Source organism: Gymnoscopelus microlampas (genome assembly GCF_963454915.1).
Source record: "Gymnoscopelus microlampas genome assembly, chromosome: 8".
In the NCBI taxonomy this organism is placed as follows: Eukaryota; Metazoa; Chordata; class Actinopteri; order Myctophiformes; family Myctophidae; genus Gymnoscopelus; species Gymnoscopelus microlampas.
Window position 1 is genome coordinate 20,423,078 of NC_139945.1, and position 72,089 is coordinate 20,495,166.

At 40.7% G+C, this 72,089-nt stretch overlaps 3 protein-coding genes across 5 annotated transcripts in view; 2 read left to right on the top strand and 1 right to left on the bottom strand.

Moving 5' to 3' along the window:
* Window positions 1-9,942, top strand: part of LOC311050803 (uncharacterized protein) — a 10,136-nt gene extending 194 nt beyond the window's left edge. The window contains exon 2 of the mRNA XM_084064966.1: window positions 7,096-9,942. Coding sequence (XP_083921092.1) covers window positions 7,752-8,792 — 1,041 coding nt within the window. The 5' untranslated portion in view covers window positions 7,096-7,751 and the 3' untranslated portion in view covers window positions 8,793-9,942. The remainder of the gene's footprint in view (window positions 1-7,095) is intronic.
* Window positions 9,943-11,159: 1,217 nt separating this feature from the next.
* On the top strand, window positions 11,160-28,686 carry ercc2 (excision repair cross-complementation group 2). Its single transcript, XM_084064960.1, has 23 exons — window positions 11,160-11,290; window positions 11,711-11,810; window positions 14,238-14,315; window positions 14,988-15,050; window positions 16,712-16,825; window positions 17,621-17,737; window positions 18,326-18,442; window positions 18,863-18,986; window positions 19,363-19,459; window positions 19,908-20,041; window positions 21,144-21,312; window positions 21,795-21,913; window positions 22,437-22,506; window positions 22,733-22,802; window positions 23,687-23,788; window positions 24,480-24,543; window positions 25,242-25,363; window positions 25,474-25,566; window positions 26,214-26,286; window positions 26,733-26,803; window positions 26,884-27,027; window positions 27,618-27,761; window positions 28,373-28,686. Exons 1-23 carry the CDS (start codon window positions 11,286-11,288, stop codon window positions 28,463-28,465), a joined length of 2,283 nt encoding a protein of 760 aa, XP_083921086.1. The 5' UTR covers window positions 11,160-11,285; the 3' UTR covers window positions 28,466-28,686.
* Window positions 28,687-28,938: 252 nt separating this feature from the next.
* Window positions 28,939-51,121, bottom strand: klc3 (kinesin light chain 3). Of its 3 annotated transcripts, none has more exons than XM_084064434.1 (14): window positions 50,863-51,121; window positions 46,697-46,935; window positions 45,791-45,856; window positions 38,787-38,951; window positions 38,344-38,419; window positions 36,521-36,666; window positions 36,116-36,198; window positions 35,227-35,314; window positions 34,280-34,381; window positions 33,734-33,907; window positions 31,958-32,057; window positions 31,680-31,842; window positions 31,447-31,513; window positions 28,939-31,323 (listed from the first exon to the last, which is right to left on the bottom strand). In XM_084064434.1, the coding sequence occupies exons 2-14, from the start codon at window positions 46,904-46,906 to the stop codon at window positions 31,240-31,242; spliced, it is 1,524 nt and encodes a 507-aa protein (XP_083920560.1). In that variant the 5' UTR covers window positions 46,907-46,935; window positions 50,863-51,121; the 3' UTR covers window positions 28,939-31,239. The 3 variants fall into 3 exon arrangements, with proteins under 3 accessions (XP_083920560.1, XP_083920559.1, XP_083920558.1); XM_084064433.1 differs by having other exon boundaries at window positions 28,939-31,320; window positions 36,521-36,672; XM_084064432.1 differs by having other exon boundaries at window positions 36,521-36,672.
* Window positions 51,122-72,089: the final 20,968 nt, after the last annotated feature.

Below are 72,089 nucleotides of genomic sequence, written 5' to 3' on the forward strand. Positions count from 1 at the left end.
GTGACACTTTTCCCCAGTGAGCCTCTATCATCATAGCCAGTGGTCAGTGGCAGTACGCCAGTTTAAAAAGAACTTTTGTTGTCCTTTATATAACAATCAAAAGAGGTGAAAATGCCCTTTTGTGACATGTTGTTTGCCAGCACAATGCATGGGCGCTGGACGCCCGTGGTTTTAAGTGCGCAACGCGCGCAACCTGGACCTGCTCTCTGCATGGGGGGATGACACGATCAATTCTTCTTACCAATCTAGGCTATGATGATTGATCGGGTCTACGAATTTGTAAGAAGATTACAAGTGTTTCGATTCATTGTGGTAGTAGGCTATAACACAACGCTGCATCCAAAGTCCATCCATCGATCAGTGATGGGAGAAGTAGCATACTCACATGTTTTACATATACGTAAAAGTATCAATACTGCAATGTAGATATACTCTGTTACAAGTAAAAGTCAATGGCCGAAATGTATATATAAGTAATGAGCGAAAGGTTTTCGTAAAAAGTAGCCTACAATATTTGACTCTGAGATGTAGGCTAGTAGGCTAGAGTAGAAGTAAAAGTATTGGAAATTGAGTTAAGTACAGTAGTTGAATAAATGTAATTTGTTACTTTGCGCCACTGCCTATAACACAACGCCATGTTAGACCTGCATTCAAAGTGTCCATCCATAATGCAATCAAACCAATTTGAACAAAATCACCACAGGGACTCGTGGTTTCATCCTATTGGAATGTTATCGCATCGTTTTATGGGCGTTATCGGTGCTCATCCACACTGTAGTTGACCAACATAAAGTGTTATTTATTGGCCCATGCTGGTTCCTGGTAGGGACTATATGGAGCACACAGATAGCACAAGATCATAGAGCAGGGGTCTTCAACGTTTGCAGGCCAGGGACCCCCTAGCTGAGCCTGAGAGAGAGATGAAGCAGGGACCCCCTCTAGCATATAACTTTCCTTCAAATTATATCTGCTCTTTTTTTCCTCTACACCTGTACCTCTTTGCCCTAAAGTTCTTCTCAGAAAAGGGATGCTAGGGTTCAAGTGAAGTGGTTAATGTAAAAAAAGAAATCCTATCACACAAAGGTTTGGTGGACCCCCTGTAGTAACTCTGAGGACCCCCTGTTGAAGACCCCTGTCATAGAGTCTGAAACTCGGCGGGAGATATTCGGCCATCAGAGTCCTGTCCTCTCTGTGACTGTCACCACTGTGAGAATAGCAGTCAGGTAGGCCTAGTATTAAGCTCCTCTAAAATAGCCACGCTGTGTGTTGTGTGGACTGGATTAGTTTCATGTTCCACTGGTACCGATCAGAAAATGAAGGGAGTCTCCGAGCGGACAGGAGAGAGGAGAGGATGATCTCACAGACCAGGCGATTACATAATGACCGTGAGAGAGAGAGAGAGAGAGAGAGAGAGAGAGAGAGAGAGAGGGGGGGGGAGAGAGAGAGAGAGAGAGAGAGAGAGAGAGAGAGAGAGAGAGGGGAGAGAGGCATTTCAGACATTTTAAGTTCAGAAATGTCATTCTTTTCCACGTCATGGTGGATGACAGGTAGGTAGGTATTGTTGCTTCAGAGTTGTCTCTTTAGATTTACTAAACTGAGGTCGAGGCAATCAATAGCAGTGGTAGACAAAAGTACTCACATTCTTTACTTAAGTAAAAGTATCAATACTGCAATGTAGAAATACTATGTTAGACGTAAAAGTCCGGAATTCAAAATGTAGCCTACTTGAGTAAAAGTACAAACGTATTGGTATCAAGTACTTACAGTACCAAAAGTAGAAAGAACCCCTTATGCAGAATGTCCCATTTCACACGTTTTCAACTATATAAAATGTTAAAAAATCTTTCGAAATTACAAGCTCTGCATTGGGAGCTTGTAGATCTGCCATTTCCAAATGGCCGAAATGTATCCGGGTTGAAGTGGTTAATGTATGTTTTGTAATAATAATCCAAATCTACAGGCTAACTAAAGATTTCACATAGCCTAATTGTAGCGGGGTAAAAGATGCCTCTGAGATGTGGAGTAGAAGTAAAAGTAGTACTGAAAATTGGAAATACTGCACTAAAGCAAAAAATGCCTCAAAATTGTTCTTAAGTAAATGTACTTAGTTACTTTCCACCACTGGATGACAGGTAGGTAGGTATGCGAACTGCCTATTCCCATATTGGAATAGGCAGTTCGCGGTAGGTATAGCCTATTGCTTCAGAGTTGTTGTCTCTTAGATTTACTACATAAGTGAGGTCGAGGCAGTCAGTATAACCATATAAAACACGACAATAAAGTCACCAACTCGGCATATAAACTGGGCGCCGGTGACTTATTAAAGTATTTCACAGTTTATATAAAAAAACGTCTCAGACAGACAAGCAAAAAGGCTGCCTGTCAAACAAGTGCGCAATTACGCATGATGACGCAAGAGGTGCCGCCAATAAAAGGAAGGCTACGCGTGTGTGCGTGTGTGCAGACGGATTTCTGAGCGTGCGTCTACCTATGTATGTGTAGGCCTACTAGAGGTGTAACTAAGTACATGTACTCGAGTACTGTAGCCTACTTGTCTTAAGTACAATTTTCAGGTATGTTTTACTTTACTGGAGTATTTCCAATTTTCATACTTTTACTTCTACTCCCCTTCATCTCAGAGGAAAATATTATACTTTTACTCCTCTACAATTATTTGAAAACTTCAGTTACTATGGTTACTTTGTAGATTTTGATTATTATTACAAAAACATACATTAACAACTTCAGCCCTATTTTCGCCATTTGAAAATAGCCATTGTGAGCTTGTAGCTTTTTTCAAAAGATTTTTATACATTTGAAAACTTGTGAAATGGGACATTCTGCATAATGAGTAGGCTACTTTCTACTTTTAGTACTTAAATTGTAAGTACTAAAAGTTAGTACTTACAATTAAGTATTTAGTAAGTAAATTGTTATACCAAAACCTTCGTACTTTTACTTTTGTGCATTTTGAATTCCGGACTTTTACTTGTAACAGAGTGTTTCTACATTGCAGTATTGATACTTTTACTTCAAGTAAAAAATGTCAGTACTTTTTCCACCACTGGCGTTTGCCAGCGCCACAGATCATCAGAGGGTCACCCGGTCTCTCACCTGGCCAAAAATAACAAGACCCGAGACACTGTCACCTTTGATACGACAAGCAGCAAATGGGGACCGTGACAGCAACGAACACATGTTAGATCTCCTCCTTGTGAAATATTTTATTGCAACAGCAGTGGGTTTGAGTGTTCCAGTGTCTTAGAATAAGATGATTTCTTTTTGATTGATGGAACTTCCCATAACATTAGCCTACTAATGCACCATTTTAAGGATGAATTATACAATGAATTAGCCTATGTAAATTGTAAATAGCATATATTTTTGAGTGGTGCCAACCACTCCTACATTTGACTTTGTCCGTGTGTCCGTATGTCCGTCCGTCCGTATGTTTGAGCACGGCTGATTGGTCAAGCTTCACGTGACACGTGACAATATGTTGTCACGTGTCACGTGACAACATATTGTTGCTGATTGCAACACAAGGATGCAACCAGTTACACTTTCAAAGGCACCACTCTCTTCACACTGGGTGTGATTTTTTTTCATTATTGCAAGAAAGTGATAGATGATTGATTATTGTTTTCCAATATAGTAGTTTGGATGTGAATTCAAGAGAAACTATAGAAACTGTATACAGAAGGCTGACTCTTCCAGGCCTGTACACAGCCACTTTCACCAAAAGATGTTGACTTCAACTTCATTATAGGTTACACCGATTATGGACACATTTTAGGTTAATGCTCTTTATACAGAGAGAGTAGATGATAAATATGTGTTAGCTTTTGTTTCACATTGAGAGAGAGAGAGAGAGAGAGAGAGAGAGAGGTGATTACATTAAAAATAAAGGCTCAGTCTGCAGAGAAGAAAAGGAGCGGCAGACAGAGATGCACACACATGCATATTGCATACAGGCAAACACACTCAGGAACTGCAAATCACACCCTGTCTGTCAGTCTCGTGGCAGTAGATGTTATCTTCTGTAAACAATGGCACCAGGACCATCTCTCTATCAGTGACAAGCCAAGGCTATTGTCTTATTAGCATTATATAATCACAGAGGTGTGTCTCCTCTAGGCTGATAAAGCATGTAGCTGTGTGTGTTGGACCAACTGGTCCATGGCCAGTCCCCCCCATGGAGCCCATTCTGTCTGTGTCCTGCTGGGAGCATTGTTGAGCGGAGTCCCTCTGGGCTCTATACCAGCGACTCTTCTGTTTTCGCTCCACATTGAATATCTTCGCTGACAATAGCTGTTTTCTGTGAAGGTTTTTTCCCAGAATACGGATGCTGGGGTTTAAGAGGTTAAGCCTGATTTATACTTCGGTGTACAACGGTGTCGCATAAAAAAGCTAAATGTGAATTATAACCTCTGCAATTTATCTGTTCTTTTATTCACTGGACGGCTGTTGAAAATCTCAAATAATTTAAGAATGTGTTTTAATCCACCGAAATGCCACTTGCCAGTGGGTAATCTGACACACACACACACACACACACACACACACACACACACACACACACACACACACACACACACACACACACACACCAAGTTTGAGGTCAATCCGTTCGGACGGTGGCCGAGTTACGCCTGGGACAGATAGACACGCAGAGATTTTGTGAATTAATAGATATAAAATCCAGAAAGTGTCAACAACAACACATCCCAAGGCCTGCTGTAATGCTGGAGGGAGCTGGCCACCATGTGTCAACCTTATGTAGAACTGTGCAAGCTGACACAATGAAACAAGCTCTATCAAGTGAATTATGAAACCTATAATATCCTATTCAATATCAATATCCATTGATATCCACAAGGTCCCAAAGTTTTTCCTGTTCACATCATGTAGTCCAGTGGTCCTTGAGGGCAGTGGTATTTTGCGATTATATATGTGTGTATATATATATATATAATCAGCTAGTTAACTTGACATTGTCCTATTGCATTTAGAGCTGGAGAGACCCCTGTTGCTGAACAAACACTCTATAGCAATTATTACTTTCAGAATAAAGCTCCAGGGTGGGGGGGTGGGGTAATTCTCAGTGAACCAGTCATAAAACAGGTTTATCAAGCTAGGGGCTAGCACACAGGAGCACATTGAGATGGCATTGAAATGGCTGGGAAGGGGTGACATTAACATTGAAGTCAATGAGACCACCTGGGTGCAAATGAAGCTCGCAGTGTGTCACTTCGTGAAATATTTTCAGATAGGGGGTCCGTGGCCAAAATCAAATACATAGCAATTTGGGGGTGAAAAACATGACATAAAAAAGTTTGAGAACTACTGATTTAGTTATCTATTTAGGGGCGGCTGTAGCTTAGTAGCCTGTCTGGTAACCAGAAGTTCGCCTCCCGGCCCCGCTCTATGTGTTGAAGTTTCCCTGAGCAAGACACTTTAGCCTGTTCTGCTCCCCCTCCGCACGCACACACACACGCACGCGCGCACGCACGCACGCACGCACACACACACACACACACACACACACACACACACACACACACACCTGCAACCTGTCATACTGATTGAGAAATAGTTCTCTGAGACTGAAGAACCCCGGTGGCCTCCAGAGTCCATACCATTGACTGACCTACTTCAGGTCACACACACCAGATAGCCTATTGACCCGTGTCCCAGTTCTTCTCCTTCTGTTCCACCCACCTGTAATTATTACCTTTATTGTACTTAACCTCAGGCGCCCTTGGGCACTTTTATGTCTGTAGTCTCAAAACTCAAATACCTGAAGCCTTCGAAAACTCACCTACTGAAACGGCAGGAAGTGTGAACCTCATGTGTTAGAATTCAAGAATTTTACTGCAATGAAAACTTTGTAACTTTAATCCTCATGACCGTTATGATTTTAGTTGTACTCTTGGCTCTTGATTTGTTGAAGACAGTACACTCATGAAGCATAGCTTATGCTAATCATTCCAGGGACCAGTTTACCAGTTGCAATTTTCACAATATTTGAATGGTAATTATTATAACAGAGGGAGCATTTCATACAAGAGAACCAAGTCAACATTCATTTTCTATGCTCTGTATTTGCTTTACAATGTTTAAATGATGACAATGATGTAAAGTGAAAAATCACCTCATTCAGAATTCAAGGATACGTTACATGATTATTTTGTCTGGTAAAAGAGTAGGAAACTATTTATCATGTGAGGTTTAATTCCAAAATGAGACAACTATAAAAAAAACAAAAATAGAAGAAAACTAATTGTTGGTAACTGAAGTCCTTGATGGAAAAAAATAACACTTTAAAGAGCATTCAATTTGATATATGAGTATGAGTATATATGGTATGATTAAATACCATAACAGCCGTAGGATGGTAAAGGGATCACAAGATGACAAAGCCTATAGGCAGGCCTTACTTTTTTGTCCTACAATCCACCCTGTTGTTACCCCCCAAAAACACCTTAGAATATCCTGTCTGATGATAACAGCCCACACGCCCAGAGGATCGAGGCCACTCACGCACTAAAGCTTTTTAAATGGCAGATTTCCAAGCTGTGATTAGTACTTCCACAAAGTTGAGCGGTCTCAGGAATGCGTGACCAATTTTCCAGGCTGATTCATTAAGTGACTCACTGTAAGAATACCCTCCGCTCGCCGTCAAATCAGAGACCTGAAGTCACTCACTCGCTCGCACGCACCCACGCACACGCACACGCACACGCACACATTTTTGGGCAATTTAGGGCAGGCAGACCCTGCCTATAGCAAACAGTGATGGGATTCTTGGAGTGTTTTCCTTCATATTACTGTCCTCCGGGTCACTGAATAGAGGTTGTAAATCTTTCCCTCTCCCCTTCCTCCATCAACCCCTTCCCCCGTCCCTGCCTTCTTCTCTCCTCCCCCGTTTTGCCCCGTCCATCTCCCCCAAGCCTCATTTAGTCTATTTTCCCACACGCACTCTTCCTCTCTCTCTCTCTCTCTCTCTCTCTCTCTCTCTCTCTCTCTCACACACACACTTACTTTTGACTTTTGCCCTACTCTGACTATTTTCTCTCTCTGTTTTCTTCACAGATCTCCATAGCGCTTCAATGTCACATTCCCGAAGCTTCTGAGCTATGGTCGAGGAAGACCTCAGAAAACGACAGTGAGGCAGCCAAAGCATACTGTACTCCCCATCTTCATTGTCATCAGCAGAGGACGAGACCAGAAGGGGACTGGGAGTGTGTCTGTGTTTCGAAGGAGTCAGTGTTTGGACATGGCGTCTTTGTGAGAGAAAGACAGACAGACAGAGGAAGAGAGAGAGAGAGAGACCAGATTTGAGGTCAAGGCCTTTCTCCTCTCCCCCCCATAGTCACATGTTAGCGTGAGGCACAGCCCCCCCGAGGGTTGCTATCGCTACTCTGTACAGCCTAAATACTTGGGACGTTCATTTGGAGAAGCTTATAGCTCAGAACTGAAAACTGGTATATATACACCGGAGCGAGCAATCTACGAGAATTTTTTTTTGTGAAGAAACAACTGTTTTTGCAGCATCTGGATACTTCTGCTTAAACTCTATCTACATTCTTGTTCTCTGGGTTTTTTAATACTATCTACCTCGAAAACTGTAGAGGAACTGACTTAACTGGGGAGCCTTTCCTCACCTCTTAACTAACAAAGACCAGACTCACTTGTCACAAGAGTGTGAATTGCTTTACACAACATTGCCTCTCACATTAGGAAAGACAATGCCAGCCAAGACACCCATGTATCTAAAAACGACTACTCCCAAGAGGGGGAAGAAACTGAGACTACGGGACGTTTTGTCTGGAGACATGATCAGCCCTCCGCTCGGTGACGTGCGCCACAGCGCCCACGTGGGGCCCGAGGGAGAGGGGGACATGTTTGGGGACGTGGGTTTCCTCCAGGGCAACATGGACATGCTGGCCTCCCTGAATCGCCCGCAGAGCGGACCGGGACGCTCTAACAGCATGGAGAGGTGTCTGGATGACAGTTTCACCACAACCTCGAGTGCACATGACTACTCCTACAACGGCCATCACTACCACAAATCTCCCACCGGTATGCTGAAGACCACCATCTCCATGCCCGTTTTTGTCACCCATGAACAGGCTCCCCCCAAACCGCCTCGCCTCCACCTCCAGGATGACCCCACGCCTCCTTCGCTGCCTTCCCAGTCCCACTTTAACCACGCACATCCCCACCACCACCAGCAGCAGCAGCTGATGCAGCTAAATGACCACGTACAAAATGACACTGGAAACGCTCATAGCTACAACCACAGTAATGCTCACAAACAAAGCCAGAGCAACGGCTACAACCACAGCCAACAGCAGCACCACCCGCTGTCTCTCTTTGAGAACGGCATGGTGGGACGCTTTGCCTCGGACCCCTGCCGCGACATCTCCTTCTCCCCCAGCATCCATCGCCTCGTCCCCACCTCCGGCTCTCTCTCCGAGGTCTCTTCCGAGGACTCTATGTCGGAGACCTGCGGACCCCTGGACCCTCGCCGGGGCCTCAGCCTAGACTCGGACGCTGGCCTGAGCAATGAGGACCTGAGGAGCGAGCGGAGCGACTCGCCTTGCAGTCCCGGCGCCACTCCCCTCTGTCACTCGGGCTCCTCGTCGTCCCCTTCCTCCTCCACGTCAGGGGTGACACGGTCGGACTCGATGGCCGGGTTGAACCTGGATCTGGGGCCCTCCATCCTGGAGGATGTTCTAGGCATCATGGACCGCTACAAGGCGGTGGATCACCGCTGTGAGCTCTGAAGGATGGAGAGACGGGTGTTCTGAAGTGTATTTTATACTTAGGGTTTATCTTATACTTTGAAACTCTCAGCAGAGGCCGGTGAAGGACACAAGTGAAGGGATGGGACGGGGGAAACAGATCAGCAGAGGCTTGGAGAAGTGTGAGGTGCGTGAATATTGGTGGTAATAGGTGCCTGAAGAGAGGCGTCAAGGATGTATGTCAGTGCTGTCCTACATAAATAAAAAACTATACCTGAGACAATGCTGTTCCTTATAAGCCTTCGCCAGGGCTGAAACAAAGACAAACCAGTGGACAACCTGTAGTGGAAATATCATCCATCTGCTTCACAGAATCATGAAAATGCAGCCCTCTTGGCTCGGAGAGATGATTGCCATTGTAACCACTATGCTTATTATTTGAAACTGACTTGTTCTCAGGCCTGATGCATTGGAGCTAGATATCTTCATACTGAACTGGGTACAGCTGGGGAGTAACCCACAATCAAATGCAGGACTACTGTGTGTCCTGTCTGGAATCACCATGGTGTCAAATGTAATATGCTTTAGCTTCAGTTGAACATTACTCATTCAAGTTTTCTATCAACTCACAATGGCAGGCTGTTGAGATGAATGGCTTTATTTTAGGATTTACACTGCATTAATGCCCACTCCTTCTCTCCTACAAAGCAGCTAGGCCTACAGCTATTGTAGTGTACCATAATGTATGTTTTGTTGCCTAAGAAAACAAACTATTTCAGTGCTTACAAGCTTCAAATTAACATTATTTTCTTTAGCCTTTTGATATTGATATTGCAAAGCCAGAATGCGTTGAGTATTTTTTCTATACTGTACATGAGTACATTGAAGTTAACTGTCCTACTGTATTGGGTGAGACTTGACTGCCATCTAGTCTTGTTTTTGAGAACTGTTTGATCGAGATTGCATCTGCAGATTTCCTATGATTTAGAGAGAAACATCTTCCATTGTTTTCTATTTTAAATGCTTTATAAATATCAGAAAGGTGCTGTTTCATAGATTATCTTTTTTTTGTTTTACATTGATGGCAGCAGAACATCATTGGACTCTCTAATCCTCACTTTCTGCATTATCACATTGTCATATGCTGTATATCACTGTAAATCTATAAATAAATATGATCCTATAAAACAAATTGTGGATTTTTGGTGAATTAGTTTTATGAAATAAGTTAGCAATTTTTATGTAGGCTATTTAATGTAATATTTGGTACCATGCATGCATGAAAGAAGGTATGTGTGTGTGTGTGTGTGTGTGTGTGTGTGTGTGTGTGTGTGTGTGTGTGTGTGTGTGTGTGTGTGTGTGTGTGTGTGTGTGTGTGTGTGTGTATGTATGTATGTATGTATGTATGTATGTATGTATGTATGTATGTACACTATGTAGCCTACTGTATGTGTGTATGTAGCCTATGCATGCATACATCCTAAACAGGAATTAAACAATCAACATCAACATACAGTATCAACAAACGTTTCATTAATAGCTTAATTAAAGGGTCATAATGAGATTTAATTGTGCAAGCTTTAGTGTTAGTGTGGGTGTGGGTGTCTAGTTTTATAGGCTATTTATCTGTTTTAAATAAATAAATAAATAGTAGAAAAAGTTTAAATATGAATTAAAAGTTGTGAGGTATGTTTGTGGCATCATGTGGCAGTGTTACAGACAGACAGACAGACAGACAGAAAAATATAAACAGACTGGTGTCCACTCTTCCTAGTGCCCAGTCTTCTCCACGACTCCACCCCTAAGTGCCCACTCGTCCAAGGTGCCCAGTTGTCCCTAGTGCCCACACTGCCAAGAATGTTTGGGTGACCTCCGATCCTGCAAGTAAGAGGTGGGCAGTCTGGGCAGTGGGCACCCAAACATTCTGGGCAGTGTTTACCGAAGGGCAGCCCCCTGACGCCATATACATGCTTTTGCCCAAGACAAAAATAGCAAGACATACTATCTCCGGTTTACGTGAAGTAGGCGGACGCCTTTTTAGAAGACCAGAAGCAAGTTGGAGTCTATTATTTCCAATGGGAGAGTGAATGTGAACACAGCTAGCTTCTGAACCATTCTTTAGCTCCGTGGTCACTGAACTACACAAGCCACACAATATTCCAGAGATTTCCATACTAAAATGTTTTTTTTTCAGAGAGACATATCGGGGGCGAATCTACTTTATAATCGACCTTTATCTGTCCCAGCAACACACTCTCGCGGGATCTATTGGTAAACATAGGACGTTCGCGAGATGTGCCGTCAGACGCCGGCGCATGTCGCCTCTAGTGGCTCCAGTCGGGATGGTGTATCTTTATAAATTAACAATCTTTGCTTTTGCTTAGAAAGAGAGCAACCCGGAAGTGATTCTGTCTAACCACTTCACGCAGACGCAGATGTCATAAAGCGTGCAGCGGTGATGTGCAATTTGTAGTGAAAGTTATTCAATGAATATTGAACTTATTGAAGCAAGAAAACAATCTTCTGAGATTCAAGATGAAGTAAGAGACCCTGCTTAGTTACTCCTGAGTTGAATGGTAGCTAGCTAACGTCTGTTAGCTATCTGACACGTCCATTGGCTTCCAAGCTGCAACGCATTTAATAATAATAATAATAATAATAATACAATATTTTTGTTTATTTTTATTTTAAATTATGTTTTTAGCTACACAGTTAATGCATACTTTGTTTAACTTGTACTAGTATTATTTATTTGTGTGATAATTTTGGTTGACTATTCTAGAGTGAGTGATGCAACTGATTTGTTTTGGTTTCATCATATTTGTATAACTAATGCAACGTCACTATTGTTCATGTATGTGATGCTATATATAATACTGCAACACAACTGACAATAATGTTTATGTATTATGTACATATGTACAATAAAATGTAATTCTAACGTTCTATTCAATGTGTAGGCTGAACATCGAGGGCCTGCTGGTGTATTTCCCATATGACTACATCTATCCAGAGCAGTACTCCTATATGCTGGAGCTGAAGAGGACACTGGATGCCAAGGTAGTTGAGAACTGTAAACCAGGGGTCTTCAACGTTTTCAGGCCAAGGACCCCCTAGCTGAGAGAGAGATGAAGCAGGGACCCTCTACTCTATATTGTATAAAATTGTGTTTCATTAAACACTTTTTTGTGTTTACTTGGTCTGCTCTTTTTCCCCTCTACACCTATACCTCTTTGCCAAAAATGGCCGATCTACAAGCTAGGCGTTGTGAGCTTGTAGATTGGCTATTTTTGGCTAAAGTTCTCCTCAGAAAAGGGATGCTAGGTTTCAAGTGGTGGGTAAGAAAAAAAAATCATGTCACACAAAGATTTGGCGGACCCCCTGTAGTAACTCTGAGGACCCCCTGTTGAAGACCCCTGCTGTAAACAGTGTGGTGGAAGAAGTACTCACATTGTGTACTTAAGTAACAGTAGCAATACCACAATGTAGAATTACTCTGTTACAAGCAAAAGTACCGGTGTGTGTGTGTGTGTATATATAAAATGTACTTGAGTAAAAGTAACAAAGTATTGGCATCAAAATATACTTAAGTACTAAAACTAAAAGTACTCATTGTGCACAATGTCCCATTTCACAAGTTTCCAAGTGTATAAAATCCTTTGAAAATAGCAGATCTACAAGCTCACAACGCGTCGGAAAGTGAGTCGCCGTGGGCTATTTTCAAATAGCCAAATTATATATAGGTCTAGCCCTAGAATGTCTGTGATCTTACATACATTTCATGTATTCCAAATACACAGTCATAGATCGCTCTAACCGCGGCATCGTGAGCAGCACGATCTACGCGGTGTAAAACTGCTCTAAACTCCGTCTGTACTCACCCAATAATTAATTCCTAAGACTTGGAGTCAGATATTGTCATATCCATTTGAAAGTTCTGCCAGAAAATACATGTTTAGTCAAATATCTCCACTTTTGGCGGCGGTTAGAGCGATCTATGACTGTATTTGGAATACATGAAATGTATGTAAGATCACAGACATTCTAGGGCTAATATAGGTCTGAACTTGAAGTGGTTATTTTTTGTAATAATATAATAAACATCTTCAAAGTAACTAGTAACTAAAGTTTTCAAATAATTTCAGTGGAGTAAAATGTACAGTATTTGTCTCTGAGATGTAGTGGAGTAGAAGTAAAATGATTGAAAATTGGAAGTACTCCAGTAAAGTAAAATTACTGGTAAAAGTACGGTACTTGAGTGGATATACTTAGTTACTTTCCACCTCTGCCAGATTGTGACGTTATGGTAGAGAGTGAGTGTGAGCAAATTTTATGTTGTTTTAAGAACCAGAGAGAGAGAGAGAGAGAGAGAGAGAGAGAGAGAGAGAGAGAGAGAGAGAGAGAGAGAGAGAGAGAGAGAGAGAGAGAGAGAGAGAGAGAGAGAGAGAGAGAGAGAGAGAGAGAGAGAGAGAGAGAGAGAGAGAGAGAGAGAGAGAGAGAGAGAGAGAGAGAGAGAGAGAGAGAGAGAGAGAGAGAGAGAGAGAGAGAGAGAGAGAGAGAGAGAGAGAGAGAGGGGACTGACCTTTATCTGATTGACCACAGTACATACATGTGTTGAATCACTCATCTGCGTAAGCACTACTGATGATACACTTGACGCCATGACAATCAACTACTTTCTGTTTTTGTCCTTGTCTCTATCTTCTGGTCACGTCATGTGTGTAATAATAATAACTTCAGAACATGTCGTGTGATACACTGCCTGGTGTCATCTTGTTCTCCGTGTGTGTGCGACTCAACTGAAACATCACTCACCACCCTTAGTTAACCCATTAAGACCGGTGACATTTTTAGATTTATTTGGGATATTCAAAAATGGCAGATCTACAAGCTCATAGTGCGAGTGCTGCACTATGAGCTTGTAGATTTACTGTTTAGGAAAAAAAATCATGAACATTTTTGCAAATCTTTGAATATGTATTTTTTAAAGCGAACATTTGTACTCAAATCTTTGATTCTGGGGATTCCACAAATGTCTTCTAAATCCTAACAGTTTTTTGAAAAAACGTAGGTTGCTATAATATCAGTGGTTCCCAAACTTTTTTCATGTCAAGGACCCCCAAAATGATATGTATTTGGCCGCAGACCCCCATCTCAAAATATGTTGTTCCAGGGACCCCCAGAAGCAAAGATTTGAGTTAAAAATGCTTTAAAATATATGTTTCATTCAAAGAGTTGCACACATTTTCACGATTTAAAAAAAATAGCAGATCTACAAGCTCATAGCGCGCGCTATGAGCTTGTAGATCTGCTATTTTTGAATAGCTCAAAGAAATCTAAAATGACAGAGATGCTTTCCCAGATTGAATGGGTAAAGGGACCACATGGTTGGTCAACCGAAATCACAACAACAGTCAGAGAGGGAGTGAGTGAGAGTTTGAGTGTGTTATTGCTGGCTGTCTCTGTTCTCATAATGTTTATCTTTAGGGACATGGGGTTCTGGAGATGCCTTCAGGGACAGGCAAGACCATCTCTCTGCTGTCCCTGATTGTTGCTTACCATAAGGTGAGTCCTATATCATTTCACCAGGACCTCCTAGTGCTGTCCAAGTGTCCATTCTGTCTCCGTGCAGCATTCAATAGGAATAATCTCTGTGTCCTGTATTTTAATTTTTTGTAACCTTTAGCCCATTAAGACCTGGAACTGTGTTATTTTTAGATTTGAGCTAAAAAGCATTATTTTACACTTTGGGCTATTCAAAAATAGCAGATATACAAGCTCATAATGCGGCACCGAGTGCCGCGCTACGAGCTTGTAGATCTGCTATTTTTGAAAAATCGTGAAAATGTGTGCAAATCTTCTGAATATATACATTTTTAAAGAGAACATTTTTAACTAAAATCTTTGCTTCTGGGGGTCCATGGAACAAAATATTTTGATGGGGGTCCGTGGCCAAAAACATATAATTTTGGGGGTCCTTGACATGAAAAAGATTGAACACCACTGATATAGAAACATACGTTTTTCAGAAAACTGTTGAGATTTAGGAGACATGTAGAATCGGCTTCAGGTCTCAATGGGTTAGTCTAATTATAATAAATAATTTAAATGCACCCTTCCAAAGTAAGTTGCCTGCTGAAAATAACGCCATATCATTTACTGCATTTTATTTTGTGTAATGCTGTGTAGCCTTCAACTTGTAATAAATCAAATTATTGTCACCTTTTTCTCTGACAGGCCTATCCTCTGGAAGTCACCAAACTGATATACTGTTCCAGAACAGTCCCTGAGATTGAGAAAGTGAGTTGAAAGAAAACCCTAATAACTGACCTCATTCACATGACGGCCACATACTTCATACTTGGTGGAAGGGGGGTCGACTTGACCCGACTCCTTTGTGGGGTGACACACGTTACGATGACTATCCTTTTAAAGGAGAACCTCACCACTTTTTTTTGTGGATGTACAACCATTACTGATGGCAGTGGTAAAAGTATCAATACACTACAATGTAGAAGTACTCTGTTACAAGTAAAAGTCCGGAATTCAAAATGTACTCGAGTAAAAGTTCAAAAGTATTGGTATCGAAATGTACGTAAAGTACCAAAAGTTAAAGTACTAAAATGTTTGAAAATAGCAGATCTACAAACTCACAACGTGTCGCAATGCGACGCATTGTGAGCTTGTAGATCGGCTATTTTCAAATAGCCTAGGTATAAAATGGTTAATGTATGTTTTATAATGTAATAATTTATATCTGAAAAGTAACTAAAGTTTTCAAATAATTGTAGTGGAGTAGAAGTACAATATTTGCCTCTGAGATGTAGTGGAGTAGAAGTGAAAGTATAGACAATTGGTAATACTCCAGTAAACTTGTACTTAAGTACAGTACTTGAGTAAATGTACTTAGTTACTTTACACCACTGACTGATGGTCACTGTAGTCAATTGAAGCAATAACATCAGCAGCAATTATGTTATCTTGCCAACAGAGCCTTATCAACAGTACAAGTATGCATCGTGCATACGGCTCTGCTGTGTATTTACAGTTAATTGCATTGAAGGAACTGCAAGGAATTTTGAACGTGCACAAATGGCTTGTGAGTCCGTCTTGACTTTCCTCGTGTTCACTCCACGCTCCACAGTTCTTGCACCATCCAGTGATGTCAGAACACGTCACTGGGTGGCGGTAGTGTACCACTGTAGGCTGCTACAGCAAGGCAGAGAACATAGACCCCTTAACAGACCACGTCACACTGGTTGCAAGCGTCATACTGGTTGCAAAAGAAACCCATTATGTCAGGCCTCGCTAGGACGTGCCTCACTAGCCAACACACAACAGGTTGAGAATTGATTGCATGAAACAATCACCTGTGCATCCAGTCTCAATGTTAGTAAACACATAATTGGTCTATTGGCAAGAGAAGAGTTATAGACACTAGACCATACCCGTCGGGGGTTATGCGCACCCAAAGTGCGTCATGGTCTGCTTGTTTCACGGATGGTCCGCTTGTTTGACGGCTGTGGCAACACCGGCGCTTGTTGCACGCACATGATTTGGCAACTCGGGAGCCAGCGAACACAAAAACGCTAATAAACAGCTGACATTCGGTTGAAAGTGAAAAACGGGCTTCGCTGTTCCGTGCACATGGTAATGGTCAATGGCTGAGTGTGTGCCAATGCAGATCAATTGCTCCACTGAGGAGAACCGGGCAGAAGAGATTTTGGGGACAAACAGACAGAGCTTTGTAGAATTTATAGGATGAATAATGAATTGTTTACGGTTTCAAGTGTCCTTCAAATGTAAATCCAAAGCTTAAAAAAATAATTCTGTCAATACACCATTAAGCAATAGGTGTAGCTATTTAAACCCCAAAGAGGTTCAGATGTCATGATCAATGGTGAATAACAATACATTGCAAATATGTAAATTATTGTTCCATTTCTCCTGTGTGCGATGAGGTGGTGGAGGAGCTGAAGAAGCTCATGGAGTATTATTCCAAAGAGACTGGACAGGCCAACAACTTTCTGGCATTGGCCCTCTCCTCCAGGAAGAACCTCTGTATTCACCCTGAGGTAGGACCAGCAGCATGTGTGTGTCTATTGTATGTGGAGTAGTAGTCACAAACACAACATTTTGGGAAATCTGTGTGTGTGTGCCAAAACATCAAGGGGAGAAATGTACTAAAATGGTACATTTTGTCTGTAGCTGACATTTGTCTGCCCTGTCACCTACTTTGACAGATAAACAAATCTTAACCATATTAACTCTTTTAATGCCAAAGACGGGAATTCCCGTCCAATGCTACTATGGTTATCATGGCCACGGACGGAAATGACGAAATTATTAAAAAATAAATAAATATATATATATATTTTAAATAATGTTTTGGTCTTGTTTTTTTTTGTTTATCTCAAAGGAACTAGGAGATAACACTATCCAAAACATTGCTGTTCCATTCACTTCAGTGTTAAAAAATAAACAGAGGAAAAATGCACATTTTTCGTGGCACTGGGACGACACAGTCTGAAATAAGTGTGGCAATGAAAGGGTTAACCTGGGCATCCCTATTTTGGCCACATTTTCCAACATATTTTGAACATTTGTTTGAATTTTCTTTAACAAAATAAAAAATGGCAATCTACAAGATCGCAATCGCAGCAACGCGGCATGCTGTGAGCTTGTAGATCACTGTTAATGCGACGTTTGTAGACCGGCTATTTTCACGTACCGAAAAGCATATTGTGTTTAAGACATGTTTAGCCCATTGACTGCGAGTTGACTCATTGTGTGTGTGTGTGTGTGTGTGTGAGAGAAAGTTGTGGCTTCGTGTGGATCCAGTCTGACCTAGCTCCTTTGCATATATCCAGGTGTGTGCTCTGCGCTATGGGAAGGAGGTAGATGGGAAGTGCCACAGTCTCACAGCATCATACGTTCGTGCACAACACAGCAGCGACGCCAGCAAGCCTGTATGCCAATTCTATGAGGTAAGAAGAAGACATGTATTTGTTTATTGTGCTTCAAATAGTGTATCAAAGTAAAGCGTCTTGTTTGTTTTCATCATGCGGTGCACCAGATGGGCAGAATTGACTGCATCAGGGATGTTAGGGACTGAAACTTTGTTGACCTTGAAATTCTTGAGCAAATTGTCTGTGACTTCTGTCAGTCATTGGATTCTGTCTGACCAACTCCATCCACATCTTACCTACCGGTATTCTTACCCTGCGTTTTAACAGCGGGCAACTCTCGGGCGATGCCGGGCAACATCGCCCAAAATATAATGAAAGTCTATGAGAGCCGGCGATCGGGCGAAGTGGGCGGGGGGGCGATGAAAGATGGATTTTCTTTATCTTTTTGGGCGATATCGCCCGGCATCGCCCAGAGTTGCCCGCTGTTAAAACGCACCGTTATAGTGTAAGAAATGATACAGGTATACTGTATGTACTGTTGTATAATTAATGCAATGAATGTTCATGGAAGCAGTGTAGCTCATGTAGTTATGGTAATATTGAACTGAGAATATTATCTAGTTGAGAATCATTAAGATAATTTATTGAGAGCTTTGTATGTTGTAGGCTTTTGAAGCAGTCGGACGTCAGGTGCCTCTCCCTGCTGGCATCTATAACCTTGACGATCTGAAGGACTATGGCAGGAAGAAAGGCTGGTGCCCTTACTTCATGGCACGCCATGCGGTGAGTAGTCTACCAAAAACAAAAAATCCTAGGCTGTGAAACCACAAAATTAACCCTGTTTGGCTGATGAATTGCACCACGATTTCTGCTTGCCCGGTATTGCCGGGGTTATTGCGTCACTTAGCTCAGGGTTCAGGTTTCAGTACCCAGCATTGGACAGGTTATTGCATGGTTGAAATAGGCTCCATGTCTCCCTCTCTCCCTCCCCCTCCGTCTATCTCTCCTGGGCACACACACACCCACAGGTATATCCGTATGTGGGCATGTGACGTGCTGATTTGCGTGGGTGTTGGGCATATCTTTTCATAATCCAGCCGTCCTGCCCGCCACGGACACCACTGCAACTTGGAAGTTTATATAGAATATGTAATCTAATATACCATATATTTCTTTTTTTTGTGTATGTGTGTTTCGTCGCAGCTTCTGCATGCCAACGTTATAGTATACAGCTACCACTACCTCCTGGACCCCAAAATTGCAGACCTGGTTTCCAAAGAGCTGGCCAAGAAATCAGTAGTGGTGTTTGATGAGGCTCACAACATAGGTGAGAGAAGACACTTTTATTCAGTTTAATCGTTTATTGCAACATCAACCAAGGCTGCCACTTGCCAGGAATTTGTCTCAGGATGGACACACAGCAATGCATTAAGTGTTAGTATTAAGTTTATTATCCAACGTTATAATAAAAGTCCAAAGTACAGATGTCTTCACTGTGGTTTACTCTTAATGTATACATTTTAACTGGTTGTCGTTTGAATTAAAATGTGTTGTGTGCCTGGTGGCAGTTAGTGCTCAGGTTAGAATCTGGCCCCAATCAAATGTGTTATTGTCTCTAAAATATATTTTCTTCTCTTCAACTCCCACCATTCACTGGGTTTTTCCTTTTCCTTCACCTTTCCGTTCTTTCTCCTTTTCTCCAGACAATGTGTGTATTGACTCCATGAGTGTGAACATCACAAGACGAACACTGGACCGCTGTCAGACCAATGTGGAAACACTCCAGAGTACCATACAGAAGTAAGAGGGCAGGACAGACATAGCCAGGAAAGAGAGGGATCTGTGCACTATGCATGATTATACCTTGAATTTCTTCATTTCGGTGGGTTGGAATGGTTTTATGTGAATTGATGATTGATTAACTCTGGAAAAATACATAATTTTAATGCTGTGTTATGTACATCTCATACAATTGAGCTGTAAAGAAAGATATTTTATTTGTCCATGGTTGGTAATGAAAACTAAATCAGTGTACAGTAGAGCTCTTCGTCCAGTCACCTTGACCATGGAAAAACCATTGTCTTATTTTCTAAAAATGTAGTTATTTTAAAGGTGGACAGAATAGGAGAATTTGGGAAATCAACCGTTGTTACCTTTAGATAAAATAAATCCAGCACCACCATGGTCCGCTTCATGCTTTAGCATAGAGACCATCATGTTGTAAACTGCCTTCTCTGTTTTCTGATAGGATAAAAGAGACGGATGCAGCCAAACTGAAGGATGAGTATAGGCGAATGGTGGAGGGCCTGAGGGACGCCAACGTTGCCAGGGAAACGGACATCCACATGTCAAACCCAGTGCTGCCAGATGAAATTCTCCAAGGTAGGAAATAATCATTCGTCAGGTTTTTTTTATTCTTGAGACTCAACTTAACACATTGGCTGCCATGGACGCAGATCTGCATTCTTTTGCGCAAAAGACCGCACGCTGCCAAGAACGCAGATCTGCGTTCTTTAAAAAAATTTTTTTTTTCAAAATAAAAGTTTTTTTAAATTTTTTTAATTTGACCCAAAGACAAAGGAGATATGATTTTCCGAAGATTTAGACTCCCAGACACTTCCTTGTAACTTAAAACTTAAAAATTCTATATCTCGGCTCCTACTTTTTTTTTCTCATTGAAAAAGTCTGGCAGTCTACTGTAGGAAAAAAAAAAAAAGATGGCAGCCAATGTGTTAACATTAGATTTGCGCGGAGAAAAACAACACAGAGATAATGCCGATTTAGCGGAAGCTTTAGAGCGGCGGCAGATGGGAACGAAAATCTCCGATTGACGTCATTTCCGTATCCGGGTGTGCTACAATGAAATGTGTCACTGCGAGAGAGTGCTACAATGAAATGTGTCACTGCGAGAGAGAGAGAAAAAAAAAGACCACTTCGCGTAGGCTACACGATTGGCACGCTGCGGCTTTATTTAGGTTCGCGTAGATCTACGCGATTGGCATGCAATGTGTTAAAGCTACACTATAACTTCTTTAGTGAATAAATGTTAATTTTTCCAATCTGTATGGTAGTAATACAATATAACTTTTACAATTGCGGTGGTTGTATTTGGTCTCCCTGCTCTTCTATTGAGACATTTACAATATTCTAGCCTGTGGTGTGGTCTGGTTTTACCACTACTGATTGACAAGGATGCCAAACTGATCAAAATAAAAACTGTTCTGGTGAAGGTGAAGGTTTATTTTTTTTATGCTGCCTGATGATCGAGTTATAACAAATTGTCTTATTCATAAAGCGCTCAAAAAAAGTTGATGAACACTGACAAAGGTTAGTGATTTTAGAGTTGTGCTGTATATGATGGACTAGTTGAGCAGACATCATAGTAGAATGTTATTGCTTGGCTGGCTGATAGACTTGACACTACAGCATTCTAGTTGTCTCTCTCCATAACCAACCACGATCTCATTATTCTCTCCTTTACCAGAGGCGATCCCTGGCAGTATCCGTACAGCGGAGCACTTCGTAGGTTTCCTGAAACGGTTTCTGGAGTACCTGAAATCCCGTCTGAGGGTCCACCATGTGGTCCAAGAGAGCACCCCCCAGTTCCTCAAAGACATCTTTGAGAAGGTCTGCATCGACCGCAAACCTCTCAGGTCAGTATGGGCGTTACCATGTCTCGGCTGGGGATGAAATACGTTTTACGTTGTACTGCTATCAATCCACAGGTGCTTGTGTGTGTGTGCCTGCCAATTACCAAATGCATAGATAGCCTATTCTTTATATGATACTTAACTCATTCACTGCCTGAATTATTTCTGGCCGCGTTTGCCCACTGCCAAGATTTTACATTGAAAAAAAAAAAGTACTCAGGAGCCGAGATACAGAATTTTTAAGTTTAAAGTTAACAAGGAAGTGTTTTTTTTTAAAAGTCGTTTTAGTCGTTCTAGGCAGGCATGGCTTATGGGACAGAAGTCGTTTTAGTCGTTCTAGGCAGGGAATGAGTTAAAAGATAAAGTTAAACTGTGAAATTGATACCTGATCTGTAGAAAAAGAAACACAACACACACATACTACATTATGTCAGATATTTTACACACTACATTTTTGTATTTTTCTCATCTGTATGTGTCTTCAGGTTCTGTGCAGAGAGGTTACGGTCTTTACTGCGGACCCTGGAGATTGCTGATATTGCGGATTTCTCTCCCATTACTCTCATCTCTAACTTTGCTACCCTGGTCAGCACCTACAGCCAAGGTACTAAGACACAAGGGGCTCGGTTTTTGGCCCTGCTAAACCCGCACCCGCTGCCCACTAGCCGTGAATTTCTGCCCATTATCCGTGAATTAGGGATAAGGGTGCTGTCCCTAAACGCCATTTTGCGCCCGCTATACCGGCTATTCATTATGTCGACTCCACTATTTGCGCCTGGAGGTGTGGCCATGCATTGTTGCATTATCCCCAAAATTGCTATTTTGCCCACACACGTTTGGAAAAGTGTATAGCGGAATCTAAAACCACCCGCAATGCCAACTTGGTTTGGTAGAGCGCGCCTGCAATGCATGTCTGGAGATGGCCAGGGCGTGCAGCGCGGCACAACCGTACTAGTCACAATACTCTTCCATTGGGTTTCACACTGATGATAGTTACATTATTTCATATTGTAATAGCACTGTGAATCTACCATACTTACAATATAGGTAATCTCATAACCTCAAAAACTATGTATGTTTTTAATGACTACTGCTGACTAGCATTTCTCTATCCTTCGCACTTCAAGGGTTCACCATTATCATTGAGCCCTTTGAGGACAGAACTCCTACCATTGCTAACCCTGTACTGCACCTCAGGTGAGTCTCAAACACATTGCCATTGGATCATCTCCGATTTGACTGTATATTTGAACTCTTGACCGTTTCCCCCCATTTATGCATGCAAACAAATCGTAGATCTTAGCATTGTACTATGTTGGGTATGTTGGGTGTTGTGCCCCCTTTGTGTGGCCTTTCTGTGTTTTTGTCACTTCCCTTCACAATGAATGAAACTGTGTTTTCCCCTGTACCTTTAACGTCTCAGCTGTATGGACCCCTCCATCGCCATCAAGCCCGTCTTTGAACGATTCCAGTCTGTTGTCATCACTTCTGGAGTAAGAAACCCTCTCCTTTTCTTTGGTCAAATTCAGTTTGGTCAATAATAATATTAATCGCAAGTTCATCATGAACATAATACCAATGTAGGTGGACGCGCATGGCTGGGGATTTTCTTTGTCACCCGTAAACCTCTCTGTTCTTTCCACGACTGTTCTTTGGATGTTTGCCATACTTAACAAGCTAGCCTGTTAGTTGCCCCCCCAACCCCCCTCCCCTCCAAATCCCAGCCGCCATCACTGTTATCTGTTATACGCCCCATATTCCCTCCTCCCATGTCCCCTCCTCCTCACATCCTTCTTAAATCACTAGTAATTATCTACTAATCAGTGATTACAAAGCAGACCACCTGCTGCTGGAAACACTCATGTCTGGGTGTCCTGTTGACTCAACCAGTCGGGGTGTGTTACTGTACCACATAGTGTATGTAGAAACCTAATGATGATGCTGGTTTGAATCCGTGTCAAGGCCAGTGTTGTACGTCATCTTCTTGTCCTATACAACCCCTTTTTCCTGGCACTCTATATTGCATTATCCAACCATAGAAATTACCTTTATATGTTATGTTATGTTTTATTTTATTTAGGCTACTATTTGCTTTCTTTTCAGACCTGAAGTTTATCATATCTGTTGTTCTATAATTAATAATGTTACGTAGACTAAGTAGACTCAATTAAAGACTAAACAAATCTTTAGACCATTCCCATTGATTAAAAAGAATATTGCACACTTGCATGGAATTGCATTGGTTGATCAATACTAATTTTAGATTAATCGTTGCCCCATTTACAATGTGCAGCTGCTAAATGACCATAATTACATATGAATGGGAATGTCTGAGCTGTTCTAATACCATGTTATTTATTATGTAACCTCTCCTCAGACTCTCTCTCCTCTGGACATTTATCCCAAAATACTCGACTTCCGACCTGTCACCATCGCATCTTTCACCATGACCCTAGCACGGACATGTCTCTGTCCTCTGGTGGGTAACGAGCAGTGGTGGAAAAAGTGCTCACATGTTTTACTTAAGTAAAAGTATCAATACTGCAATGTAGAAGCACTCTATTACAAGTAAATGTCCGGAATTCAAAATTGACTTAAAAGTAAAAGTACCAAAGTATTGGTGTACAAATGTACTTAAAAGTACCAAAAGTAGAAGGTACTCATTATGCAGAATGTCCCATTTCACAAGTTTTCAAATGTATAAAATGTATACAAATCTTTATAGCAGATCTACAAGCTCACAATCCGTCGCATATGCGAAGCATTGTGAGCTTATAGATCTGCTATTTTCAAATGGCCAAAATGTATAGGGCTGAAGTGATGTATGTTTTGTAATAATAATCAAAATCTACAGTAACTGGTAGTAACTAAAATTCTCAAATAATGTTGTATAATATAATATGTAGAATCAAATAATGTACTGGAGTAAAAGTATAACAAATTGGAAATACTCCAGTAAAGTAAAAAAATTGTAAATCCAAATTGTAAAAGTACAGTACTTGAGTAAATGTACTAAGTCAAGTAACTATCACAAATGAACACACTTACACACTGGTGTTCAGCCAAGCAGATTGTTAAAAAACTAAACCTTTCCAGATTATTCAAATGGTATTACTCATGCAATTCAAGTTGCTTTCTGTCTGTCTTACTCTTTTTCTCATCCTCTCTAGATTGTGGGCAGGGGAAATGACCAGGTGGCCTTGAGCTCTAAGTTTGAGACCAGAGAAGACTTTGGTTAGTACAGCTGAAAAATATTCCTTTAAAGAATGAGAGATCCTCCATTTGGAATAAATTATCTCGACTCACATGAAAGGATTCCCAACTCAATTTTTAATCGACGCTATGTAACTTTTTGTTTTATAAATAAAATGGAATTTTGTCCAATTTGTATGGTAGAGTATGTTAATACAATATAACTTGTGCAATTGGGGTGGTTGTATTTTGTTGTATCTCCCTGCTCTTCTATTGAGTCATTTAGATTGTGTCAAAGGTGATCTCTCACCTGCACACAAGTCTGACATGAATTTTGACCTGATGGTCAAGATTCAATTTATCCCCCGAGCAAAGCAGGCAGGCTCTTTTAGCTCAAAGGTAAAAAATGCAGCACTTGCGCCGGAAAACGGGTTCAAGCCGTGTAACAAAGTTGCATGGCTTTTTTTTCTTTTCTTTTTTTACTTTGTAGAAATCATAGTAGGAATTCAAATTTCTTTGGACTGAGTTGTCACTTTAAAAGTTCAAGACAAACTGTTTTTGTTTTTGTAGAAATCATAGTAGAAATTAAAGAAATGTAAAGTAATTTGTTTAATTAAACAAAAGTTATTTGTTATGTTTCACTGGTATATTTTTCACAATAACCGTTCCACATAAATTCTTTCTTCTGCTCTCTAATAGACCATTTCACTTCCCTTTTATATTTATTTTTCTACTTCTAGCGGTGATCCGCAACTATGGTAACCTGCTCCTGGAGATGTCGGCCGTCGTTCCTGATGGCATTGTGGCGTTTTTCACCAGCTACGTTTACATGGAGAATATAGTTGCATCCTGGTATGAACAGGTGTGTGCGTGAGAACGCTTTTGAAACACGTCGTGCATGTATAGAAAAATCTGTCTCTTTTTTTCTAATACTGTGTGTTTTGTATTTGGATGTCCATGCATGTTTTGTAGGGTATCCTGGAGAATGTCCAGAGGAACAAGCTGATCTTCATTGAGACTCCAGATGCTGCAGAGACCAGCATGGCTCTGGAGTTATACCAGGAGGTCAGAACCACTACATCACACTTGCCCTGAATGTGGAACGAGCCATACAGTTAAACTTCAGTTCATTTAAGTTTGAAACCTTTGTTACGAGTTCGCTGTCACTGCACTAGCTACTCTTACAAGTTGGTCAGGGCACCTATTCAGCAGGTAGTGGAACTGGGAAGGATAGCGTGTTCCCTCCACATGCGTTATGCCGTCCCAGGGAAACTCATCACAGTCAGGTGGCTGTCTTCACCTTCCCCAGGACCTACAGTAGGGGTTAGCAGTGACTAAACAGGGGGGAAGGGTTGTAAAAACAGCAACAAAAAATTTAGCTTTTTTTTATCTCACTGTCTCACTCTCTGTCTCTCTCTCGCTTGCCATTAGGGATGGGGCGATAATCGTTATCGTTTATCGTGATTAAAAAATGCTCACAATAATCATATCGCAGAGATGTAAATTTATCATGAAATTGCCCTCCATCATACACTAGGATGAATTAGTTTTTCTTGAGCTGGTTAGTGGTTAACAAAAGTGGCATTTTAAGTTTTAAGCATATTTTGATTATCGCGACAATATCGTTAATCGCAATTATTCTTGCCACAATAATCGTGACATATAATTTTCATATCGTCCCATGTCTCTTCATCTCTTGCTCTTCTCTCCAGGCATGTAACAATGGTAGAGGAGCCATCCTTTTGTCTGTGGCCCGAGGAAAGGTGTCCGAAGGAATTGACTTTGGTAAATCATGTTTACTTATTCATATTGCTTCATCATACTTTGTTTTGATGAATCAGTAGTACAGGCTGAGTCACTCTAATAGTAGCCTCGGAAACCCAGCCATTTTTTTTGTTACAAAAGAAAAAAGTCTGGGGGAACGATGCAGGAACGATGGTCTTTGAAGCTTGTTATCTCCTAACCATTCAGAGTGCAGAGGGGCGTCGCTCTAAATTTGGTGACGTCAGCCTGCTCCGTGCACAGACCGGGGGGGGGGGAGGGGGGAGGGGGGGGAGGCGGGGACATAGATTGGTGAAGCAATCGGAGGACGCGCCTGCTCCGGGCGCCTGGGTTTGGATCCGCCCTTCGAGACCATGGATTGCTCTCGTTCTCTCAGTCTACTCTAATAGAGAAATGAATGGTCCTTTTTTATTAAAGATGATGTGAAAATGTGATTTTCTACCCCACAGTGCATCACTTTGGTCGAGCTGTGATAATGTTTGGAGTGCCATACGTTTACACACAGAGTCGTATTCTCAAGGTACTGTAGAGACTATGTTTATTCCCCTCATTGTTATCCATCGCTGAAATCTGGGCAGTATTTGAACCTGTGTCCCTCAGGCTCGTCTGGAGTACCTCAGGGACCAGTTCCAGATCAGAGAGAACGACTTCCTGACCTTTGACGCCATGCGCCACGCCGCTCAGTGTGTGGGCCGAGTTATCAGGGGAAAGACTGATTACGGACTCATGATCTTCGCCGACAAGGTGTGTGTGTGTGTGTGCATGTGTATGTATGTGTATGTGTATGTGTATATGCTTATGTTTGTTTTTGCTTACCTGTGTCCTTTGTGAGTCTTAAAGCTATGAATGTGTACGTGAGCCTGAGTGTGTTTGTACAGTTATTGAATCGAGGTAGCTACAACTGTACTTTTTAATAGGTCTGCAACTATCAATTCTTTGTTGATGATTATTCTATCGATTGTCTTTTCGATAGATTTTCTGCATCTGTTTCACATTGAGCTTTTCTGCATCTGTTTCACATTGAGATAGCTTTTCTGCATCTGTTTCACATTGAGATAGCTTTTCTGCATCCGTTTCACATCGATAAAGTTACACACCCCTGGCTCATATGATGAAAGTCTTATTATGGTGGGGTTTACTGCCTTGGTCATTTTACAGCACACCATGAATGTTGACCATTTGAATCCAAATGTCACGCATCCCCATGCAGTCGTTGCTTAATTCTTTGTTAATTTCATACCCAAATAACACATTCCTGGTTTTGGTTTGAATAAGTAGCTGTGAAGGGGCTGTTTCCCAGGTTAGTGATTGTTAACTCCCTCTCCTCTCCGTAGCGCTACGCCAGGGCTGACAAGCGCGGAAAGCTTCCCAGGTGGATCCAGGAGCACATCAGTGACGGTAGTCTGAACCTGACCGTGGACGAGACCGTCCAGCTCTCCAAACACTTCCTACGAGAGATGGCTCAGCCTTTCAGACAGGTGCCGTACAGCACTACATGTGAACATGCATGTAATACACACACATGCACAAATAACAAGACGTCCTTACATCTCTCTGTAAAAAAGATTAAAATAGTGCAGTTGTGATATCTCTAACATGTCATTGTCAATAGGCAAACATTTTCCTTCTGAAGAGCCTAGAGCATAATGAGGCCAACTTTTGATTATTAACCCATTAAGACCAGGAACGCATCTGTATCATTTTAAGATTTCTTTGGGCTATTTTTTGAAAAATCTTGGAAAATCTTTGAATGTATATTTTTTGAAGCTAACATTTGTCAAAATATTTTATTCCAGGGACCCCCAGAAGCAAAGATTTCAGTTACAAATGTTCACTTTAAAAATATACATATTCAAAGATTTGAGCTCAGAGTGCCGTGCTATGAGCTTGTATATCTGCTATTTTTAAATAGCCTAAAGAAATCTTAAAATGACACAGATTCGTTCCCGGTCTTAATGGGTTAATAAAGTACCCCACAGCACAACACAGGACAGACACGGATAATAATATTTATTACCCCCACACTCAAATATGTCTCTGTCTGTCTCTCTCTCTCTCTATTGTGCTTATGTCCCTTTCCCCTGATCAGGAGGACCAGCTGGGTCTGTCTCTGCTGACCCTAGAGCAGCTCCAGTCAGAGGAGATGCTGAAAAAGATCGCTCAGATCGCTCACCAGTCCTGAGGAAACTCAAACTATAATATCACCATAACAACGCCAGGCCTAGTGATGATGATCTTCAGTATTGACTTGGTATGCTAAATTGACTTACACTTTATAGGCACTGTGACTGTATATACGACTACTGTTACTTTGTTTCTGATCCTACTGTATCTGTACATCTTTTTTTGTAATGTCTTTTCCAAACCCAAACAGGAATATAAACAACATTTTATACTTCATAATTTGACTTGTGGCATTGATCAATTATAATTGATATAATAATTATTTAATTGAAGGGACAAAGTAGTTTTAAAAGGTCAGCACAGAAAACATGCTATGCACTGCAGTACATTACACTATACAACCGTGTTCACATTCACAATTTACTATCATTCAGTTATTGTTATAATTGAGTTTAACGATAGAAGCTGACATTTGTTCAGTACAAAGACACAAATGGCATTGTGAACTGTAAAAACAGAGCCGGCAAAGGCTTCAAGACTCAAAGTAACATACTTTATTTTACATATCAGTTTCCAGATACAAAATACAAAAAATATTTTTCCCCCCCATAAAACAGCACAGCATTGAGTTGAGTTGATGCCCTCTCAACAAAGTACATAAATCAGGTATAAAGTGTACAGCATGTGCTCCTTTCTCAGTTTGCAACATTTCTTCTAGCAGTTTTAGCTAGGCTGGTAACAGACTCTTTTACATTGATTAGTGCGGTTGTGCAAGTGCAGTCATAACAAACGTTCCACCAAAGGAAATGTACAATCAGATTCAGTAGTTATTAATTACAGACAGAATGATTGATCAGCTAGCAGGGTTACTGCTAGTGGGAGGACGGGAGGACTTTCAAGGGGCTACAAACCGGATGATGGGGCCTTCAGTCCTGTTTATTCTTGGGTGTGATGAGAGCTGTTCTCTTTATTATAGGAAGAGATCATTATGTAAATTCATACTGAAATCTGTCAGTTTAACCATATGAACCCTAGTGTCTCTTCTGGGATGAACATTATAGCTATTTTTCGGTGAAGAGATTTGGTGTAGATGGGGAAAAAAAGGGCAGACCAAGTATAGCCCTTGGGAACCCCAGTCAACCTACGAACATATAGTGCATATTATAACCCTTACTTAACCAGTAAAAAGTACAAAGTCTCTTTTGTAAGTATGCACTTACAACAAATCCTTTGGGTCTACTTTTAAATTTTGATCACATAATGGGCCACCAATAATTCTCCTTTCCCCCATCAAAAGATACTGTGGGGTGGTAACCAGCATTAAAAACATTTCATTGAAATAAAAGATTATTAGTTGATAGAATACGGTGCCAAATGAACAACAAATGTCAACTATTCTGTAAAGGGCTGGGTACAGTCAAAATGTTTGTATGCATATACAGCATTTTTAAACAGAACCCAGAAGTATTTGGTCACCTAGGTCCTGTCAGTGTTTTAAAGTGACATGTATAGAAATTAATTGTTCACTCGGTCACACAACACTTAACTTTGAAGTATCAAGATAGCTCATAAAATGCTTATAAAATGTTTGCATTGTCACATACTGCATATTAAAACTTAACTAAACGTACCATATTGTACCATATTCCATTTGCTTTGACAGCTCAAGATTGACATGGTAAATTCGGAATAACTAAAAGGTGTTTTGTCCTGAAAGCAATACACTTGTAATTTAAATACAGCAGTAAACATTTCTAGTAATTATACTTTCAATTCATTCAATAATTTGGAATGAGACATTTTAAACAGCACAGCTGTCACAGTCAGTATGATGCTTTTACCATATTCACGCATTGGCCATTTTTCTCTTATCTCATAATGGGCCACCAATATTTCTCCTGTCCTCATCAATAAGACTGAGGTGGTAACCAGCATTAAATAAAATATTTAATTGAAATAAAAGCTGATGTTCTATATTGTCTGAATCAACTTTGCTTTTGTTTGTTTATGTGCTGTTTTACCGTACAATGTCAATGAGGAGCATATTCCATTTGTTTTGACAGCTCAAGATTGACATAGTAAATTCTGAACAAGCAAAAGGTGTTATTGTCTTGAAAACAATACACTCAAAATGTAAATACAGCCGTAAACATTTCTAGTAATTATAGTTTAAGAGATGTAAAACGTGTTTGACATTAGCTAGGAAACATGAAATGAGCTACAAATGGAATGTGCAACATTGTGGGAAATATATTTTCACATTCTTAAAATTAGCATGAAAAGTACAAATATACAGTATACACTTTAAGAGCAATATTCTTGCTGTAACACACTGCATAGAATCATTCCAAGTGTATTCAGTGTTTCAATGTACATACCAATATACGGTATATATCAACTGCTACCTGAGAAAGGTAAGTCTACCTCAAAAATATATCTTTGCTGTTGAGAGTGAATACGGTTAGAAAAGTTGCCTTCAAAATATAATCTACTTGCATCAAATTGTTATTAGTAATGTGTTGGATTACATTAACAAAGTATCCTGAGAAGGTACTTTCAGTTTGTTCTGAATTACGGATTTGTATAAAGTATGAAATTAAATGTATGATATAGTCCAGTTTAAAATCTGATTTGATCACTATTTAGTCATGAAGATGGTGTGTGTGTGTGTGTGTGTGTGTGTGTGTGTGTGTGTGTGTGTGTGTGTGTGTGTGTGTGTGTGTGTGTGTGTGTGTGTGTGTGTGTGTGTGTGTGTGTGTGTGTGTGTGTGTGTGTGTGTGTGTGTGTGTGTGTGTGTGTGTGTGTGTGTGTGTGTGTGCGTGCGCACCGTAGCTAGCTGGCCCCGCCAAGTGAGCCTCGTCTAGCCAGGCTCAGGGAGCTGTTACAGCTCTCTGAGTAGCTCAGGCCTATTGTCTGCTGAAAAAAAAGAAAAGATCATGATCGCACGAGACATATTTATGTTACATTATCTTATGTCTGGATGGATGGCAGGACAAATGTGTGGATAGAATGAACTAATTGATAGATCATTTTGCTCACCTGTGCACCCTCTTGGCTCTCTCTGGTTCCAACATTCAACACATTCAGAGAGTTGGCCCTCTTCATTCTGGAAAGCAAATACAATCTGTATAAATAAATAATAATCCAACAAGCCTTTGAGTTAATCAGAATGGGAGGGGGGACTATTTGGTAAATGTGAACAAAGCAAGAAGCAAAGCGACAGATGGTGCCATACAGCAATAGCAGATCTGACCTTATACTCTCTTATTTACCCAGTATTCATTGGGCTTGTATCCTGTGTCCCAACTCCTTTGAGCTTGCGGACCAGCTTCTCGCTGCTGCGTCGTATGGATTCCCTGAGCTTAGTAAATGAGCCACTGCGCTTCAGGGTGCCCAGCCCATCCTCCGAACTGGACCACGTAGGACGACCGTCACCTACAGTAGGACAAATAGATGGACAAAGTGAAACATAGTCAGACAGACACACACAAATGCTACTCCAAATAGAAACCGATTAATGGGCAAACAGAGAGATTGAGAGCATTTTTACCTTCAACAGATCCAAACTCCTTTTCATGTGCTCTTGTCAGAATTTCTTTGTAGAGAGCTTCAGCCTGCCTATACTTCCCTTGCTTCAGGTAGCATGATGCCTTGATGGAGAAAGATATATTTATATTTTTATTCTTTGAGACACACATTTGGGGGAGTGGCCGAGTCTGCCGTTGTCTTGTAGGTGCAAACTGTCTGTGAGACCGATCATATATATTGAGAGTTCTTTTCTGTCCTAGTGCAAAAATGATGGTTAAGTACTGGGGTTCAACGGTACTAGGGGTACGGTTCACAAAATTCACGGTTCGGCTGGATATTTTGGTGCCACGGTAGATACTTTTTCGGTTCTCAAAGTGGGGTCCGCAGACCCCCAGGCGTCCTTGAGGGGGTTCCAACTAAATGTGTTAATATAGCATCAAAATCTGTTTAACCAATTTAACCCTAAAAAAAACGAAAACTAATTTCAGTTCATTCGGTACGGGCCGTTCGGTTCGGTACGGGGCCGTTGTTACGGGGTCATAACAGTAGTGTAGGAACTTGCATCAACAACAATCTTATGAAAAATGGAGACAGGGTGTCCAAATATTTGTTTCCTGAGCCACAATAAGGAACAAAATCCATGGAAGAAGCACCTTTGTTTGCACCTCCAGCACACTCATGTCGATTCCCTTCCCCTTTTTACAGTGATGTCACCAGGGTGTGACATCACTGCAACTAAAATAATTCATCAAAACTGTAGAAGAGTTACTGGTTCATAACTCCAATTCCCATGAAACCATTTACCCAACTTGCCATTTCACCACACCTGATCATATTTAAATAGGCTGACTGACTCACTTTACCCTCACAGTGTGACTGCTACCTGTCCAAACTGTGTATTTTTTATTTGAGAGTGCATATTCAGCCATTGGCATTAATAAACTAAGGATACATTCTTGTGAGCAAGCAATCATTACAATTTTTTTCACTGTCAGTTTGCTTACTTTTTTCCACTTGTCCTTACAATGTGGAAGGTGTATATGTTGTTACAATACTTTGTGTTATCCCTTGTAAATGTTAATGAATGTCAAGTTCTTGAAATAACAATAAAGGTCCTTACACACCGGGGCGATTTTTTCGTGCGAATAATGCGTTTTTTTTTTAAACCTTATAAAGTCAATGGCTCCGTACATGGAGCGAAAAAGCGTCTTTTAACTATTCGGAACGAGTCCGAATTTTGCTTATATTCGCTATATTCGCCGGTGTGTAACAACCTTAACCCTTATACAATAACCTTGACATTTTTGAAAATACATATTTGGGCATATTTATCATTGATTAATCAATGGTTGTATCTTTGCCGAGGTCTTACTTATCTTATCCCACGATTTTGTAACCCATTTTTTCACCCAGCGCTAAATGCCTATGTAATCCTGGGCACTACTCTCCCTCTGCCAGCCTAGGGAGAGCCCAGAATTGAGCTCATGCCTCCTTCAAAGCATGAGAAGCTCACAACGCGTCGCGACGCGTTGTGAGCTTGTAGATCGGCTATTTTCAAATATTTAGTACTTTTACTTTTGGTACTTTAAGTACATTTTGATGCCAATACTTTTGTACTTTTACTCAAGTACATTTTTAATTTTGGACTTTTACTTGTAACAGAGTACTTATATATTGCAGTATCGGTACTTTTACTTAAGTAAAGAATTTGAGTACTTTTTCCACCACTGTGAATATGTGTACACAGTGCATTGTCTCTTTCAGTTTGCTTTAGTGCAGTCCGTTCAGTTCCACCCACCAGGTTGTTCTTGGTCTTGGCTACGTTGGCGTCATCGGGTCCCAGTCGGCTCTGGTAGATGTGCAGGGCCCGTTCATAGTACTGCTCCACCTCTTGGTACTTCCCTTGGTTCTGACACAGTAGGGCCAGGTTGTTTAGTTGCTTTGCAACATCTGGGTGGTCAGTGCCAAGGACCTAGGAACATTTCAGAGAGACCAGGTTAGTTGCGCTATGAACCATCGGGCAGAAACCTCTTGTCTCCATATTTTAACCTTTTGTGTTTTTTTCGTAAATGAATGTCCTACTTGATCATACTACAGCGTCACACAAAAGCATATAAAGTAGCAGATCCACAAGCTTGAGCTTGTCGATCTGCTACTTTAGCTATTTTTGAATTTGAATCCTGAAGCGTCACACAAAAGCATATAAAGTAGCAGATCCACAAGTTTGAGCTTGTCGATCTGCTACTTTAGCTATTTTTGAATTTGAATCCTGAAAAGTGACGGTTTTGGATATCTGAGGTTTCCACCGGACAGAGACGATATTTGTTTTTGATAGTTGTATCACCTTCTCTCGGATCTCCAGAGCTCTCTTGCAAAGTGGTTCTGCTTCCTTATATTTCCCTCTCTTCCCATAAAGCACTGCTAGGTTGTTCAGTGTTGCTGCCACCTGTAGACACACATAAACGGGGACAGATGACAGTGAAGTGACAATTTAAGGACGTTTAAGATCTTTTTAATACCACAAAGAAAAACCTGTAGATCTGCTTTTTTCACAATATATATCTGTGGAACCGAGTCAAACTAAATTGAATGCCTCAACTCCTACATCCAATCCAATCCAATCCACTTTATTTATAGAGCACATTTAAAAACAACAGTGTTGAACCAAAGTGCTGTACACTCAGTAAAATACTAAAATAAACAAGAGAACACACACAATAAACAAAACAACATTTGACACAATGCCTGGGGGAAGCAGCAGCTTCTCAATCTGAATTTTCAAACGCCAAGGAGAACAAGTGAGTTTTCAAACGTGATTTAAACACAGGCAGGGTTTGAGACACTCTAACATGGGGTGGCAGCTTGTTCCACAGTGTGGGCGCTGTGGAGGAAAATGATCTATCTCCGCGTGTTTTCAACTTTGTTGCTGGGACCTTAAGGAGTGACAAGACCCTTGTACCATTTTTGGGAGGTAGAAGTTCGGATATGTATAATGGTGCCAGCCCATTTAAAGACTTAAAGACAAACATTAAAGTCTTAAACTGAATCCTGTAACGAACAGGGAGCCAGTGAGGCAAGAATAGGGGAGATGTGATCATATTTCCGTGCCCCTGTTAAGAGTGACTATTTTGGGGGGTCACAGCCTGAAAAGGTTGAGAACCACTGAGCTACAGGTCAAAAGGAGCTTCCTGACAATGAGTTCCTATGTATTTAAAATGAACAATGCTAAGTCAACTCCTTAGTCATCATTGTCCATCCGAGTAGGTGTGAGTGTTGGGGTGGATGACCTACAGCTGGATGGTCCATTCCCAGAGTTTTCTCTCTGATCGCCAGAGCATCATTCAGTAGATTTGCTGCCTCTTTGTACTTGTTCTGGTCCCTGCAGAAAACAGAAACACCATGTAGCGCTTCAGTGCATGTTATCGTAATGAAACTGACACACACACACACACACACACACACACACACACACACACACACACACACACACACACACACACACACACACACACACACACACACACACACACACAGGTTTCAAAATACAATCTAGTACTCAACTATTATGTTATTTTTGAATAGCACTCGAATTCTGATCAAAACTGATAAATAAGCTTGAGAGGTACAGTAGCAAGATTACCTGCTACAGTAGCAGTTCCTCCCGACTTCATTCGGGCAGATGCGTGCGTGCGTGTGTGTGTGTGTGTGTGTGCGTGTGTGTGTGTGTGTGTCAGCACAACAGTGATGATGGTTTCCAAATCAGTTTGTTTTTTTCACATCACTGGTGGTGTAAACTCTCTGCATTACCACAAGGAAAATGGTGTTTCAACAGCCTGTGAGAGGGCCTTGTTTTTGTACTTCCTGTATAGTATAAAAAAAAAAGAATATTCACATACGCGAGTAGAGTGTCCGTGCACGCCCAGCGAGAACGGCTGCATTCATTAATGTAACGCCCGGGATTCGAACACAGGTCTCCCGCGTGGAAAGCCAACATCTTAACCACTAAGCCAAAGGGTTATCCCTTTCACTCAGGGGAGATATTAGACTTTCAGGCCATCAGGCTGAGGTAGTGAACAACTCTGTTACATTAACATGGAGCAGAAGAAAACCAGCGTCCGTGCGCTTATGCGTGCGTGCCTGGTGGGTGTCTAACGTTACTATTCTCACGTGCGAGCCTCACCTGTAAACCAGTGCTAGTATGTTTAGCATGGTGGCTACATCTGGGTGGCTGTGTCCTGAGGTTTTTTCCAGGTCTTCCAGGGCCTGTTGAAGAGTGATGAAATGTTATCTTTTTTTTTAGATTTTTTTTCAAAAATTAGGATTTAGAAAACATTTTTAAGAATCGCCTCAGGTCTTAATGGGTTAAGCTTGCAGATCTGCAACTTTTTTATACTTTTGTGTGACGCTGTTGTATGATCAAGTAGGGCGTTAATTTACAAAAAAAAAACACAAAAAGTTAGAATATGGAGATAAGAGGTTTCTGCACGACAGCGACGATACGTTTCTATATATTGCCAAAATGTATATATTATTGAACTCAACTGACTTGAATCTGAACATACGGATATATAAACCTAGGACACACCTGTTTGCAAAGTGGTACAGCGACCTCGTAGCGTCCCTGGGAAGCGTACTGGATGACCAGGTTGTGTAGGGTTCTGAGACGGGCCGGGATCTCATAGCCGCCCTGCTGCGCTGCTGCCACGGCGCTGCTTTGGTGGGGCTGTGACACTGAACCTGGACAGAAGAAGATGGAAGGTGATAAACATGGACGCATACGACACTGTACAAAGAAACCCCCGCACAAATGTTTTCATGTCAAGGACCCCCAAAATGATATGTATTTGGCCGTGGACCCCCATCAAAATATGTTGTTCCAGGGACCCCCCAGAAGCAAAGATTTGAGTTAAAATGTTCGCTTTAAAAATATATATATTCAAAGATTTGCACACATTTTCACGAATTTTCAAAAATAGCAGATCTACAAGCTCGTAGCGCGGCACTCGGTGCCACGCTATGAGCTTGTATATCTGCTATTTTTGAATAGCCCAAAGTGTAAAATAATGCTTTTTAGCTCAAATCTAAAAATGACACAGTTCCAGGTCTTAAAGGGTTAAGCCAGGTGGCCGCTGTCTAATCTGACACAGGCCCAGTGCCAGAATGTAGGCTCACTGTGTGTGTGTGTGTGTGTGTGTGTGTGTGTGTGTGTGTGTGTGTGTGTGTCTTGTGTGTGTCTGCTTGTCTGTCTACCCAACAAGTAGACCAGCGAGGGAGACACATTAGCACAGGCCTGTTCTAACACAGTGGTTCTCCACCTTTTCAAGCCGCCACCCCCCCAAAATAATCACATTTGAACTGGGGACCCCCCAACCTTGACAAGCACTTGGAATTGTAGGAGTTGAGGCATTACATTTTGTTTGACTCTGTCCCACAACTAACTATTGTGAAAATAGCAGATCTACAAGCTCACAGCGCCTCGCAACGCGAGACGTAACGTTGTGATCTTGTAGATCGGCTATTTTTACATTTGTTGCCTCTTATTATTGACAATAAGATGCATTTGACAATTTGGCCAATATTTGACCAGTTTTTATATTACTTTTGATGCACTAATGGTATTTTTTTCTTTTCTTTCTTTTCAGAGGTATTAAAGCGGTTTTAAAAGTCCTTAAATTGTCACTTCACTGTCATCTGGCGACGCCCCCAAAATCATGTGGGGACCCCCCTGGGGGTCCCGACCCACAGGTTGAAAACCACTATTCTAACAGACACTATGCTGTTGGATAAGCATTTAAGCTCAACTGAAAAGCAGGGCCTGCATAATGTGCAGTTTCACCCACGGAGTAAATGATTCCTCACCACATGAGTAACAGCAATGCTCAAAATGTGACATCATCACTACAGAAATTGTCCCGAGGTCTTGTGAAGAGCTGTTGCCTCAAATATACCTTTCCATCATGAGAGCATTCATAAAGTATTGCGAGACTAAACGTTAAAAGTGTTCTACACACCAGATTTGACTGTGTAGAGCAGTGGTTCTCAAAGTGGGGTCCGGGGACCGCCAGGAGACCTTGAAGGGGTTCCTGGGGGTCCCCAACAATATGAGTTAATATAGCATCAAAATTTGTTTAACCACTTTAACCCAATATATATGTTAAAATGATCGATCTTCAAGCTCACATCGTTGTAGATCTGCCATTTTCAAAAAGAAAAGTGAAAATGTTTTAAGCATTTTAAGCATTTTGTGCTACGGGGTCCCTAGCACAAAATATTGTCAGATGGGGGTCCGTGGCCAATTAATTTGACATAAAAAATAGTTTGAGAACCACTGGTGCAGAGAGTGGTAGTAGGATTACTGACCTACTGTACAGACACTGAGAAACAATCAAACAGCAATGTAGAACTCACTCTGTGACTGTTCCTCCTCCTCAGTAGGAAAGAGGTCATCTAGAGATTCCTTTGTGGAGGAGGTGTCCTTATCATCCTGTTGGACAAGAAAAGAAACAAACTCCACTTCGTCATAAAAAATCCGTAACTGGTTATATAAACCAGCTGATTTTAGCATGCTTGTTTATGAAAGACTGGACGGACGGATGGACGGACGGACTGACCGACAGATGATCTAGGCATATTTTTAGTATGGCTCATGTAGAGGTTGATGTTTGCATGTAATATTAGTAAACTCATGCTGGTGCAAACTAGGCTTGGGCCCATACTCGATAATATCCCATATGATATAGTAGTGTGTAGATAATCAAAACATTTTTAGATGTATATTTATCTCAAAGTACGTAACACATAATACTATAATTTAGAAAAAACTAATAATTTTGTAGTTTTGTCTGTCTCACCAGTGGTGGCTCGTCCTGGTCATATTTGCGAATGGAAGACATGAACTGGAGGTGTCTGTTGTTTTCCTCCAGAGTGACCAGCTCTTGTTCTCTGTCCTGTAGATGCTGCTGGGCTCCAGCCAGCTCGTCTCTCAGCCACTGGTTCTCCTGACAGAGCCGACGCACCTGAGGAGGAAGAGAATAAGAAAACTAGTTTTTAAAGCTTTACTTGCAGAGAATGCCCTGTTCTCGTGCACAGAGGAGCAGCAGGTGACAAAAATAGGCATTTTAATATAGGAGCTCATTAGTATTGCATGATATATTTACATATAGGAAATAGTCATTCACGCATGTGCATTTATTTATAAAACAATAAATCAAGTGTAACAGGTTTTCTATCAAACAAAGACAAAACATTTTGACTGTGTGCTATTGTGTTGGAAATCAGTTTGCCTGAAACGTGCTCCTAAAAGGTTTTTGGGGGAACATTTTTTTTTCTGTTTTCGTCACTCGTCACTTTTCGTCACTACCGAAACGGAAAAAAAAAATCACAAAAAAATCACTACCAATCAGCTTTAAATTGCCTGAAACGTGCTCCTAACAGGTTTTTGGGGGAACATTTTTTTTTCTGTTTTCGTCACTCGTCACTAGTCGTCACTACCGAAACGGGAAAAAAAAATCACAAAAAAATCACTACCAATCAGCTTTAAATTGCCTGAAACGTGCTCCTAACAGGTTTTTGGGGGAACAATTTTTTTTCTGTTTTCGTCACTCGTCACTTTTCGTCACTACCGAAACGGAAAAAGAAAATCACAAAAAAATCACTACCAATCAGCTTTAAATTGCCTGAAACGTGCTCCTAACAAGTTTTTGGGGGAACATTTTTTTTTCTGTTTTCGTCACTCGTCACTTTTCGTCACTACCGAAACAGAAAAAAAAAATCACAAAAAAATCACTACCAATCAGCTTTAAATTGCCTGAAACGTGCTCCTAACAGGTTTTTGGGGGAACCATTTTTTTTCTGTTTTGGTCACTCGTCACTTTTCGTCACTACCGAAACGGAAAAAAATAATTCACAAAAAAGTCACCACCAATCAGCTTTAAATAGCCTGAAACGTGCTCCTAACAGGTTTTTGGGGGAACATTTTTTTTTCTGTTTTCGTCACTCGTCACTTTGTCACTACCGTAATGAAAAAAAAAAATCACAAAAAAATCACTACCAATCAGCTTTAAATAGCCTGAAACGTGCTCCTAACAGGTTTTAGGGGGAACAATTTTTTTTCTGTTTTCGTCACTCGTCACTTTTCGTCACTACCGAAACGGGAAAAAAAATTCACAAAAAAATCACTACCAATCAGCTTTAAATTGCCTGGAACGTGCTCCTAACAGGTTTTTGGGGGAACATTTTTTTTTCTGTTTTCGTCACTCGTCACTTTTCGTCACTACCGAAACGGAAAAAAACAATCACAAAAAAATCACTACCAATCAGCTTTAAATTGCCTGAAACGTGCTCCTAAAAGGTTTTTGGGGGAACATTCTTTTTTCTGTTTTCGTCACTCGTCGCTTTTCGTCACTACCGAAACGGAAAAAAAAATTCACAAAAAAATCACTACCAATCAGCTTTAAATTGCCTGAAACGTGCTCCTAACAGGTTTTTGGGGGAACAATTATTTTTCTGTTTTCGTCACTCGTCACTTTTCGTCACTACCGAAACGGAAAAAAAAAATCACTACCAATCAGCTTTAAATTGCCTGAAACGTGCTCCTAACAGGTTTTTGGGGGAACATTTTTTTTTCTGTTTTCGTCACTCGTCACTAGTCGTCACTACCGAAACGGGAAAAAAAAATCACCAGTAAGACTCCCTAATCGGGAGATAAGCGACCGTAGGTCACATGTATACAGAAGAGGGCTGTAACGGCGATTGGTTCCTAGTTGTGTGGGCAATGTATAGTTTTGTTTGGTGGTCTAAGAAATGTGGTGGCAGGCATGTTGATGACATGAGTGTACACATACTGTGTAGTGTGTAGCAATTTGCGTGTTTTTAGGGGCAAAACTGTAGGAGTAGTGGGCAAAAATGTGTTGTGAAAAGCGGCCTGAAGGTGGCGCTAGAAGAGGGCCATGTGAGAAATTAGGGGTGGGGTGTCCGCGTTGCCTTGGCGGACGAATAGGTACCGGCCGCGGCTCTCCCGGACGCTCCTAGCCCGAGTTACGGCATTTTATGTGAGCTGCAGTGGCAGGGGGTCCTCCACTGGGGGCGCCACCACTTTTGCATCCGTTCTGGAGCACCAGGAGTGGGTGGTCCCCGGGAATGCCCCGTGAGCAGCCCCGTTGGGGTGGTCATTTGGTAATTTGTCCACATGTGCTCATTTTTTACACTTGGGGGTCCCCGAGGCAGCTGGGGGTCCCTGGAGCTCCGGGGGTCCTTGGAGGGTGTAGTTTGGCAGGTAAGGAGTGTGTGTGCAAAATCTGGCATGGATCGGGGCAACGGGTGCGGAGATATGAGCAGGGCAAAAGTGTGACGTGCTGATTTTTTACACTTGGGGGTCCCCGAGGCAGCTGGGGGTCCCTGGAGCTCCGGGGGTCCTTGGAGGGTGTAGTTTGGCAGGTAAGGAGTGTGTGTGCAAAATCTGGCATGGATCGGGGCAACGGGTGCGGAGATATGAGCAGGGCAAAAGTGTGACGTGTGTGACGGAGGGACGCACGGACACCTGGAGCAGGTTTCTATAGTAAATGCGACCTACGGTCGCAACTACCAATCAGCTTTAAATTTCCTGAAACGTGCTCCTAACAGGTTTTTGGGGGAACATTTTTTTTTTCTGTTTTCGTTACTCGTCACTTTTCGTCACTACCGAAACGGAAAAAAAAATTCACAAAAAAATCACTACCAATCAGCTTTAAATTGCCTGAAACGTGCTCCTAACAGGTTTTTGGGGGAACAATTTTTTTTCTGTTTTCGTCACTCGTCACTTTTCGTCACTACCGAAACGGGAAAAAAAATTCACAAAAAAATCACTACCAATCAGCTTTAAATTGCCCGGAACGTGCTCCTAACAGGTTTTTGGGGGAACAATTTTTTTTCTGTTTTCGTCACTCGTCACTTTTCGTCACTACCGAAACGGGAAAAAAAAATCACTACCAATCAGCTTTAAATTGCCTGAAACGTGCTCCTAACAGGTTTTTGGGGGAACATTTTTTTTTCTGTTTTCGTCACTCGTCACTAGTCGTCACTACCGAAACGGAAAAAGAAAAATCACAAAAAAATCACTACCAATCAGCTTTAAATTTCCTGAAACGTGCTCCTAACAGGTTTTTGGGGGAACAATTTTTTTTTCTGTTTTCGTCACTCGTCACTTTTCGTCACTACCGAAACGGAAAAAAAAATTCACAAAAAAATCACTACCAATCAGCTTTAAATTGCCTGAAACGTGCTCCTAAAGGGTTTTTGGGGGAACAATTTTTTTTCTGTTTTCGTCACTCGTCACTAGTCGTCGCTACCGAAACGGAAAAAAAAAATCACAAAAAAATCACTACCAATCAGCTTTAAATTGCCTGAAACGTGCTCCTAACAGGTTTTTGGGGGAACAATTTTTTTTCTGTTTTCGTCACTCGTCACTTTTCGTCACTACCGAAACGGAAAAAAAAAATCACAAAAAAATCACTACCAATCAGCTTTAAATAGCCTGAAACGTGCTCCTAACAGGTTTTTGGGGGAACAATTTTTTTTCTGTTTTCGTCACTCGTCACTTTTCGTCACTACCGAAACGGGAAAAAAATTCACAAAAAAATCACTACCAATCAGCTTTAAATTGCCTGGAACGTGCTCCTAACAGGTTTTTGGGGGAACAATTTTTTTTCTGTTTTCGTCACTCGTCACTTTTCGTCACTACCGAAACGGGGAAAAAAAATCACAAAAAAATCACTACCAATCAGCTTTAAATTGCCTGAAACGTGCTCATAAAAAGTTTTTGGGGGAACATTTTTTTTTCTGTTTTCGTCACTCGTCGCTTTTCGTCACTACCGAAACGGAAAAAAAAATTCACAAAAAAATCACTACCAATCAGCTTTAAATTGCCTGAAACGTGCTCCTAACAGGTTTTTGGGGGAACATTTTTTTTTCTGTTTTCGTCACTCGTCACTTTTCGTCACTACCGAAACGGAAGAAAAAAATCACAAAAAAATCACTACCAATCAGCTTTAAATAGCCTGAAACGTGCTCCTAACAGGTTTTTGGGGGAACAATTTTTTTTCTGTTTTCGTCACTCGTCACTTTTCGTCACTACCGAAACGGGAAAAAAAATTCACAAAAAAATCACTACCAATCAGCTTTAAATTGCCTGGAACGTGCTCCTAACAGGTTTTTGGGGGAATAATTTTTTTTCTGTTTTCGTCACTCGTCGCTTTTCGTCACTACCGAAACGGAAAAAAAAAATCACAAAAAGATCACTACCAATCAGCTTTAAATTGCCTGAAACGTGCTCCTAACAGGTTTTTGGGGGAACATTTTTTTTTCTGTTTTCGTCACTCGTCACTAGTCGTCACTACCGAAACGGAAAAAGAAAATCACAAAAAGATCACTACCAATCAGCTTTAAATTGCCTGAAACGTGCTCCTAACAGGTTTTTGGGGGAACAATTTTTTTTTCTGTTTTCGTCACTCGTCACTTTTCGTCACTACCGAAACGGAAAATAAATTCACAAAAAAATCACTACCAATCAGCTTTAAATTGCCTGAAACGTGCTCCTAAAAGGTTTTTGGGGGAACAATTTTTTTTCTGTTTTCGTCACTCGTCACTAGTCGTCACTACCGAAACGGGGGAAAAAAAATCACAAAAAAATCACTACCAATCAGCTTTAAATTGCCTGAAACGTGCTCCTAACAGGTTTTTGGGGGAACAATTTTTTTTCTGTTTTCGTCACTCGTCACTTTTCGTCACTACCGAAACGGAAAAGAAAAATCACAAAAAAATCACTACCAATCAGCTTTAAATTGCCTGAAACGTGCTCCTAACAGGTTTTTGGGGGAACAATGTTTTTTCTGTTTTCGTCACTCGTCACTTTTCGTCACTACCGAAACGGAAAAAAAAATTCACAAAAAAATCACTACCAACACTTTTTCCGTTTCGGTAGTGCACGTTTCAGGCAATTTAAAGCTGATTGGTAGTGATTTTTTTTTTCCCTTTCGGTAGTGACGAAAAGTGACGAGTGACGAAAACAGAAAAAAAAATGTTCCCCCAAAAACCTGTTAGGAGCACGTTTCAGGCAATTTAAAGCTGATTGGTAGTGATTTTTTTGTGGATTTTTTTTCCCGTTTCGGTAGTGACGACTAGTGACGAGTGACGAAAACAGAAAAAAAATTGTTCCCCCAAAAACCTGTTAGGAGCACGTTTCAGGCAATTTAAAGCTGATTGGTATTGATTTTTTTGTGAATTTTTTTTCCGTTTCGGTAGTGACGAAAAGTGACGAGTGACGAAAACAGAAAAAAAAAATGTTCCCCCAAACACCTTTTAGGAGCACGTTTCAGGCAATTTAAAGCTGATTGGTAGTGATTTTTTTGTGATTTTTTTTTTCCGTTTCGGTAGTGACGAAAAGTGACGAGTGACGAAAACAGAAAAAAAATTGTTCCCCCAAAAACCTGTTAGGAGCACGTTTCAGGCAATTTAAAGCTGATTGGTAGTGATTTTTTTGTGATTTTTTTTTTCTGTTTCGGTAGTGACGAAAAGTGACGAGTGACGAAAACAGAAAAACAATTGTTCCCCCAAAAACTTGTTAGGAGCACGTTTCAGGAAATTTAAAGCTGATTGGTAGTGATTTTTTTGTGATTTTTTTTTTCCGTTTCGGTAGTGACGAAAAGTGACTAGTGACGAAAACAGAAGTTTAGTTCTTGGTTAGAATGAAAACCTGCATTAATCACTTTCAACCTGGAGTCCCTATTTTGGGCATGGCAAATAAATAAAATAAATGTAATGGTGAAAATAGCAGATCTTTGCAATGTGTTATGAGCTTGTGGATCAGATATTTTCACTGCGTGACACCATCGTAGTAATTAGATGACAGGCCAAAACACAATCAATGGTTAATTTAGGAGTTGGAACATGCAACAAACCACCTCATAAGCAATAATAACTACATTGCTATGAAAGTTAATAAACAAAGATGCGTGTAAAACTACTGATGTGCGTGTGTAATCAAATGTAACAGTGGCAGATAGAAATGCTTGTGTAATCATTTTGTGCATGCACCATCCTTGAATGTGATACTTTAGAGGATATTTAGTTAATCAAAAAGTTTTAAAAAAAACATTTTATCTGGAGACAGACTCCTTTTCGAACAAGAGCTCTTTCAGGGTTCAAGGTCTCTTCTTAGAACAGAGAGAAGTGTATCGTTTAAGGTATGTGAAACATTGCCAAGTTTTGGTCTGTTTTTTAAACGTGAGAGAGGCTTTTCATCCAAAAGTCTAAAAGAGGAAAGTTGACAGTGAAAGGAGTACATTCAAAGAATGGAAAGAGAACTATGCGTTCATCTTACCAGATTTCATCAACGCAAAGCCATTGCCGTCGATATCCTACTTACAGTTTACATACACTTGCCATGACAGAACGTTATGTCATGGCAGTCTTGACTTTCCAATAATTTCTACAACTCAACAACTTCATTTTTTTAAATGAATTTATTATGGGTTTTCTGAAAATGTGACCAAATCTGCTGGGTCACAAATATACATACAGCAATGCTAATATTTGGTAACATGCACCGTGGCCATTTTCAATTTTGGTGATGTATAAAGTTGTGTCAATCAAATTAGCTTTGTGGCATGACCTCTTAAGCTTGTGTGAGTGTACGTGTGAGTGTATGTGGGACTGCCAGCCAGATATTATTTATTTTCATTAATGATTTACAAAATAATTTGGCAGGCCAGATATTATCGCTGGCGGGCCAGTTCCAGCGCTGGTGCCTGTTGCACTTGACTGGACACCACTGTATCAGCTTCTTCCATACTGTATCTATTTTTCTTCAGAGTCCTCTCACCTGTGCACGTAGCTTCTGTTTCTCTGCCTCAAGAGAACTCAGGTGGGCTGACAGTGCCATCATGACCTGGAGGGAGGAGAGAATGCATGTAGTGAGGGCAAACAGCCTATAGAGAAATCTTTTTGTTTGCTCAAAAAGAAAAACCCCACCATGGATGGTGTGGACCAGTGGTTCTCAAACTTTTTCATGTCAAGGACCCTCAAATTGACACTTATTACCCCACGGACCCCCATTTGATAAGATATGCCAGGGACCCTAATAAGAGAAGGTTTTTACAGCTCTCTAGCAGTGATTCTCAACCATTTTAATTTCAAGGACCCCCAGTTTGACATGCATTAGGCTACGGACCCCCATTTAATGGCATTTATACCTCTGGGACTCCAATTCGTATTGTATAATCAATGTTAATTTAACTCTTAGAGTGTCCATTTGGTTCCATTTGTTACACTCTCAGAGTTACACACCCATAAGGGTCCACTTGGTTCCTGTCCATCATTTAGCTGGGGACCCCCTGGAACCCCCTCAAGTACCCCTGGGGGTTCCCGGACCCCACTTGGTGTGGACACTCAAAAGAGTTTAATCTGAATCTCGTTTGATATCAAGTCAACTTGTTTTTTAAAGGGCAATTATCTGAACCAGGTAGAGATTCTGTCTTCTGTTTAGTAATGTGTTATAGACTAGAGAGACAGGGCGGGAGGACAATAATATGGGAGCAGTGAAAGAGATGGGTACAGATCTATGACTATTCCATTTTCTTCTAAACTATTCATTCTAATCCATAACAAGAAAAGTATTCTACTGCAGTAAAGAGATCAATTCTGTTCAGTTCTGCTCTGTCGTTCACTTGGCCTGGTCTTTTATTGGTCTATTATTCAGCTGTGCTTTTCGATTCTGCTCCGTCTTTACCTGGGCCTCCCCCAGTCCCAGCTCTATCCTCTCCAGTGATTGGCTGATGATGCAGCTTTTCTCTTGTTCCACACTGCCACTTTCTGCCGCTGATCTGCTCTCCATCGCATCCTGCAGTTTCTCCAGTAGAGTGTGGTTTTCTCCTCGCAGCGCCTCCAGCCCAGCTATAACCTGCTGTGTGCTGCAAAGAAGTTCCTCACCGGATAACATGGTTCAACGTCTAGATTTCCTCTTCTGACCTGGAAATTGGTATGAAGTAGTAGCATTAGTACAAGTAGTACCAGTAGAAGCAGTTGTAATAACATATTTTATCCCCCTTAATGCAAAAGGTATTGTTTGAACCTCCTTGGACTAACATTGGCTTTGTCAGCGTGGCACTGACCAAGGCTGGATAGCCGGAACGTTAAGGCATATGGAGAAAAAGAACTGCTTGATCTTGTCACTCTGAGTGCGACCCTTCACTTGCCAATGTTTGTTATGTTTTAAGAGAACAGACACCAGAAGAGTAGAGCGGTGGTCACAAAAAGCGCATTTAACCTCTTTGGACTAGCATATGGGTGGAGCTTGTTACATAGAACAATACATTATCATGCTTAATACATTTAGACAATCAAGGGGAAACAGTAACTGCATGTAAATTTAGTAAAGCCTGCTCTTCTGTGTCAAACCCATGTGACACTATCTGATTTGTCCTGATTTGTTAAACCTAATGTACCCACCACACTTTCAGTACCACCTGTGCTTCAGAGCAATGTGACAAATGAATAATGAATAATGGACCCTTTTCACAGCAGAAGGCAGGGATGCATTACGACTCACGGAAGCCCCTGGGCCAATTAACTTTTAGGGGGCCCTCCACATGCCATCCAGAACGGTCCGTCGAATGGGCACACAAGCAGACTACTCGAGTTGTAAGGTGTGGGTCGAGAAAGCACCTGTAGACATTTTATCATACAGTATTTACAGACTATATCGTACAGTATTTACATGATATTTATTTGCATGTAAAAATAAATCCTAAAAAAAATTGTCTTTTTAGTCAGATGGCCATATAGGAGGGGCCTTGTAAGGTATAGGCTGAGGGGCCCAAATATTTGAGTGTTAACCTACATAATATGTATATGTACTGTATATATATTTCAGTCAATTGTCGATCAGCCTCGTAGTCAAGGGCCCATGGGCACTGGCCCTGTCCAAAATCCGTCCATGGCTGAAGGTGATAACTTTAATTGTGGGGTGTGTTTCATTTAGGCATTTCTGTATGTCAGCATAAAGTTAACAACACAGGAGTAGCCTAATACCTAAATTAAACACACCCATAAATTAAACTACACTTCAGCTGTGTGTTTACCCATCCAAATGTCTGTCTGTCTGCTGTGAAAAGGGCCCAATGGCAAATACAATGAACCCAAGTTTACATGCATCAACATGTTATATAATAATAACCCTGATATGACATAATTAGAATCAGAATCAGGTTTATTGTCACATCACAGGTTTACAAGGTAAAAAAGTGGGTGAAATTCGTTTTTGTACATCGTTCCCATCGCAACGTTATTTCCATAGAAAGAAGAGGGGGGAGGAAGAAGAGGGGTGGGGGGGGGGGGGGGGGGGCAAGTAAGAAGGAGATCAAACAAGATCAAACAAAACATAACATAATGTAAAAATGATCATCTAGGTGCATCAAAAAAAATATTGATGTAGAATTGTAAAGTGATGATGTGGGATATAAAGGATGCCGATTCGGAGGAAGTGAGTAAGGGAAAAGGAGAAGCAAATTGTATCTGTCTACAAGCTCACAACACTTGTACAGTAGTTGACTAATTTGCTATTTTCGAAAAGATTTTGAAGGTGAAAGTGAAACTGTGTCTGTGGGGTTTAAATATGAGTGAACCAATGACTAAATAATAACTACATTGGATCCATTGGAACATGGGTTCTTTTTTCTGAAAAGTAACAGTTTTGGACATACAAGGTTTCCACCTACAGCGACAAAAAAAAAAAAAAACACCCTGCCTGCAGTCAGTGCCGCAGGGTGTTCAACGTAAGGTTGATCTCATCCCCAGATAACAACATGGTTCCACTTCTCTGGTTTCTGTTCTCTAGTCTGACCTGAGGCGAGGACGGAGGATTGGACAGAGGAAGGAGAGATACCGTAGGAAGGGGCTAGAAAGGAAAGACACACACAGGCAGGAGCAGGACATACTCTTAAGCCTGATTTATACTTTGTTGTACGATGGCGTAGATTGCAGATCTACAAGCTCACAACACATTGTGATGTGTGAGCCCTTGTGGGCTTGTAGATTTGGCTATTTTACTGTCATCTATTTAGTTTGGTTATATTTTCTGCCTATTTGCTAGCCTAGGATCAGGATGTCACATGCTGTCATATTGGGGTGTCAATTTACAGTATAGGCCTACTTGCCATTGCTAAGACTGAAAAACAACAAAAGGGAAGTGGACAAGGGGAAGATGTTGCAGATAGATAGGGAAGTAAAACATAATACAGAACATAAGATTTACTCAGATTTAGACATACATGAACGCTTGGTGTCAGCCGTCCTGGGGACCTGGGGCTAATTACTAGCCTACTCATGTTACCTGTTAACATAATGCATGTAATAGGCCTACATTATTGACATCCCCAACTGTGGGAGCAATATCAATCATAAACCCTGAATAAGTCTTCAAAAAGACAAAAATAAATAGGTCAAACGTAAGTGGCGATCACTTCATGAATCAAGACAAATAGCAGTCCTAGTGGGTTAGATTTGCATAATGGTTTTATTGTTTGAAGCTGATATTCAATAGGTTAAGCCGCTGCCATAGTGCATATATAGGTGACCTCATCCTCATTCTTTCAACGTACAGCCCAACCCTATAGCCTCAGGTCAACTATAACAGTGAACAAGGTCTATCACTGTTGTCTTGAACATATCTGATGAATCATCATGAACTAATGGACGTATTGGAGTGACACTCCTGAGTCCTGGCCATTGACAACGTGTTGATGACTCAGGGGTCATCAATGTGTCCGTACACATCCGTGGCAAGACATGGCCTTGTCTGTGGCAATTTTTTGTTTGTTTGTTGACATAACATTATAATGTTCTTATTGTCCCAAATACTGAATGTCAGTCTCTAGGTTTTCCTCAGAATATGTATTGATTTACTATGATACTATGGCACATTAGGAGTCCACTAGGACAGTGATTGTCTAACATTTTCAAGGACCCCCATAACTCTGAGAGTGTACAAATGGAACCAAATGGACCCATGTGTGCACTCTCAGAGTTACATACCTGTAAAGGTAATTTAAGGCTATGGCTCTTTATGTGTTTCAGGTAATATTACAATCCACTCATTTGTATGTCCATGGCAAAAATAGAATGTTGACAAAAATGTCCACCACAGGCCAGCATGGCGATGACCCCTGGTTAACGTCCATTGCCCTATAATCCCTAGTGGTGGTGGCCAGCTGCCACCCACAGTCACTTCCAAACACTCCGTGTAATATCATCGTTCAAATCATAAAATAGACAGAACTGAAGCTAGCAGTGAAACCGTCATGAAGAAAAGAAGTGCAGGACGAGGAGGAGATGATAATCAGATAATAAGATGAGATCTCTAACGGTCTCCCGATGGCGTTTAAAAAGCCATCGATGTGAACGGAACAACAGAGTTGTTGTCATCTCGTCTCCATGCGTTTTGTTTACGATGGGCGGCGCAACAGGCCTGCGTGTTTCCACGTCTGTCCGACCGACTATAACGATGATCACAGAGAATAATAAAGTGCAAAACAATGGGGCACGTCGGCTACAAATACAATGACGACTAGTTCACATGATATCATGTGTTTGTCCTGTGATACATCATGTCGCCGTTAACAACAATGCAATAAGCTGCGCGTTATAGCATGTTGATCATAAATATGTAATGATCGCTGCAACAATAATGGGGGAAAACGGTGTTATGATCACAGGATATATGTCAACAACACATACACACACACACACACACACACACACACACACACACACACACACACACACACACACACACACACACACACACACACACACACACACACACACACACACACACACACACACACACACACACACACACACACACACACATAAATAAAAAAGTTATTTATAGCTCACCTGTTATTAGTAGCATAAACTCCTGGCTTCGAGCCCTTGTTGTATTCACTCCGCTTTGTTATATTTGAACACCATGGGGCCACATTAAACATAACGGCTCAGATCATCTATTATTCCGTTGTGTGATGAGGTGATGTTGCGGTGTTAAAGGAGTGATGATGTGGGCCGGTGGTGAAGTAAGGATTGTAGATCATTCAACCTGCTGCTGCTGGTTCTTCTTCTTCCTCCAGAGGCTCAGACGGTTCTTCTGTCATTACAGCTTTACCTGATCCAAGCGTTTCCTTCCCACCATGCACCGCGCGGCATGTCATCCCGGGATAAGGCCATCTATCTGCCGCCCAGATGAACTGCTGCCACTTGGGCCCAGATCAGCCCAGATCAACCACCAGGGACAGACGGAGTCCCGACTCCCAGAGGAAGGCGATTTGCCACCATCTAGCGTTTGCAAATTCGCATTTAATCAAAGGCTATCTATGTCAGGGGTCTTCCGGGACCCCTAGGGGGTCCTCAGAGTTACTACAGGGGGTCCGCCAAATCTTGTGTGATATGATTTTTTTTTTACCTTAACCACTTGAACCCTAGCATCCCTTTTCTGAGGAGAACTTTAGCCTTTAGCCTAGAGCAGACCACGTAAACAAAAAAGTTGAATCTGAAATAGGCTATGTAGAGGGGGTCCCTGCTTCATCTCTGTCTCAGCTAAGGGGCAGGGGATGAGCTGTGCATCATCAAATACATTACTATATTCCAAAAACCAGCAGTTCAGTCGTATCTCTATATAGAACCACTATAGGTGCCTAAAGTAAGCTAAAGAATCAGTAGAGAGCCAGTCTTAATTACCTCTTCGGTAGTGACACTACCGAAACGGAAAAAAAAAAATCCCCCAAAAACCTGTTAGGAGTACGTTTCAGGCAATTTAAAGTTGATTGGTAGTGACTTTTTTTTTGGTCCCTAACATTCATCGAGCTCTGGACTCAGTACATTTATTTCCGTTTCGGTAGTGACACTACCGAAACGAAAGAAAAAAATTGTTCCCCCAAAAACCTGTTAGGAGTACGTTTCAGGCAATTTAAAGTTGATTGGTAGTGACTTTTTTTTTGGTCCCTAACATTCATCGAGCTCTGGACTTAGTAAAACATTTTCCGGAAACGAAAAAAAAAATGTTCCCCCAAAAACCTGTTAGGAGTACGTTTCAGGCAATTTAAAGTTGATTGGTAGTGACTTTTTTTTGGTCCCTAACATTCATCGAGCTCTGGACTTAGTACATTTTTTTCCGTTTCGGTAGTGACACTACCGAAAGAAAAAAAAAAATTCCCCCAAAAACCTGTTAGGAGTACGTTTCAGGCAATTTAAAGTTGATTGGTAGTGACTTTTTTTTTGGTCCCTAACATTCATCGAGCTCTGGACTTAGTACATTTATTTCCGTTTCGGTAGTGACACTACCGAAACCAAAAAAAAAATGTGTTCCCCCAAAAACCTGTTAGGAGTACGTTTCAGGCAATTTAAAGTTGATTGGTAGTGACTGTTTTTTTGGTCCCTAACATTCATCGAGCTCTGGACTTAGTAATTTTTTTTCCGTTTCGGTAGTGACACTACCGAAACGAAAAAAAAATTGTTCCCCCAAAAACCTGTTAGGAGTACGTTTCAGGCAATTTAAAGTTGATTGGTAGTGACTTTTTTTTTGGTCCCTAACATTCATCGAGCTCTGGACTTAGTACATTTATTTCCGTTTCGGTAGTGACAAAAAGTCACTACCAATCAACTTTAAATTGCCTGAAACGTACTCCTAACAGGTTTTTGCGGGAACAATTTTTTTTTTCCATTTCGGTAGTGACACTACCGAAACGAGAAAAAAAATGTTTTCCCCCAAAAACCTGTTAGGAGTACGTTTCAGGCAATTTAAAGTTGATTGGTAGTGACTTTTCTTTTGGTCCCTAACATTCAGCGAGCTCTGGACTTAGTACATTTTTTTCAGTTTCGGTAGTGACACTACCGAAACGAAAAAAAAAATTGTTCCCCCAAAAACCTGTTAGGAGTACATTTCAGGCAATTTAAAGTTGATTGGTAGTGACTTTTTTTTTGGTCCCTAACATTCATCGAGCTCTGGACTTAGTACATTTATTTCCGTTTCGGTAGTGACACTACCGAAACGAAGAAAAAAAAAAATGTTCCCCCAAAAACCTGTTAGGAGTACGTTTCAGGCAATTTAAAGTTGATTGGTAGTGACTTTTTTTTTGGTCCCTAACATTCATCGAGCTCTGGACTTAGTACATTTTTTTCCGTTTCGGTAGTGACACTACCGAAACGAAAAAAAAAATGTTCCCCCAAAAACCTGTTAGGAGTACGTTTCAGGCAATTTAAAGTTGATTGGTAGTGACTTTTTTTTTTGTCCCTAACATTCATAGAGCTCTGGACTAGTAAAATGTTTTCCATTTCGGGAGTGACACTACCGAAACGAAAAAAAAATTGTTCCCCCAAAAACCTGTTAGGAGTACGTTTCAGGCAATTTAAAGTTGATTGGTAGTGACTTTTTTTTTTGTCCCTAACATTCATCGAGCTCTGGACTTAGTAATTGTTTTTTCCATTTCGGTAGTGACACTACCGAAACGAGAAAAAAAATGTTTTCCCCCAAAAACCTGTTAGGAGTACGTTTCAGGCAATTTAAAGTTGATTGGTAGTGACTTTTTTTTTGGTCCCTAACATTCATCGAGCTCTGGACTTAGTACATTTTTTTCTGTTTCGGTAGTGACACTACCGAAACGAAAAAAAAATTGTTCCCCCAAAAACCTGTTAGGAGTACGTTTCAGGCAATTTAAAGTTGATTGGTAGTGACTTTTTTTTTGGTCCCTAACATTCATCGAGCTCTGGACTTAGTACCTTTTTTGGTAGCACTTTACAATAATGACCCGTTATAAAGCATTTATAAACGTTTATAAGTAGTTTGTAGAATATTAAGAAATCATTAACAACCTGTTTGTTGACATTCGTAAATGATTACTAAAACCTTTATAACTACGGTTACAAATCATCTATAAAGGTATTTTATGACTATTCATGAATAAGACATGTATAATACATCTGTAAATGATTATTAAATCATTTGTAACTAATGTTACATAATACATACAAGCTATTGGTAGCTTGTTCATGTTTAACATATGCTTTGTTAAACATTCCTAAAGTATCTATAAATTCTTAATACATGTTATTATGTGCCCTATAGTAAAGTGAAGACAGTTCATCATTTACAACTGTCTGTTAATGTGTTTGTTCATGTTTAACATGCTTTGTAAAACATTCCTAAAATATCTAAGACTATGTGTGACGGTGGCCAGGTTGTCACATGTAACTTGCCACTTCTTTTTAGAATGCTGACACTCTTTACTTTGTCTCAATAATAAATAAATAACAATACACATTAAACTCACAACAATAAAATATCAGTTGCACGGTAAAGTGCGGGGTGCGTAATTACTGTGAGAATAATACTGTTTGTTAGGTACTGCAAGACTACGCCACCTTTTTATTTAAGAGGTAGGGTCCTCTGTAACACTCTTTCTTAGGCTATTCACAGGTTCGAGTTTACCCAGGTAAGTACAATACTTTTAAATGAGAACAACACTTCAACACATATCCCTTGGAGAAAGCTGGACGGAAACAGGTTTGTATAAAAAGGTAATCTATTTTATTAAGCTAATACAGTGGCGTCTATAAGCCATAAAATATTGAAAAGCATAAACAAAATATAACACTAATTCTAAAACCTCAACCTCCTAATGCGCCCACTAACTAACTAAAATACAGGAATACAGACAATCACCAAACACTAAAAACAGACAGGGCTTGTGCAAACTATAGCAAATAAATAATGAATTTAGCGTTAAAGTGCCAACTATTACTGAAGCAGTAAAGTGCCAAGTGCCAATTCAATTGCTATATGTCATATACTCATCACGGTTCAATGCAAAAGGTGGGAATGTCCTTATATGGGGGTTTAACTGGAGCGGGGGTTTAGGCCAGGAATCACTGTCTCTTCTTGTCTTCGTGCGTATTGCCTGCAATCATAGAAACTAGAACCAGTTCATCTGTTCAGGTATATTTCACATATGAGGTTTAGGACCGTGGGTTTATAAAGGTAACGTTGCATAGAAGGACACTTACTCGCCCGCCAGACTGTACGTCTGGCTTTGAGGGTGTGAAGCGCGCAACGTTATCGCCACTGGACCTCTCCTCCGTTCCTTGGTTCGTCTGTCTGTCCTCCCCGTCTCTGCTGCTACTGCGCCGTCTGCTCACCGTCCGCTGCTGGTGGCTTGGTACGTGCCGCGATCACTGTATTCCCCACCTCTGCTCCGTGGTATGTCTGCTCCTCCTGTGCACAACCGTCCCTTCTGGCTGTCACTTCCACACTGCCCTGTATGCCTGTCTCTCTGCTGTCCAAGTGGCTCGCGCTCACTTTTGAATAAGGTGGGCCACACCCTACTCCGCCCTCATTCGCTCTGCCACCAGCGTGACCTGGGGACATTGGCCGTCCGCTGTCACAAGGCCAATGTCACACAGCCTATAGGGGAGTCCAATGTCAAGTGGCTCGGGGACCGGGGGGAAATACATTGTCAACCATAAAACATGCAGTGCAGAAATATAGTTAAGAGAATGATGTTTTTAAGTGCGTAATACAGGTTTTTCATCATCAATAAAAAATGTTACAATTTGGTTTCACCCCCCTGCTTTGACCCTGTCACATATGCATTATTATAATCTACCAGGAAGGCTGTACTTGTCAGCCATCTGTTAGCTCAATGGGTTGAGACGCAGTAGTCATGATCCAGAGGCCATGAGTTCAAATCCCACTGATGTCATTCCTATGATTCTTTCCTTTGCAAACTGGCTTCCAGAAGATCAACTGAAAACTACCATGAAGGCTATATTTGTCATCCAACTGTTAGCTCAATGGGTTGAGACGCAGTATACATGATCCAGAGGCCATGAGTTCAAATCCCATTGATGTCTTTCCTATGATTCTTTCCTTTGCAGACTGGCTTCCAGAAGATCAACTGAAAACTACCAGGAAGGCTGTACTTGTCAGTCATCTGTTAGCTCAATGGGTTGAGACGCAGTATTCATGATCCAGAGGCCATGAGTTCAAATCCCATTGATGTCTTTCCTTTGCAGACTGGCTTCCAGAAGATCAACTGAAAACTACCAGGAAGGCTATATTTGTCATCCAACTGTTAGCTCAATGGGTTGAGACGCAGTATACATGATCCAGAGGCCATGAGTTCAAATCCCATTGATGTCTTTCCTATGATTCTTTCCTTTACAGACTGGCTTCCAGAAGATCAACTGAAAACTACCAGGAAGGCTGTACTTGTCAGCCATCTGTTAGCTCAATGGGTTGAGACGCAGTATTCATGATCCAGAGGCCATGAGTTCAAATCCCATTGATGTATTTCCTATGATTCTTTCCTTGATTGGGTTCGATTCCCACTCCGAGTCATGTGTCCCCGGTAACTTGGGGCAACGGATAAATTGACTGATATTCTTCGTGATGCTTCCCTTTGCAGAATAATTTCTAGAAAAACAAGTTAAAACCACCAGGAAACCTGTAACTCTCAGCCAACAGCTGAACTTGTTTTTCTAGAAGTTAGTCTGCAAAGGGAAGCATCACTAAGGATATCAGTCAATTTATCCGTTGCCCCAAGTCACCGGGGACACTTGACTCGAGTGGGAATCGAACCCACTCAAGTCAAGTCAAGTCATGTTATTGGACAGACGCTCTACCAGTTGAGCTAAGCTGTTGGCTGAGAGTTACAGGTTTCCTGGTGGTTTTAACTTGTTTTTCTAGAAGTTATTCTGCAAAGGGAAGCATCACTAAGGATATCAGTCAATTTATCCGTTGCCTCAAGTTACCGGGGACACTTGACTCGAGTGGGAATCGAACCCACTCAAGTCAAGTCAAGTCATGTCAAGTCAAGTCAAGTCAAGTCAAGTCAAGTCAAGTCAAGTCACTTTACATGTTATTTACATGTAAAGTGTCTTGAGACAACTTGTTGTGATTTGACACTTTAATAAAATTGAATTGAATTGAATTGAATTGGACAGACGCTCTACCAGTTGAGCTAAGCTGTTGGCTGAGAGTTACAGGTTTCCTGGTGGTTTTAACTTTTTCTAGAAGTTAGTCTGCAAAGGAAAGCATCACAGTAAAGACACCAGTGGGATTTGAACTCATGGCCTCTGGATCATGTATACTGCGTCTCAACCCATTGAGCTAACAGATGGCTGACAAGTACAACCTTCCTGGTAGTTTTCAGTTGATCTTCTGGAAGCCAGTCTGCAAAGGAAAGAATCATAGGAAAGACATCAATGGGATTTGAACTCATGGCCTCTGGATCATGAATACTGCGTCTCAACCCATTGAGCTAACAGATGGCTGACAAGTAAAGCCTTCCTGGTAGATTTCAGTTGATCTTCTGGAAGCCAGTTTGCAAAGGAAAGAATCATAGGAAAGACATCAATGGGATTTGAACTCATGGCCTCTGGATCATGAATACTGCGTCTCAACCCATTGAGCTAACAGATGGCTGACAAGTACAGCCTTCCTGGTAGAGTATAATAATGCATAGTCTTAGATATTTTAGGAATGTTTTACAAAGCATGTTAAACATGAACAAACACATTAACAGACAGTTGTAAAGGATGAACTGTCTTCACTTTACTATAGGGCACATAATAACATGTACTAAGGATTTATAGATACTTTAGGAATGTTTAACAAAGCATATGTTAAACATGAACAAGCTACCAATAGCTTGTATATATTATGTAACATCAGTTACAAATGATTTAATAATCATTTACATATGTCTTATTCATGAATAGTCATAAAATACCTTTATAGATGATTTGTAACCGTAGTTATAAAGGTTTTAGTAATCATTTATGAATGTCAATAAACAGGTTGTTAATGATTTGTTAATAGTCTACAAACTGCTTATAAACGTTTATAGACGCTTTAGAATGGGTCGTTACAAATGATTTAATAATCTTTTACAGATGTATATAAATGGCTTATTCATGAATAGTTCACTACTTACTAATACTTTATAAATGATTTGTAACTGTAGTTATAAAGGTTTTAGTAATCATTTACGAATGTCAACAAACAGGTTGTTAATGATTTGTTAATAGTCTACAAACTACTTATAAACGTTTATAAATGCTTTATAACGGGTCATTATTGTAAAGTGCTACCAAATGATTTAGTTTAGCTTAGATGTTTCAATGTTTATGGAAAAAATCCTCTGTCTTTTTTGTGATCAATGTATTCTATTTGGCTGTTCTAGCAGTCACCACAATAGCTCACTGTGAAAAGACTCTTTCTGCATGTCCAAAAGGTCCTGGGTTCAAGTCCCACGAATATCAGAAGAATCTTGACGTTTTAAACAAATCCTTATTATGGCCACCCCAGCACACTCTTGTCAGATAGAGCCAGTGGCTCACTGAGTAATGGTGCCTGCCTATGGTACGGGAGGTTGCAAGTTCAAGTCCATGTTCTGGCAATGTACCAAGATGTACACAATATCTTGCCAAATTTGGAACACTCTTTTTTTTCCCTCCAAGTTATAAATATAAATCTTTCTTATGGGGGATCCTCGCACTACATCTTTTGACATGGGCGTCCACGGCCATATACATATCAATTTGGGGGTCCTTGTCATGAACATGTTAGAGAACCAATCTAACAAAAGAGACAGCCATAGCTGAATGGGTAGAGAGACTACCCGGTAAACAGAGAGTCACAGGTTCAAGTCCCAACCCATTAATATGTCTGAGTGTCATTTCCTCTGAGAAGGTGTGGGCAAAGGGACATTAGATGCACTGTTGCAGATGGTTTTGAACTATACAGTACATTAAAACACAAACATATTGATGTAGTAGAAAGTAAATGTTTACACCTAGAAGCCTTAGTTAACTTAGTTACTATGTATAAAGTAAGTTTGAATCAGGCATAAATCCATTTAAATAAAATGAATTTCACTGGTGGAAAAAGTACTCAAATGTTTGACTTAAGTCAATACTGCAATGTAGAAGTTTACTTGAGTAAAAATGCAAAAGTATTGGTATCAAAATGCACTTAAAGTACCAAACGTTAAAGTACTAAAATGTTTGAAAATAGCAGATCTAAAAGCTCACAACGCGTCGTGTCGGCACTCCCCTCTAACCTAGTGTTACTAGCATAACATTACTGCAGGTGGAAAGGACCCCATCATTGCATGTAAAAAAACCTGAACATTCTGAACACAGAACAGACTGTAGGTCTGAACAAGTGTCTCAGGACATGGTGATGGAAGGTGCAGTGCGAGGCTTCATAGCTGAATGGAGAGAGAATCCACCTGGAGAGTTCATCGGAGTGTGTCATCGTGTCTATGAGCAAGGCATTGGACCCCTAACTGTGGTAAACCATCAGCTGGGTAAAGCTGGAAACTGAGTCTACGCCACAGGATCAAATAGGTCAAATTATTATTATTAGGGTGATGTAATGGTATTTTTTATTCCCCTAAATGCACAGGACAGCAGTTTGTCTGGTTTCCTCCTCTCTGTAAATTAAAGATCACACACACACACACACACACACACACACACACACACACACACACACACACACACACACACACACACACACACACACACACCCCCCCACACACTGACACACACACACACACACACACACACACACACACACACACACACACACACACACACACACACACACACACACACACACACACACACACACACACACACACACACACACGTCACACACGATATGTTGGGGTCTTGTAGATCGCATATTTCTGCTACTTTTGACACTGAGTTTTAACTGACCATGATATTGACCATGTTACTGACATATGTCATTGAGTGAGTGAACGTGTGAGGAGGGATATACACTTTTATGAGTATGAATTTATCTTGATTTTGTTCACCTGTGTGATACTCATAGCTGCACGTTATTATATGGGTATACCTAACAATAGATGCCCAAAACAAATTAAACTCATTTTTGTGTATTTTTATATCAAAAGTCCCTAAAAAAACAATCTTAATTACTCAATCTTAAAAACGTGCTCCTTGTCAGAATCTAGTTGTATAAAAATATCAGAAAATGTCATTGCACCGGACCTTTAAGATTCAAACCCCCAATCATCAGATTTGTGAAGCATCTCCACCTTCTCTTGTGCAGCCAGGCCTTTCACATCGATGAGATGTTTAAGGGCATATTTGAGGTTGAAGGGAGAGGTCAAAAGATGGTTTGTGTGGATCGGCAGATTCGTCACTCCGCTAAATAATTCAAGATGTAAACTCCCGACAATGGCGTTGAGTGATGCTAGCGGCGGCGATGATATTTTGACTGCAATTGATGTTCTCTTTCTGTAATCAAACTGGGAAGGTTGTGGCTTCATGTGGTGTTGCTTTTACACTATGGAAACATCCAACGTAGTATGACAGCATATACTTTCTTTTACAACATAATATAGTCTTGACTTACTTGACTTAAGTGTCCTCCATTTCACTCGGTTCTTAGCGGTTCTTTCAAGATCTCCCCAGTTGAGCCCACTCTCTAGTATGGAGCCTTTCTTTACACTCACATACACAATGCACTTTGCAATGCTTTTTTAAAACGGATGCTGCTTTTTTCCCCTGTATTTCATGACTGCTAACATTAATGCCATAACATGTTTACAAACCACCTCAGCACACTGCTCTTTAACACACTGCCACTACAAATGTTTCACATGCTATCACGCCTTCACATACCAACAATGTAATGTCATCTCATGCCAAGGCAGTACATCATTCAATACAACTTCTTCACACACAAAACTATACTAAGGAGCCGTTGCGCACCACAACTGCCACCATGTCTCCATCTAACTGAATCACAACAACTTCATACACACCCATCACCTCACACGCTGTCTGTGGCCCCACTTACTGCACGTGTGTTTCTAAGCACACGCCGACACTTCTTCCTTCACTCTAGCACTCAGTTCCATTCCTCTCTTCCCACTCTCTATGTTCTAATTCATCTCTTCACTCTTTGCCTCACTGCCTGTTATGTTGTCTTGGACCCATTACTTTCAAGACATTGTTTTCTTCGGCCCTCTTTTACGTTGTCAATCCTATTGTGCCTTTTGCTGCTTCTCGTTGGCCACAGCACTTTGCACAGCATGTCTATGAGGAACGCAGCTGTATTGTACACACCGTTATTACATTTTCATTTGCCCTCACAAGGTGTCACACCACACTTACACTGCCTCACAATGTTCCCTACTTCACAGTTTACCTACAACCACCCCACTCCTGCTTGGGACCGTCACATTGTCTGGCAGTCATGAAAAGGAAAAGGCCTGCATTGGCTAGACGACGCAAGCGGCCACACTTGCCACACACATCAGGTAATGCAGTACTTCCATTTCACCACCTTCTCTGTACGTCTCTTTCACTATGCAGTCCCCTCCATTGCATGTCCTTAGCTCTTCCCTTGCGCATAGCATTACACATCATGCCACAGCCACTATGCATACATATGTGTGTGTGTGTCACCACACATGCAGTCAATCCTATTCAACACCTATTAACATGCATACCTCACTTCTCAGCTGACAAGCACGAAGTGAGTCCACATCACCAGCCCTACCTCCCACACCTTCACCGCAGCAGCCTGACAGCCAAGGTAATGACTTCTGTTGTCCTCATCCCTTCCATGCAGTCTTTCCACTCTACACTATTTCCCACCTATAATCTCTCATCACCAACATATGCTCTGCCCAGCACAACAACACACCACCACTTCTTTTGTCTCACTGATTCACATATATCGCATTACTGCTCATTACTGGCGCACACTTTCCCTGCATGACTACACTCACCTTCTCGCACATTCTATGTCCACCCAAAGCACGCCACGTCTCCCACCTGCACTTAATCCTTTTCATCTAATGTGTACCTCATATACTGTACATGCCACATCACTTCTCAGTTGCCGGTCATGATGCCACACCACAACGCCAGCTTCACACCCCTTCATTGCAGCTGCCTGACAGCCAAGGTAGACTTTACTGCATTCCCAAACTTCCAGCCATTCTCTTCGCAAAAGCATATGTACAACCTTTTCCCTCACATCACCAACATGCACACAGAGGAACACTGCCAGTCTGTGTGTCTGTCTATGTGCGTGGCCCTTTATCGTCTGCAACACGCAGCCGTCCTTGCAATAATCACATCCACATGCCATTACTGCTCATTCCACTACCTCATCTCTAACTATCTTCACTTCCCAGCTCAACTCCTCGCAAAGGACACACACCCGCACGACCAGCAACAGCCGCCAGACACACGGACACGCACATTCACCCAGCACCATGCCACAGGTGATGACTCATGCTATTACATTGACCCTCCAACACATTCTCTTCACTTCAGGGACATCTTTATTTCACATCCTCACCACATCACCCTCACCTACTTCTCTTCCACAGTACACCTACCGTGTCAAAAACACATTGCTCATTGATGCCTTTACTTGCCTTTCCAATGCAACAAATATATCCACCTCAACTGTCTTCCATTATTAGGTGCAGACCATCAACCCAATCGCCTCAGCACACACCTGCCTACTGGCACAGAACAACAACACCATCAACACAGTCACCACACACCGGAGCATGCTGCACACACAGCAGGCCCTTCCTTGCAGCTGCCTCACAAGCAAGGTACTGCCTAATGCAATTCTCATTACTTCCACTCATGCATTCCACGGTCATCCATGTACTACCTACTCTTTCATATCACCACCATGCACACACAACTACAGCCTGTGTGTCTGTGCGCGTGTGTGTGTCTGTCTGTGTGTGTGTGTGTGTGTGTGTGTGTGTGTGTGTGTCTGTCTGTGTGGCAGTGTCTGTGTGTGTGTGTGTGTGTGTGTGTGTGTGTGTGTGTGTGTGTGTGTGTGTGTGTGTGTGTGTGTGTGTCTGTGTCTCTGTCACACAGAGTGTCTGTGTTTCACTCTATTGTCTGCACGACACAGACGTTCTTGCGCACATCTGTTGTCCTCAGGTGGACGTCCTCTGCTGTTGCATTGGCCTTCACATCATACCCCTCGCCACACTCTTTGCCCTCATTGCCTTTCACCTTCACATTGCTTCACCTCCACAAACAGCACCACACACTATATACACCGCAACATACATGTGTGTGCAATTCTTTCAGTCTCCACCCCACATTCCTATGTACATCTTCACACTGAACACTAGCTACCTACTACACCAGCCCCCAATATCTATCACTTACATCACACAGCCTGCCTTACTGCCAATTCACGCACCTCTCATCCACACTGCATAATTGCTCCTCACACTACTTCATAGCCAACTGTCTTCACTTCTCAGCTCAACTCCTCGCAAAGAACACACGCTGCCAGCAGCACCAACCCAACACACGAGACGCTCCTTGAGACTTTTGCGCCAGGCTGCAGCCACAGCACAACCTTCCTTGCAACTGTCTCCCAAACAAGGTAATGACTTATGCTCTTCTCCACTCTTGCACACATTCTCTCCACTGCACTGTCATACACCCTATACTCACACACCACATACATGCACACAGTCTGGGTATGTGTCTCCCAGTGCATTGCGTGTGTGTGCGTGTGCATGTTCTGTCTGCAACACACAGCCCTCTTTGCCCTTATCTCTGCTCCTCAGTTTCCCCTCCTCTGCACTTCCATGCACTTCACATTCCACATGACGGCAGAGTCATTTCACACATGCCCTATAACTAATACACTGCTTCCCCCTCCACAAACAGCACACCACACTACATACACACCAACATGCAACGCCTGCATGTACTACTCTCTCCACCCACACCCCTATCTACATTTGCCTGCCCAGCTGCACATACCACCAACACCACAGCACATCATTTCTCCCATCCCTCCCAAACACACTGCACATTATTTCTCACATCTATCCCAAAGACATTATTACCGTTCATGACCACACCTCACATGCATATAGCAGTACTGTGTTTTTTTTCCCCCTCACATCCAACTATCTTTACTTCTCAGCTCGACTCCTCGCAAAGAAGACACACAGGCGGGAACAGCAAAGCCAGGCACAGAGACGCAGACGCTCATTGCGACAAGCTGCGGCCACTGGTTATGCATGCATTCACATTCATCGTCAAACACTATGCATCCACTACACTGACATGCCAATTCACAACCTCACCACTAAAAAAACACCACTCTCATTCTCCTCCATACAACACCTGGCCCCTTCATGCCTTCATTTCACATTCCACTTATTCATCTAACTCCACTGTCTTTCCTTCTCAGCAGCACACCAGGAACACGCACGCCAGACACCGGCCCAGGCCACCGACATGGAAGCACAACACAGGCAACAAAGGCCACACCGACCACGCAACTCAACTACCCGCAAACAGCCACAAAGACAACAACCCCGGCCTCATCTCAAACCTGCAACTAAGACTTTGCACTTTCTCAATGGCAACCTACAAATCCCTGAACTCACACGCACAACTTTTCAAAATATCCATTCCTATGCAAGGCCCAATTGCAAACAAAAAAGCACACAACCCTGCAAGCTATTCCGCCCTACGTACACACAACACTCACTCACACGATCAGGTGGCAATAAGGTGAGTCTGCAATGAGCCAATATTCACAATGCCTCTTTGCAAACAACAGAATCCCACGATCCACCTCCCTTAAAGGAGCATACATCCCATCTTAATGCCCACTCTGTGCTACAGCGACACAAAGACAGACACACGTAGGCACCAGCGAACGCAAAGCCCCGCGCAGCGGCTGGGGTCGAGGGGGGCGTAGCCCCCCCGAGACTCTAGTAAATGGATGAAGTGGTTAAAATGCCCCACTTTGAGACAGGCTAAGAGCTTGTAGCTGCGTTAGCATTTGGAACCGTATCCATCACACTGTCAGAGCTGGTGTGTGGACTTCACGTCTGATAAACCATTACAATACCAGTGGTCCTCAAACTTTTACATTTCAAGGACCACCATAACGGGTCCATTTGGTTCCATTTGTACACTAAAGAGTTACAGACCTGTAATGGTTGATTTGGTCATCAACAATTATAATGATAATGAAGGATCCCAACCCTACACAATGAACATAAAGAATAAAACAAACCATGTAAGGGTAAATACAACATTATGAACATAAAGATAAAATAAACCACATAAGGGGAAATACAACACTATGAACAAAGAATTAAACAAACCATGTAAGGGTAAATACAACACAATGAACATTAAGAATAAAACATAACAATAAAGGGTAAATACAACACTATGAACATAAATAAAACAGACCATATAAAATGGTAAATACAACACTATGAGTAGGGCACTGCAGGGAATTGAACCCCATCCCGGAAAACCAGGAGAACCACACCAGAGCCTTTGTTTTTATGTTGTTATTTACAAATCACATGGTAACATTCACTCATTTACATTTCAACAGTAAAGTCACTTCACAATTTTCAATGTAGATATTCATCTATGCTCTTTGTCCAGAGTGACTCACAATAAACAAGGTAAACACATACATAGAATGCAGAGACAGTGTAGTGTCTCAGTAAACTAGGATCACAGGTAAACCAAGAACCTAGCATCAGTCTAAACGGTATAATAAATTAATAATCTGTACATAGAAACTATAGGATGCCAGGTCAACAAATGAACCCAGCATCTGAGGTATTTTTTACTTTACTGGAGTATTTCCAATTTTCAGTACTTTTACTTATACTCCACCACACCTCGGAGGCAAAGATTGTACTTTTACTCCACTACAATTATTTGAAACCTTTAGTTACTTTGTAGATTTTGATTATTACTACAAAACATACAAACATTAACCCTATTTAAACTTTGGCCATTTGAAAATAGCAGATCTACAAGCTAAAATGCATCTAAGTGCTACAGGATGAGGTGGAGTCTGAAGATGAGTCTCTTCACATTACAACAATGATGAGCTACGCTGTTGGTCACAGAATTCCTTAAGCAGCACAGCTGTACAGTTACAGATAATGAGCCTATTGAGATCAGATACGGTAATGTTTAGTGATATAGCGCCTTTAAAAAAAAAGAAGACAGCAATAAATAAACAAATAAATACAATTACAAAAAAAACATCACATTCAAATACAGTAAATGGAAGTTTAAACAAAACATACATTACAACTGAAATATTTTTTGTGCAAATATTACATAATTTCCAATGATATTATCCATCAAAGACTAATGCTATTATGTAATTTTGACAAGCCTATGAAGTCATGACGACCAAGAAGAAAACAGGAAAACAATAACCCAAAATACATGTCAATAATGAACATTACAACAATAAAAAAAGGAGAAAAACTAAAACAAAATACAGATAAGATACAATAAACCAACAGATATTCAAATTAATATTTGCACACAAAAAAAAACTCTTGCTGACCTCCCTCATCTATCCCGTCACAGTTCATCCATTTATCAATTTAGTTTATCCACTTAACAAGGCTGCCATGTTAAAGGACAAGTCCGGACTAGAATAACAGCCTTTTTTCCTACTTTTATTGATCCCAAATGACTGGCCATGGAAAATTCATGAACAGGCCATAAATAGGTAGCCATGTTTTCACTCCACACAAACTTTAAGGAAAACTCCTTAGACAGAGATTAAGAAAATATATTTGCATTTTATTTATTCATGCTCATAAAGTGCTCCATGAGCTAAGTGAAAAGTGCAGCAGCAAACTTTTGGGTCAAAGGACCATCGTCAGTGCCTCGCCTACTGACCGCCGTGAATAATGAAGCTTTACCCGCAAATGACAACACATAAATCCACATCACATACAGCGCCTATGGTCATATGTGATGTGGACTGACGTGATGAAGACTTACCTGCACATGACTGAAGTGACGTGAAATGATAAGACGAGACGCAAATCAAATTACGCAAAATGAAACGAGACATAAATCCACATCACATACTACACTACACTACACCAGACATACACTATGGTCATATGTGATGTGGACTGACGTAATGAGGCTTTAACCGCAAATGATTAGATCTGATGATATAGCACTGACGATGGTCCTATGACCTAAATGTTTGCTGCTGCACTTTTCACTTTGATCCCTTGGAGCACTTTATGATCATGAAACAAATAAAATAAAAATAGCTTTTCTTTGTCTTTTTCCTTTTAGTTTCCTACAATAAAAAAAAAGAAAGAAATGTACAGAAATAAAACGTTATTTTTCAAATGAACCTCATATATTTAAGGAAACACATGGAACCAAATGGACCCTTGTCCACTGTTTCCCAAGTTAAGGGTCGGGACTCAATAATGGGTCGTGGACACATTTTTTGGGGTCATGAGTAAATACCCCCCCCCCAACCTGTTAATTAAGTATTCAATCAAAGCTTTCAGCAGGTGATTGGCCTGTGGATTACGGTTCATTGAACATTGTAATGTATTAAATACATTTGAAAATGACATTGGTTTGTTGTGAATGGAGCAGATATGACATATTGGAATATTGTTGATGTCCAAAAAACATAAAAAGTGAAAATAGCCGATCTACAAGATCAATGTCACAAAATAAAGAAAAACATTCAAAATAATGTAATTTAAGAAAATGCTATATAAGAAATTCCATAAAAAGAAAATAATGAAAATCTACAAGAGTGAAGATCTACAAGCTCAAACTAATTTCATAAAGTAAATTAAAAAAAGAAAAGCAATTCCATAAAGTAGGGGAATCATTTGTTTAACATACAACTTACATTTAGTTGAAATTTAAACCAGTGGTTCTCCTCCTAAATATTTGGCAAAAACATTAAGATTCAATATAAAAAAGTTATACTAAATCAATAATTTATACTAAGTTAGTACCAATGGATTGATTGGTCTTTAAAGCATGCTCTGAAAAGGCCCACCCATCAGTCCACTTAACACGGCTGCCATGTTAAGTGGTCAGATCCAGAATAAGGTTGAGAACCACTGATTTACACATTTCAAAGATCTACAACTACAGCAGAAATGAACATTTAATTAAAGATCTACAACTACGGCAGATGAAAACCTAACTCTATGGATTAAGTACATAAGCAACATGTAATTAAGTTTCACAATTAAGATTGACATTTTTAGAGGAACTTTATTTTATTTAACACTTTTTTTAAAGCTCTGTGGACATTGTTTTAATAAAAACCTGATAATGCTTTTAATCGGGTAAACGACATATAGATCATATTTGTTATCAAAAACAAAAATGTCCACAAAACTTACAAGTGTGAAATAAAATCTTGACTCCTCCAACCAATTTTATATTTTTGAAAATTGTAATAATGTAATCATTTACAGAGCATAAATGGGTAGAAATGTTAACATCTTTATAAAAAATAAAAACCGGTTGAAGAAAAGACTCACTCCACAAAAACCTTATGGAAAACTCCTTAGACAAAGACTAAGTAAATATATTAGTGTTTTAATTTTTCATGCTCATAAAGAGCTCCAAGTGCTAAAAGTGAAAAGTGCAGCAGCAAACGTTTGGGTCAAAGGACCATCGTCAGTGCCTCGCCTACTGACCGCCGTGAATAATCAAGCTTTACCCGCAAATGACAACACATAAATCCACATCACATACAGCGCATATGGTCATATGTGATGTGGACTGACGTGATGAAGACTTACCTGCACATGACTTAAGCGACGTGAAATGATAAGACGAGACGCAAATCAAATTACGCGAAACGATACGAGACATAAGTCCACATCACATACTACACTACACTACACTACACCAGACATACACTATGGTCATTATGTGATGTGGACTGACGTGATGAAGCTTTAACCGCAAATGATTAGATATGATGATATAGCACTGACGATGGTCCTATGACCTAAATGTTTGCTGCTGCACTTTTCACTTTGAGCACTTTATGATCATGAAACAAATAAAACAAAAATAGATTTTCTTAATCTCTGTCTAGAAAATCTTCATCTTTTTCCTTTTAGTTTCCTACAATTTTTTAAATAAAACATTAACAGAAATAAAAAGTTCTCATATTTCAAAAGAACCTCATAGATTTAAGGCAACAAATGGGGTCGGGACTCAATTGTGGACACATTTTCTTGGGTCATGAGTAAATAAATGAAATTTAAACCAGTGATTCTCCACCCAAGTCATTGTCAAAAACAAAGATTTAATATAAAAAAGTTATACCAATTAAATAAGTTGGTTCCAATGGATTGATTGGTCATTAAAGCATGCTCTGAAAAGGCCCACCCATCTGTCCACTTCCAGAATAAGGTTGAGAAGCACTGATTTACACATTTCAAAGATCTACAACATCAAAACATAACCCTATCGATTAACGCTCTGTACATGAGCAAAATGTAGTTAAGTTTCACAATTAAGATTGTTTTTAAAGGGTTTAAAGGGTTATTTTATTCAACACTTTTTAAAGCTCTGTGGATTTTTTGTTTTACTTTTTTTTTTAAATGACAACCTGATAATGCATTTAATCATCGGGTAAACAATACATCATATTTTTATCAAAAAAACAAAGAAAAAATATCCACAGAACTTACAAGTGTGAAACATTTAGAAATTTGTAATAATTTACAGACCATAAATGTGAAGCCATGTTAACATCTTTATACAAAAGGAAAACCAGTTGAAGAAAAGACTCACTCCACAAAAACCTTAAGAAAAACACCTTAGACAGAGACTAAAAAAATATATTAGTGTTTTATTTGTTCATGCTCATAAAGAGCTCCAAGTGCTAAAAGTGAAAAGTGCAGCAGCATGCGTTTGGGTCAAAGGACCATCGTCAGTGCCTCGCCTATTGACCGGCATGAATAATGAAGCTTTACCCACAAATGACAACACATAAATCCACATCACATACTGCACTACACTACATTATGGTCATTATGTGATGTGGACTGACGTGATGAAGCTTTAACAGCAAATGATTACATCTGATGATATAGCACTGACGATGGTCCTACGACCTAAATGTGTGTTGCTGCATTTTTCACTTTGAGCACTTGATGAACATAGAAAAAATAAAATAAAAATATATGTTCTTAGTCTCTGTCTGAGGAGTTTTCCTTAAGGTTTTTATGGAGTGAGTCTTTATTTCTGCCAGTTTTCATTTGTTTTTGAGATCAGTCAGTAAATATTCCTCTTTCCTTTTAGTATCCTACATTTGTTTTACATGAATAAAATAAAATATTTAGAGTAGTAAAACGTTCTTATGTTTCAAAAGAACCCGATACATTTAAAAACAAAAATCAAAGAAATTCCATTTAAAATATTAAAATAAGAGTAATGAAAATAGCAGGTCTACAAGCCGAGCTTGTAGATCTGCTATTCTCACTAGGTCCCAGGGAGACATCACATTTCTCTTTTGGGTCTCGAGCTAAAACGTTATGAAAATCTTTACACTGAAATGTTTTCATTCCAGTGTGTTTTTGCCATTGCTTGTTTATTGATAATTTCAGATCCAGATTCAAACAGTGACTATTTTTTCTGGGGTCAAATAGTAAAATTAAAATGAATTAAAAGCACATATAAGAAGCAAGCAAAATAGAACATGTGCTATTTTGTGAAAACAACAAATGTAAGCAATAAATTAGAAACAAAACAAAAAGAGGTTGTGAAAATAGATTTACATGCTCGTTGTGAGCTTGCAAATCTATTATCTTCACTAGTTTAGGTCCTGAGCTAAAAGGTTTGGGAACCTCTGCAGTGGCAAAATGCCTGGTAGCTGTTAAATATAGAGCTTACACATTTTGGATGACAGTTATGACTGTAATGTTTAGAATGCAATCACACAGTTATGACTAATGTTTATTTTATTTTCCGGGAGTAATACAGTCTACAGTGACTGAACTGCCTCTTACACAGTGTCACAGTGGCTGCTAGCTGATGCCTATGAGTTCAATTCAAAGTTTACAATTTAAATGGTGCATTTATCTATAGTACCTTTAACCAAAGCACTTTGTAATGTGCATTACATTCACCAACAAACTTACCAGGGGGAGAGATAGAGAGATGAGAGGGATAGAGAGACAGAGAGAGATAGAGAGACTCGTATAATTTACATCATTTGTGTACGATTGACATAAATTATACGAGGCGCATATGACGCAATGGCAACAGCATTCTTTGCTTCATGTTCTCTGCATCAGTCTCAGTCCAGCATCAAAATCGTCCATTTTCTTAATTATTCTCCTGCCAAATGACGAGCATTGTACGCAAACAACGTGAAACGAGGTCCACATCACATACTGGTCATATGGTTGTATGTATCGTTTATATTATATCATTATTATTATTATTATTATAATCATGTGATGTGGATTGACGTGATGAAGCTTTACTCGCAAATGACGGCACAAATAACGAGTAACTACACGTGATGCACATGCCGACATCCGTCACACACCTTCACATCACATACTGGTCATATGTGATGTGATTTGGCGTGATTAAGCTTTAACGCAAATGACGCAACCTAAAATCAATTGTGCCAATATTTGTCAGCAATACAGCAACAGCATGAATGACATTAGTACACAACATACAACACTATGAATGACATTAGTAAACAACATACAACACTATGAATAACATTAATACACAACATACAACACAAGCAACAGGAATAACCAAAGTCATTAACCCTTTAAGACCTGAAGCCGATTCTACATGTCTCCTAAATCCCAACAGTTTTCTGAAAAACATAAGTTTCTATATCAGTGGTTCTCAAACTTTTTCATGTCAAGGACCCCCAAAATGATATGTATTTGGCCGTGGACACCCATCAAAATATTTTGTTCCAGGGACCCCCCCAGAAGCAAAGATTTGAGTTAAAAAATATTCGCTTTAAAGATATATATATTCAAAGATTTGCACACATTTAAAAAAAAATCAAAAATAACAGATCTACAAGCTCATAGCGTGGCACTCGGTGCTGCGCTATGAGCTTGTATATCTGCTATTTTTGAATAGCCAAAGTGTAAAATAAAGCTTTTTAGCTCAAATCTAAAAATGACACAGTTTCAGGTCTTAATAGGTTAAATGCATATGATATGAATGATGGCCCTACATCTCTT

Bases quoted from the DNA above. Each gene is read 5' to 3' on its own strand.
- ercc2 (XM_084064960.1), top strand. The intron at 17,738-18,325 runs GTAAGAAGAAGA...TGTATGTTGTAG, and splicing joins CTGTATGCCAATTCTATGAG to GCTTTTGAAGCAGTCGGACG. The intron at 26,287-26,732 runs GTAAATCATGTT...TCTACCCCACAG, and splicing joins GTCCGAAGGAATTGACTTTG to TGCATCACTTTGGTCGAGCT.
- klc3 (XM_084064432.1), bottom strand. From the start codon at position 46,906: ATGTTATCCGGTGAGGAACTTCTTTGCAGCACACAGCAGGTTATAGCT. The intron at 34,382-35,226 runs GTAGGTCATCCA...GTGTGTCTACAG, and splicing joins TGGGAATGGACCATCCAGCT to GTGGCAGCAACACTGAACAA. The intron at 31,843-31,957 runs GTAAAAATGCTC...GTCCTACTGTAG, and splicing joins GGAGTTTGGATCTGTTGAAG to GTGACGGTCGTCCTACGTGG.